This window comes from Miscanthus floridulus, chromosome 16 (genome assembly GCF_019320115.1).
Source record: "Miscanthus floridulus cultivar M001 chromosome 16, ASM1932011v1, whole genome shotgun sequence".
NCBI classification, from domain to species: Eukaryota; Viridiplantae; Streptophyta; class Magnoliopsida; order Poales; family Poaceae; genus Miscanthus; species Miscanthus floridulus.
The window spans coordinates 40,210,330-40,282,418 of record NC_089595.1 but is presented as its reverse complement, the minus strand read 5'-3'; the positions used below and the strand labels follow the sequence as shown (position 1 = coordinate 40,282,418).

At 44.8% G+C, this 72,089-nt stretch overlaps 2 protein-coding genes and 1 pseudogene across 2 annotated transcripts; 1 reads left to right on the top strand and 2 right to left on the bottom strand.

Annotated features, from left to right (window-relative positions):
• Positions 1 to 55,858: 55,858 nt before the first annotated feature.
• On the bottom strand, positions 55,859 to 57,335 carry LOC136512266 (uncharacterized). The gene is given in 3 exon segments (XM_066506238.1): positions 55,859 to 56,286; positions 56,289 to 56,442; positions 56,526 to 57,335. Coding segments are annotated over 3 exon segments (1,392 nt in total).
• A 5,641-nt stretch (positions 57,336 to 62,976) lies between these two features.
• On the bottom strand, positions 62,977 to 63,866 carry LOC136510605 (DNA damage-repair/toleration protein DRT100-like; annotated as a pseudogene).
• A 2,801-nt stretch (positions 63,867 to 66,667) lies between these two features.
• On the top strand, positions 66,668 to 68,704 carry LOC136511684 (zinc finger CCCH domain-containing protein 35-like). The gene has a single exon (XM_066505726.1). The coding sequence runs from the start codon at positions 66,790 to 66,792 to the stop codon at positions 67,918 to 67,920; it is 1,131 nt and encodes a 376-aa protein (XP_066361823.1). The 5' UTR covers positions 66,668 to 66,789; the 3' UTR covers positions 67,921 to 68,704.
• The last annotated feature ends 3,385 nt before the right edge of the window (positions 68,705 to 72,089 follow it).

The window sequence follows — 72,089 nt, the reverse complement described above, 5'->3', positions numbered from 1 at the left end:
AGCATTGTTTCTTTCTCGTTTTGCTGTAGTTAATTGGCCTATTGAATCAGTAAAATGTACAATTTATATGATCTGCAACATGTTTGAGGTATCGATGGAAATGAACTAGGGTTTCAGCACTATGTTTTGAGGGTTACACAGAGTGTATGGAGAAGCAAGTAGCTTTAGTTCACTCTTTTTTAATCTTAACAGATGAATATTTTTGTTGATGGTTAGTTCATGTGTCAAAAAATCAGTAGAATAGTGATGTGCTTGGTTAAATTTGATATTGTGTGCTTTGATTGAGGTGCTCTATGGATCTGCTTGTTACTTTGTGTGTTTGTCCTATTTTTTCTAAAACACTACAACATAAAAACAATGTGATGCCTACTAATTTTAATCTTTCAAATACAGCTAGTTAATATGTCACACCACACTTGGATGTATAGTGGCTGGCAGCATGGTAAAGCGCCCTCTAGTGAATGGATTAATGAAACCACTCAATTCTTGGACCATTGCATTTTCCAATGTGGAGGTAGCTACAAATGACACCATCAAGTGTCCTTGTGCCATGTGCCGAAACTATTTCCGTCTCAAAAGGGATACTATAGAGATGCACTTGTGCAAGCATGGTTTTAGGGAAGGCTATGAAACATGGACGGAGCATGGGGAGACTCATATTGGGCATGATGAAGGTGATAACATAGTAAATGGGGAGGGTTTTGATGAGGTTGATCGAATGGATCAAATGCTGATTGATCTAGCTGGGGACAATCCACCTATAGTAGATGAGCAACCAACACCATTTTCCACTGCTTTTTATAGGATGGTTGATAGTGCAAATGAGTTAGTGCATGAGAAGACCACACACTCTAGGTTATCTGTTGTGGCTCGCTTGCTTGCCATAAAGTCACGACACAATATGTCTGAATATGATGATATCATAGGCATAATACATGAACTTCTTCCTCCATATTCTAATTTACCTAATGACTTCTACCAATCAAGGAAACTACTACAGGGTCTTGGCATGCCGTATGTGAAAATTGATGCTTGTTATAACAATTGCATGCTCTTGTACAAAGATGACGCAAGTAAAGAGATATGTGATGTTTGTGGTGCCAACCGATATGAGGAAGGCCACCGAACAAAGGTTCCACTCAAAGTTCTATGGTACCTACCCATCATAGAGAGGCTACAAAGGTTGTATGCGTATGTGGATACAACCAAGCTAATGAGGGCACCTAGTCCATCAACGTCTGGTAAGATGGTGCACCCTTGTGATGGAGAAGCTTGGCAACAATTTGATGAAGACTTTCCAGAGTTTGCAAGGGATAGAAGAAATGTGCGGCTTGCTGTAGCAACTGATGGTTTCACACCATTTGGTAGAGATGTTGCCCCGTACTCATGCTGGCTAGTCTTTGTGACGCCATTAAATCTACCTCCTGGAACACTCTTAAGGCCAGAGTATATATTTCTTGCCCTTGTTATTCCTGGCCCTAAGCATCCTGGTAAAAATTTGAACATTCTAATGCAGCCCTTAGTTGATGAATTTAAAACACTGTGGGAAGGGGCTGACATAATCGATGCTTCCATGAAACGTAGCTTCAAAATGAAGGCAGCATACCATTGGTCTGTACATGACTTCATGGCATATGGAGACTTCACTGGATGGAGCACCCATGGTAGATTGTCATGCCCGTGTGGATATGGCTACCTAGGTTTCCAACTCCGTAATGGTCATAAGGCTTGTTGGTTTGACTGTAATAGGCGCTTCTTGCCTATGGATCATGTGTTTAGGAAACAAGCTAATGCATTTCATAAGAACACAAGGGTGTTGGATGAGCCACCTAGGAGGTTGACAGGGGAGGAACTCTAGGCCAACGTGACCATATTTGCAGGTGACGACACCTTTGGTAAATTACACAATTGGGCACATGTACTTTGCTTTAGGCAGCTTCCATATTTCTCTAAGTTACTTCTTCCACATAATATTGATGCGATGCACAATGAAAAGAATGTGAGTGAAGCCATATGGAACACATGCTTTGACATAGGTAGTAAGACCAAAGATAATGTGAAAGCTAGGCTAGATTTAGCTATGATTTGGTTATGTATAGGCAATTTGGTTATGTCAACTACAACTACAAGCCCCCCTTATAGATACACTACTCAACTTAGTGTCATTCTCAAGAGAGAGTACCCAGGTTTGCTTCAAGAAAAGGATGAGGATGGTGTACTGATCAGGGACCAAACCTCTAAAGAAATAGTGCTTATGGTATTACTTGTTGCATTGTTCACTTGTTCTATGTGTTAGCCATGTGTGTAAAAAGGTATTGTACCTGATATCTACTAAGTTTGTTTTAGAAATGAAGCTAAACTTTAACCTTGAAGTTACAGTTGTATCCTGTTTGTCTCTTCATGTAACATGAAAGCATGCCACTTTTAAATATTTGGTTGTGTTGATGCAAAAGTGGATCTGCAAACACAAAGGGCTAATACCCGAATCGATATCCAAAGCGTGCCAGTCGATTTGACCTGTTAATCGACAAGGATGAAGATACGAGCACTTTGGTCCTGACAACAGCGATACGCCCGGAAGTCACGGCCAAGAGGTACTCACGCGGAACTCGAGAATCGCCGAAGGTCGCACTGAAGCGATGCAGCTCGCCGAATCAATGAGAACTCGTAAAAAGGAAAAATATGCAAATTGACGAAGTCGCCGAAAAGTAAGTAGATGTAAATAGGAGTAAAAATTGGTTTTGATATTGATTGATATATCTTTTACATTGCCCTTCAATCTATATTTATACCCTGATCTAAAGAGACATAACCAAACATAACTAGGACACCAAATCCATACCTAAGGAAATACGTGACTCTTACATGAATCATACTCTACAGAAAAGGAAATCAACTCCTATCTATTTCCCTGTCCGCCTCAATTACGATGGAAATCTCACCGACCTCCTTTCCATCGGCATACTTCCTGTTTCATCGGCAGTAGTCTTCAAGCCTCCCTTCATCGGCATCGACAATAACACCTCCAACCTCATCGGCAACGCCCGAGTCTAAACCAACCTTTCCATCGACCACCACCAGCTATCGGCAACCATCTTTACAAGCTGGCTTTCATCGGCTATCAGAGTATACAGTAACTTTCCCCTTGCCGATTAGTCCACTCCGATCATTTTGACACGTGCAAAAAACGGTGTCAACACATGTCCCCCAATTTCGGAGTATAAAACCATTAATGCTCCGAAATTTACTCCAGATAACGTTTGCCTTCGCCCAATTACCGTAACTCATTCTCCAAGCCAAAACTTGATCTGTTATCAAATCCAATCAAATCTAATCCTGATTCACGCACTTCAGTAAATATCGCACAATCGCCAACCACTCTTGCCTTGATTATGGTTAAGATTCCGAAACAATAACCCATCGGCAAGATCCTAACATGATAATGCTGTCATTTTCAGAATTAAAATATCCTGTATCGATATCTCTTTCAAGTCATGATTACTTGCCATCAACTCATCTGTACAATCCCCTGATTATCGTGCGAACAGTTACCATATCCATCTGAACCACCTCGACCTACATGCGCGCGGTATAGAGATAAGTCCAAAATACCCCTACTCCAAGCGGCTTATAAATAGATTCCTCCGGAACACTCGTTTTCTACCCTCAGACTCTAATCTTTGACATTTTCTCTTTCCGGCGGCGACTCCGACGAACAACTGCGCGACCTCAACCAACAAGAACTCTTCTCCAGCGTTAACCTCAAGTCTCCGGCTCGTGCCCCCATCTTCCTCAAGATAATGGCAATCAACTTCGACGTCCCTGCGGTTCGCTCCACTTCCATTACCTTTTACTTTGATTCCCCTAGTTTTTGCAAATCCATACAGTTGGTGATTTTTCCTTTCTTTTGTTCTCCGGATCCTTTAAACTTAGGAACTGCGCAACAAATTAGTTATTCCAACCGATCAGCCGCATGTCCAATGCCTAGGACCAATGGGCAACCCAGATCCAACTGATCTGATTAATGCAGAAGTTAACAGAATCCCCTTTAGAGCCCAAAATTTCTCTCTGAATTTATGGAAAGATACATTCCGATCTTGGCCCAAAACCACCAAAGGGTGGAAAGATTGGTACTTAAGGGTCAATAGGTCGATGCAAGTATACTGGGCAGAACGGAAGCTAGACCAATGCATTAGGCTATCTATTGTCGATATGCAAAAGAATGAGTCAATGATGATTGCAGCTGCTTACTTCTGGTCAGACACAACAAACACTTTTATGTTTGGACATGGCCCAGCTACTCCCACACTTGCCGATGTCCACATGCTCACTGGCTTGGATATTTCAACTGCCGATGAAGGCTCCATCTATGGCAGGAAATCTGAACATAGGGTGAATACCCGCAACATCGGCGGTTGGACGGGATACATTCAAGAATGCCAGAAGACCGGGACAGTTAACCAGAGGGAACATGCCACATTCTTGAATATGTGGTTAGAAAAATTTATCTTCTGTGGTCGATCAGTAGGACCAACCAACGCCTTCCTCCCCGCAGCTAAACTCTTGGCTAATGGTGTAAGGTTCCCACTTGGCTGATACCTTCTGAGCTCCACTTATCATCTTCTTCATCAAGTGTCTCAGAAACTTTTGCTTGGTGAACCCATCGGCAACTTAGGAGGCCCGTGGTGGTTTATCAACATGTGGCTTAATGCCCATATGCACAAACGTTTGCAATGGGACTTTTTTGCCCAACAATTCCCACGAGAAATTGCTGAAGACCACGTGCTTAGGGATGAGGAATCGGCAACACGCTCACCCCTCAATTTTGGTGAAGCCATAATTGTCCTCCCTGGAACAGAGGCCAATGAAGACCAGATCGGCAGATTCTTCCAAAGCTTGTACAATGGTCTTTCTCGTGACCATAGGGCCTGGGTACCTTATATTGACGAAGAAAACAGATTCTCCCTTCTTTTCAACTTTGCCGATGACACTCTGAATCAGGATAATGAACTCATGATGGCCATTATTACTCCCAGGGCAATCCCAGTAAACACATTCGGTAGCGGGAAAAACACCAATATCACGTATGAATTTTACAACCCATCGGCAGTATCCCGTCAATTGGCTTTTGGGCAACTGCCAATCAAACTTTGTTTTGCCGATGTGGTCAAACCCAGAGAAACAATCACCTGCGGAACAGATTGGAACAGGGTAGTGCAACTCTCCCCCGATGCCGATACTGCAGATGTCAATCTATCCAACTGGACACCAGTATCTTTCATCACCGAATCATATAAGCAATGGTGGCGAGAGTGGAGGGAACACCTATTTGCAACATCTGCTCACACATATCGGCACATGATCGACCCTGAATACACCATTCCCGATGATGCAGTAAGTTTCTTTTAACTCCCTTGTGCTTTTTCCTTTCATATATCGGTGACTAACTTTCTCGTAACAGGTTAACAACCCAGCACCATCTATGAGCAAAAGTGGGAAACCCTTCGATCTTCGGCCTGTTTCCCCGATATCATCGATCGGCTACAACGCCCCCACCTTAGCTGCTTTGACTCACCAGAAGACCCGTGCCAAGACCATCACTTCCAAGTCCAAATTGGCTACAGCTAGGGCCACTCCATCGGCTGCCGCTACAACCCTGATCAAGGCATTCAAGGTAACAACCCTGTTTATTTCTGCTCATGCCGATCACAAACTGTATTAACTTTAATCATCAGGGTGTAAGAGCCTCTGCTGGATCATCATCGGCAATTCCTCCGACATCAAGCACCACTACCTCTGACAAACCTTCAGAGGTATTCCTTCGATTCTCACATTTTATCTGTTAAATATCATACCTTACACTTAGTTTTGCAGCAACAAATGGGTACATCGGCAAGCGTACCAGATGTTCAAGCTCCACAGCCAACAAGCGCCGATGCCCCCCAGCCAACCGTTACTGAGGCCCAAGCAAAGCGCAAAGCCTTAACAGATGCCGAGGCACAGCTAAAACGACAAAAGTCCATGCCGATCCCCACACCTGCCCCAACGTCTGTAAGCCGGCCAGAATCAACCGATGCAACTGAGCAAACAGTCAATCCTTCTGTACAGGACATGCCATCGGCCATCATACCCCAAGGGCCAACCACCGATGAGGCCACAGAGGATATCCCATCGGCAAGCTCAGCCGATCCTCCACACGGCACACTCCAGGCTGCTTCCTCCAGCCAAGCACAGGAAATTGCCTTGAAACAGGTAAGCCAATTGACCTAGTCGACTTATAATATTCATACTCATCCTTAACTGACCTCTTTTTCTTTTTCCTCAGGAACAAGACTCCCCAAACAGCCTATTTTCCTTTGCCATTGACATTTCTGATGATGATGGAGAGGAAGCAAGTTCTTCCCTTGCACTGGGAACAATATCGGCAGAAATTAAGTCCAAGTTGGAAGCTCTCCTGAACTTGCTACAGCAGGATACTGCCCAACTGGTAGATGACTCGGATCCCGCAAAGGCAATTTTCAAAACAATCCGTGGCCAGGTCCCTGCCGATGTTGAAGAAGTACTCTTCCCAGCAGCCCATTTAGAAAGCCGCCAACTGCAATATCAACGGGCTGCTCAGCGCATTGCCGATAGAGCAGCTCAAGCTCAACTCAAAGAAGAGATGCTACAACTAAAACAAATTGCCGATGAGAAGCACAAGGGCATCGGCAATTTGCAGACTTCGGGCGCTGAACTTAAGCATGAAATCTTAGATTTATCGGCAAAAAAAGATGGCTCTATTGGCTGAATTGAAAGAAGTCGAGGCAGCCTTAACTCATGCTCAACAAGAAGAAAGCCAGCTACCCAATGCCATCAAGGCCCTTCAGCAAGAAAGAGACATCCAGGCTCGCAAAGCTTTGGCCATGAAGAAAAAACTCAAGCCTATGGAGGGTGCTGCCGATGAAGACATCAAAGAAATGGAGGAAGCCGACCAGATTCGCCTACGCGCGATATTAGCTATCCAATCTTTGTTAAACTTGTAAATCTTGTTTATTGTATCGGCACTTTATGAGACATTGACATCCTTGCATAATTCTAGCCGATAGGACTGTTATCGGCACTTACACTTTTATGCATCCATCTAGATACTAGGGTAATATTTCTTTAAATATTTTCCATTTAATGCTCTGGGAAACACAACCCCTTCGAGGGTTTCTAGAATATATGCGTTACCAGGAACAGACTGATTTATCTGATATGGACCTTCCCAATTAGGAGACCACTTTCCAAACTTTGAACTTTTAGTCCCAATCGGTAAAATCAATTTCCAGACCAGATCTCCATCGGCAAACTCCTTTACCTTCACCTTCTTGTCATACCATCTGGCTACTCTTTTCTTGTTTTCTTCGATGCTAACTAAAGCCCTTAACCGATGACCCGTCACATCTTCCAACTCATCCTTCATAAGAATATCATAATCATCGGCTGTCCGCTGATCTTGAGAACGTATTCGCCTAGATCCAGTTTTAATTTCCCAAGGCAATACTGCATCATGTCCATATACTAACTGATAAGGCGTTACTTTGGTTGCACCATGACATGACATCCGATATGACCACAAGGCTTCATTTAATACTGTATGCCACCTCCTAGGATTTTCTTCAATTTTGTGCTTAATGAGTTTGATGATCCCTTTGTTAGAAGCCTCAGCTTGACCATTAGCTTGAGCATAATATGGAGAAGAATTTAAAACTTTAATTCCCATACCTACAGCAAACTCATCAAATTCTCCTGATGTAAACATAGTGCCCTGATCGGTAGTGATAGTCTGAGGAATACCAAATCGGTAAACAATATGCTCTTTCACAAAATCAATCATATTAACCGATGTCACCTTTTTTAAAGGAATTGCCTCAACCCATTTTGTGAAATAATCGGTAGCAACTAGAATAAATTTATGTCTTTACTCGATGGCGGATAAATCTAACCAATGAGATCAATAGCCCATCCCCGGAACGGCCACGGTTTGATTATAGGGTTCATAGCCGATGCAGGCGCTCTTTGAATATTACCAAACTTTTGACACCCCTGACATCCTTTAAAATATTTAAAACAATCTTCAAGAATAGTCGGCCAATAGTACCCATTCCTTCTGATCATCCACTTCATCTTGAAAGCCGATTGATGCGCCCCACACACTCCTTCATGAATTTCACCCATCAAGCTTTTTGATTCATCACTGCTAACACATCTAAGTAAAACTCCATCTATAGTTCGATAATATAATTCATCATCGAGGAGCACATACTTGGTAGCTTGGAACCTTATACGTCTCTCAACCTTTCTATATGGATCCTTTAAATAATCGACAATCTCCTTTCTCCAGTCATCGGTATCGACTGCCGATGTTAGCACTTCCTAAATAGGCTGATACCCTGAAGCATGTTGAGCTAGTCGATTAGCCTCCTCATTATGCAGTCGAGAAATATGTTCAAGACGAAAATCTCTAAACCCTTTCAACAATTGCAAACATCTTTCATAATACGAAATTAAAACTTCACTTCGGCATTCATAAATCCCAGCCAATTGATTTATAACTAGCATAGAATCACCAAAGATTTCAACAGCATCGGCACGTATCTCCTTCAGCAATTCTAACCCTTTCATCAAGGCTTGGTATTCATCCTGATTGTTTGTCGATGTAGCAACAATCGGCAATGAAAACTCTTACTTCCTTCCCTGAGGTGAAATCAACACAATGCCAATACCTGCTCCTTCACCACATGTGGACCCATCGAAGAAAAGTGTCCAAGGAGCAACCTCCAGAGAATCCACTGTATTACAATGCTGAGTGACAAAATCAGCCATAACCTGCCCCTTAACTGCCTTAGTCGATTCGTAACGTAGTTCAAATTCTGATAATGCTAAAATCCACTTGCCGATTCTACCACTTAATATCGGCATCGACAGCATATACTTGACTACGTCATCTTTGCATATGACCGTACATTCGGCAGATAACAAATAATGTCTTAATTTGACACAAGAAAAGTATAAACACAGACATAATTTTTCGATGGCCGAATACCTCGTCTCAGCATCCACTAATCTTCTGCTCAAATAATAAACAACACGTTCTTTCCCTTCAAATTCTTGAATAAGAGCTGAACCGATAACGGTATCATCAGTTGACAAATACAACCTGAAAGGCTTCCCGTGTTGAGGTGGAACTAGCACTGGAGGATTTGTTAAATATTTCTTAATTTCATCGAGGGCTAACTGCTGCTCAGCTCCCCATACAAATTCCTGATCGGCTTTCAATTTAAGTAATGGACTAAAAGCCTTGATCTTACCTGACAGATTAGATATGAATCTTCTAATGAAATTAATCTTCCTGATCAAAGATTGCAATTCAGTCTTATTGGCAGGAGCAACCACCTTGTTAATTGCATCAATAGACTTCCTACTGATCTCGATGCCCCGTTGATGCACCATAAAACCCAAGAATTGACCGGCCGATACACCAAATGCACATTTATTAGGATTCATCTTCAATCCATGCTTTCTTGTGCACTCCAGTATCTTTCGTAGATCAGCTAGATGTTTCATGATATCTCTAGACTTAATCACTACATCATCAATGTAGATCTCCACCAATGTGCCGATGTATTCATGAAAAATAAAGTTCATAGCTCTTTGATAAGTAGCACCGGCATTTTTCAAACCAAACGTCATGACTATCCACTCAAACAAACCTACATGGCCTAGACATCTGAAAGCAGTCTTGGGAATATCTTCTTCAGCCATGAATATTTGATTGTAACCTGCATTACCATCCATGAAGCTGATAATTTGATGTCCAGCTGCAGCATCAATCAACAAATCATCAACCGGCATTGGATAGCCATCCATCGGTGTGGCTTTGTTGAGATTCCTAAAATCAATACAAACACGAAGTTTTCCATTTTTCTTATAAACAGGAACCACATTAGAGATCCACTCTGCATATCGACACTGCCGAATGAACTTTGCCTCAATTAATTTGGTTATTTCGGCCTTAATGTCAGGAAGTATATTGGGGTTGCATCGGCGCGCTGGCTGCTGATGTGGCCGAAATCCAGATTTGATAGGTAACCGATGTTCAACTATCGATCGGTCTAATCCAGGCATCTCAGTATAATCCCAAGCAAAACAATCTTTATACTCTTTTAACAAATCAGTTATTCGCTGCTTACGCTTGGAATCTAATTTAGCACTAATAAAAGTAGGTCTTGACCTATCGCCATCACCAATATCTACTTCTACTAAATCATCTGCCGATGTGAACCCTTGACCTAATTTTCCATCATTGGCAAACCTATCCATTAAAACTCTTCTTCAGAACCGACTGCTTGGATCGGTGGAATTTCATAATCAGCAACTCTAAGGAACTCTTTTTCCCAAACTTCTCCTGATATGCATTTAGTTCGCTCATAAGTATCTGATTCTGCCGATGCGTTGATATAAGAAGAATCACCAGGGACAACCTCAATCTTATCTCCAATCCACTATACAAGGCATTGATGCATTGTAGAAGGAACACAACAGTTAGCATGAATCCAATCCCTCCCTAGAAGCAGATTATATGCACCCTTGCCATTAATAACAAAGAACGTCGTCGGCAAGGTTTTGCTGCCGATGGTCAATTCAATGCATACTGCCCCTTTAGCCGGTGACACATTGCCTTCAAAATCCTTCAGCATCATATCAGTTTTGGTCAAGTCTTGATCTCCCTTTCCAAGTTTCCGATACATCACATAAGGCATAATATTAATCGTAGATCCTCCGTCGATAAGTATCTTAGATACAGGCTGCCCATCAACTCTGCCTTTCACAAACAAAGCCTTAAGATGGTGTCTCTCGTCATCGGTAGGTTTCTCAAAAACAGCCATCATTGGATCTAGTGTCAACTGAGCTACTTGATCAGAGAGAACAACTTCTTCCTCATTATCAGATAGTGCCAAAAACTCCATCGGCAACATGAATACCATATTAACATCTGCCGATGGACCCTTATTTTTGTGTTTTACCTGCCACTGCTGATGACCGGACCTCTCATTGGAGGAATTTTCCTCTTGGTATAAATCCTCCTGACGCTCACGTTGCATCCTCCTTCTCTGTGTCTTTGTCAGACCCTCCGGGCACCATCGAGGAAACTTGGTTTTCTAAACCGGCTGATAACAGGTCCTAGTTGATTCTACACGGCGTATATTAGGGTCCCTGTAGAATATTTCCTCATTGGGAACTCTTGCGTTTGCCATTTCCTCAAGCTCCTCTTGATTCCTTGGAAAATATCCAGTGCGTTTACCAAGCCTTTCATGTACACTAAGTTTGCCCCCCAGCCGATCATGCACTGGTGCTCTGCCTCTGATCGGCTCATTAATAAATAAACCCTGATTGCCAGGTTGAAACCTCCTTTCTGACCGATTGACCCCATAATAACCATTGCACTCAGGGCAATTTTCAACAGTTGGCAATTTAATAACTTCTTCCCAGCAATGGATGAAAAACGGGCACCTCCAATGATTTTTATGCCGATACCATTCTTCCCGACGTCTCTCTTCTTGCTGTTGTCGATATCGGTCATTACGCTGACGCCAACCCTCCTGCTGCCTTCGATGAGTAATCACAATGCCAGGTCGAGGAGGGTTTTTGGAACTACTGCTTTCTCCCAGCAAACCCTTACTTTTTGCATCATCGGTAGTTATCCGATGTTGGGGATCCACTGATGCGCTTTTCTCAGTAGCCTCTGACGTCAATACCTTAGTCTTCCCTTTGGCCTCCAACATATTTGCTGGAAAAGGGTGTTGATCAATTTTCATCGGCTTCTGGGCATTGGAAGTACCAAACTTAATTCTCCCAGATTCAATAGCCGATTGTAACTGTTGCCTGAACACCTTGCACTCATTTGTACTGTGTGAAGTTGCATTGTGCCATTTGCAGTACAAGATCTTCTTCAACTCTTCTGCCGATGGGATCACATGATTAGGTGACAGCTTAATTTGGCCCTCTTGAAGCAGAAGATCAAATATCTTGTCGGCCTTGGTGATATCAAAGGTAAACTTTTCTGGCTCTTTCTGGCCAAAGCGACAAGATATCGGTTTTTTATTCTTAACCCACTCAGCTAAGCCGATAACTGGTTCTTCATCAGAATCAGAATCTCCTACTTCTTCAACAAATGATACTTTTTTACTCCAATTCTTTTTAGATTCAAAAACCCTAGTATCTTGATCAGAGATCCTTTGCACGAGATGACTGAGGCTTTCAAACTCCTGAGAAGCATATCTGTCTTTGAGATGTGGCAATAACCCTTGGGAAGCCAAATCGGCAAGCTGCCGATCATCCAGCACCAGGCTGTAGCACTTATTTTTTACATCTCGTAGCCTTTGCACAAAGCTTTCTACCGATTCATCATTACGCTGTCTCAATTTTACTAAATCGGTAAGCTTCTTTTCATGGATTCCAGCAAAGAAATACTTATGAAATTGTTTCTCTAGATCAGCCCAAGTAATAATAGAATTTGGTGGTAATGAAATGAACCATGTAAATGCCGATCCAGACAAAGATGATGAAAATAATCGAACTCTTAATTCATCTCTGCTAGCTGCCTCTCCACACTGAATAATGAAGCGATTGACGTGTTCCATTGTTGATGTATCATCTTGCCCAGAGAATTTAGTGAAATCTGGTACCTTGTACTGATTTGGAAGAGGAATTAAGTCATATGCAGGAGGGTATGGAGTTCGATAAGAATAAGTATTAACCTTGGGCTTTATCCCAAACTGATCCCTCATAATTTCTGCTATCTTATCGGCCCACAAAGCATCAGCCTCCTGCTGACGAACTGGCTGAATTTCTACAGGAGGTGCCTGCTGATATCCCTCTACATATCTTTGTGGCCCACGATCTCCAGCAATCGGCATTTTTGTCGTTACTTGTGGTCCATTAACCTGCTGGAAAAGATTCATCGGCTGTGCTGCCGATGCTTGATTCTGAAAACCAGCTTGCATATGACCTTGTTGAATCCCTGCAACCTGCTGATTTTGCTGAACTGTATGTTGAACAGGTAACTGTCCTGACCAACCATTATTAGAACTCATCAGTACAAAACTTACCGATGGCTGGTAATTTGCTAACATTGTTGGATAATTATAACCAGCTTGAGGCATGAATTGAACCCCAGTTTGACTCATAGCAGGGGCTTTCTGCTGCATCGGCAGTAAGCTTGCCGATGGACTTGAATTGGGTGTTTGAACCAAAGGCATCTGGAAACCTCCTGGAGTTGGTTGCACAGTAGTTGCTGTGGCATATTGAGGTACTTGAGCCATCGGCGAAACAGCCGATGGTATAGGAGCTTTTCCTGCTGCATCAAACACTTGAGGTAACCCAGGATTGAAAGCAGATGACTCCGGAGGCATCCCATATCCCCACCAATTAGCATGAATCTGGCTATTCTGAGACACAGGGCCTGACATAGCTGATGCCAATAGATCTGTATTAAGCTGAACTCGTCCTCCTGGTAGTACCTGATCTGATCGTATCGGTGTAGATTGAATATTAGGTAAGCCTGCCAATACTGGAGGGGAAGTAACTTCTGTACCCACAACGGCCGAGGGAGCCGATGGAGTATTGACAGACGCCGGCTCTGGTTGGTGATAGGCAGGCCCAACGTAATGCGGTGACGCTTGTCCTTCTTTGAGAGTTCGAACCACAGCATTATGAACAGTATTGGATAGCACATTGGAATGATTAATCAAAGCATGATTTACTGCAGAATTAACCATCTCTTGAAGTTTACCAGTATTGGAGTCAAAGGTAACCTGCCGAGGCAGCGGCAAATCTTGCTTCTGGATGACTTGTCCACTCTTGTTCAGGCTAAATGATTTCAGACAAAGCTGCCTGTATTCTTCTACAGCCTTTTCCATAGCCTGCCTCTGCTCTTCCTTAAGATCTTCTTCTGATACCGCGATAATGTTCCCCGAATCGATCTCGGAATTGAACATATTGATCGGATTGATTGGTCCCACCGGGCGTGCCAAAAGATGTGTTGATGCAAAAGTGGATCTGCAAACACAAAGGGCTAATACCCGAATCGATATCCAAAGCGTGCCAGTCGATTTGACCTGTTAATCGACAAGGATGAAGATACGAGCACTTTGGTCCTGACAACAGCGATACGCCCGGAAGTCACGACCAAGAGGTACTCACGTGGAACTCGAGAATCACCGAAGGTCGCACTGAAGCGATGCAGCTCGCCGAATCAATGAGAACTCGTAAAAAGGAAAAATATGCAAATTGACGAAGTCGCCGAAAAGTAAGTAGATGTAAATAGGAGTAAAAATTGGTTTTGATATTGATTGATATATCTTTTACATTGCCCTTCAATCTATATTTATACCCTGATCTAAAGAGACATAACCAAATATAACTAGGACACCAAATCCATACCTAAGGAAATACGTGACTCTTACATGAATCATACTCTACAGAAAAGGAAATCAACTCCTATCTATTTCCCTGTCCGCCTCAATTACGATGGAAATCTCACCGACCTCCTTTCCATCGGCATACTTCCTGTTTCATCGGCAGTAGTCTTCAAGCCTCCCTTCATTGGCATCGACAATAACACCTCCAACCTCATCGGCAACGCCCGAGTCTAAACCAACCTTTCCATCGACCACCACCAGCTATCGGCAACCATCTTTACAAGCTGGCTTTCATCGGCTATCAGAGTATACAGTAACTTTCCCCTTGCCGATTAGTCCACTCCGATAATTTTGACATGTGCAAAAAACGGTGTCAACAGGTTGTTCCATAGTCTCACTATCAGCAATGCTTGAAGTGCTTATTTGTTTGTCATGGTTATGGCTACTAGTGATGGACTTCAATTTTGTTCACTTTTTATGATCAAGTTGGCTTATGGCTGTGTGCTTGCATTCAGTAAGACAAGATTACTAGAACTAGAATGTCAGTAAGACAGTATGGTAGGCTCATAAGCTTCTTCAAGGATCTCCCTATCCTGTGGACTTGTGCAAGTAGCTATGGCTACAACCTGTTTTTTTATGACTGTAATTTTCCTGGCCTTCAAACTCTAAATGTTTTTCTAATATTGTTGAGTGGCATTGATGATAAATGGGAATTGTATGATTTTTTTCCTTATGAATGAATAAATATTAAATGAAACACTAAGACTAGCATTTTTAAGAGGTCTTCTGTAAGACTGTAATATTGCTTGATGATAAATTTTGTGAGCATTATTTGAAATTAGTGATTTGTTCTGAGTGTATGCTTTGATAGATCTATGGTATAACTACAAGTACACCTTGGGATGGACAATTGGTGGTACATTTTTGTTTATGTATGGCTAATTGGTAGTACATGCTGAAGGCAAATAATCTCTTTGCTTCCATCTGGAATGTGTTACTACTACCTGTTGTTAGCATCTGGAAGATTACTACTACCTATACCAATCTAACTAATATTTCTCTTCATATATGTATAGGCCACTGGTTCTTCTCATGTTGGCTCAGAATCGACCAATGATGACAATGCCACATATGGCCACGATGAAGACAATCTCAATGCTACATACAGAGCTGCATTGGAAACACTGAACCAAAACCATGCATGAAGGTGGGAGTCATCACAAACAAATAATGCAATTTTGTGTTTGTAGAAGCTGTTGGTAGTTGCCACTTCTAACCTTTAGATAGTAAAGGTGCAGCCAACAAGTTGATGCCAGTTTTTGGGAAAGACAATCAACTAGTTGATGCTTTTGTGAAATTATTATTTATGTAGCTATGGATGCAAGACCTATGGACGTCTAAATTATGTAGCTGTGGATGCAAGACCTATGGGCCTCGTAATTTGTGGCTGTTGATGCCAACCGTGGGCATCTAATCTATATGTATGGCATGTGGATGATGACAAATTGATACAATATATTTGTGTTCTAGTTGAAAACCTTTGTCGATGTTTCACCCCCGATAGCCTGCCACAGGGGTACCCGGGGCAGTATGTTCGGGCTTCAGCATATGCGGAACTCGACGGTTAGCGCAAGAGACAGTCGATTTATCCTGGTTTGGACCCTCGATCTTTGATCGAGTAATAGCCCTACGTCCAGTCGGCGTTAGCCTTTGCATTGGATTATTTGTAAAGTGTTGTGTCGTAAAAGTCATCGTCTAAAGTCCTGTCTCTAGGAACCCTGTCCTCCCTTATATAGTCAGGAGGTCAGAATCCTAGTCGGTTTACAATGAGAGTTCCTAGTAGGATTACAGAATAATACTACTACTAAGATTACATGGGGAGAATCCTAGTTGGACTAGATCTTCTCTCTTCCTTGCAAGGTATCCTATGGGTCCCGCATCAACAAGCCCTCGAGCACTTCATGGTTGGAATCTGGAAGCCTCATCTTGTTCCTCTTGTCGAGTAGGAACAAGGGTTGTCCGAGTGCTTTCTTGAGTAAAACCATGTAGCGCTTCTTTGGATCTTCGAGTGGTGTGAGCTTTTTTTAAAAAAAAGTTCATCCATCTGGGTGTAGCCCCCGAGCCTCTTGCTCTTTGACATAAGGAGCTAGAGGATCTTGTCTTGATCTCTTTCTTCGTTGAAGGTAAAAAAGAACTCGGATATTGCTCGGTCTAGGGTCTTTTTGTCGTAAGGTCTTGAAGTGGTCTGCCCTGAAGAAGTCTTTTCTGTGACGTGCGCTTTTGAGAAAAAGTGCACTCACTGAGTGTAGCCCCCGAGCCTCTTGCTGTTTGGAGCAAAAAGTTGAAGGGTCTTGAATCTTTATGCTATTTGAAAATTCCTGTTCTGAAGAAGTCTTCTGAGTGATGTGCGCTTTTTTGAAGAAAAAAGTGCACTCACTGAGTGTAGCCCCCGAGCCTCTTGCTATTTGGAACAAAAAGTTGGAGGGTCTTGAATTTGAGTTGTTCAACGAACTGAAAACTTCCCCTGTTGCAGCTCCTGAGCATTGTTCACAAAGAACTCGGATACAGAATCTTGGCATATTCTTTGGTAGTCTGCTGTTGTCAGATGTAGAGTCCGCTGCTTTCAGATGTAGAGTCTACTGCTTTTAGATGTAGAGTCCATTGTTGTCAGGTGTAGTTGTATGATGGTGGTTGAGTGTAAAAGCCTTTTGTTCACAGGTTGTACTGTGTTGGTATATTCTCCCGAATATGCTTGTTGTTGAGTACTGTTCCTTCACGCCTGAGTTCCCCTTCATTATTGAGTTCTGTCTTTTCACTGTGTCCTTTGTTAGGCTTGTTCCGTTGGTGCTCTTGGTCCATGTGCACCACTCCTTCAGTCTATAAATAGCCCCCTGGAGTGCTATTTTGATTCATTGAGCATTCTGTTGCTTGTTCTGAAGTCTCTGTAGTCATGAATATGGTAGTTTGTGAAGTAGAGCAGCCTCCGGGCATATTTTGTAGTTTTCGTATATCTTGTTGTAGCTGGAGGAAGTCTTGTAATAGGGGTTAGAGGTAGACTAATCCCACAGCAGCAATGTACCAGGAAGTACGTGACAGTAGTTGGAGGAAGTCTTGTGATGTGAGCTTCGTTCCTTCATCTGGCAGTTCTGGGTTGATCCACGCCGCTTGTCTTGAGACTGTCTGGTGCAGATCAACACCATATCCAGCATCACATCGGACTTGGGTAGACAGATGTCTGCCGGCCTTCTCTACTCTATGTTGTCCTATCGTTCTGCTGATTTTCGCCTTGGGTGCACGGCGTCCGTCCTTTGAAGAAAATAGTGTAGCCGAATGCGGTTTGTTCTACCGAGTAGCGATTTGGAACACGTAGTCGTTCCAGAGCCTAGTTGTTTCTGAGTTCCTTTTTGCTACTTGCCTGTCGTAGTTCTGAGTTCGTTGGGTCTTGTAAGATGTGTAATCTTGTATCTTTTGAAGTCATTTGTAATAGAGAGAATCTTGTCTTCTGAGTTGTCATTCTTTATTCTGCTGATGTCCTGGTTGTCTATGAGATTCCCAAGTTCTTTATGTTAGAACTGGGTTGTTATGTTCTTTGTGAGGTAACCTTTCGTTGCTTCATGGCTAATGAGTTCTTTTTGCAGCCATATGGTAACTCTGCCATTTTGCTGGATGGATCAGTCCAAAATCTACCCGTTGAACTGTACCGTTGTGTGGATTTGTGCCTTCCGTCATTTTAGCTGTGTTAGTAAATGGACCGTTGCGTTCTCACACCGTGTTTTAATGGGCCCGGTGGGCCACGTTTTTACCGGTGTAAAATCTATTTAAAGGACTTTGTCCTCCTTTTCTTTGGTACCCTGCCTTCGCCTTAAAAAACCCTAGCCTTCGTAACTCCGTCGTCGCCATTACCGCCGCCATCTGAGCGCCGCCGTCCGAGCCTTCTCTTTCCCTAGTGCCTTTTTGCCTCCATTAGTACATGGGTAGGAAGAAAGCTGCGAGCAAGTCCCAGGCAACCTTCGTGGATGAGGAGTCATCCCTCTCCGTGATTGAGAACCAAGAGTTCATGGCCATGAGGGCTACCCAGAAGTTTTGGCCAGCTCCAACAACGACTGAAGACCAGCTTCGTGAGCTTGTCAGTGATGGCTTGATCCAGAGCAAGGACATTGCTGAATGGAGAGCTCCAGGTGAGCATCGGGTCCCTGCTCCAGGTCTTGGTGAGATCATTTTTTCGTCTCCTTTATCCGTGCTGGACTTTGCCTTCCTGCTTCCGCCTTCCTTCATTGATTTCTCAATTATTTTGGGGTTAGCTTGAATCATCTTGCTCCCAATGCCGTCCTCCATCTTTCTATTTTTGTACATCTCTGTGAAGCTTTCCTTGGAAATCCTCCTTTTCTTTCTCTCTTCCGTCACTTCTTTCGTTTGAAGCCTCAACCCCGCCGTGAAGACACCAATGTTCTTGGCGGCTGTGGGATTCAGTTTCGCTAGGGTCTTAAAAGCAAGTTCTTTGACTATGGCCTGGTTGATTTTGTGAGGGATCGGCGTGCTAACTGGTTCTATGCCGCCAATTTGATTCCTTCTCTCATCGTTCATTCTGGATCTGGTCCCACGGTTAACGACCGGTGGGAAAAGAACTCCCTGACGTCGGACGAGCTCTAGGCGATCCAGCCATTCCTTGAGCGGATAAGCACTCTGAAGCAGTAGGGCTTGACTAGTTTTGGAATCGTCTCGAGTTTTCTTCGCTGTCATGTTCAGCCTCTGAAGGAGCGAGAGAACTTTGGCTTCGAGTACTCTGGGGCTGAGGATCCTTCACGCATGGTCCCTGCCCTTGAGTTGACCGACGAGGAGGTACTCGAGCGTCTTCAGAAGATGCTAAAAGGAGCAAGCGTTGTCCTGCTTACCATCTCCGAGTATTGTGCAAAGAACCTGCCTCCAGCTGTAAGTTGTTTTCTCTTTGTGCGGGTACTTTTTGTATTTCCTTTTGTTGTATCTATTTTCGCTTAATCTTCCTTGTCTTGTTGTCATTTTCTTTTCGTAGGAATTGGGGCGTAACTTTGTTGACCCGATTCCCCTTCACGACCTCCCTGCCATTGTGGGGGCTGGGGGTAGTCTTGCTGGGGCTTCTTTAACCAGTAAGTCGCAAACCACCGTAATGCTTCCTGGTGTTTCTTCCGCAAACCCTGATGTATATGTAGAGTACATTCCTCGTTCAGTTCCTCGAGCTGCTCGTAGCATCGGCAAGAGGGGGCGAGTGGCTGGTTCTTCTTCTGGTGTGCCCGCTGCCAAGAAAGCTCGCCAGTCGAGTACTTGTCCAGGTACTCAAGTTATAGCTAGCATGCTCTTAGGTGAGCATATTAATACGCTCTGTCGTTCTGTTGCTTGTTTTTGTCTTTAACCGAGTACTTTTGTCCTTTTTCAGCTAGTGCTATGGTGGCCTTGGTCGAGACTGAGGAAGAAGAGGATGATGATGCACCCCTTATCATGCGGCGGTGAGTTGTTTTCTTATTTTCCTGCTGTTGAATCCCTCCTTTTTGTTTTGACTTTGGTCTTGATCTTTTTGTAGTAGGCGGTCGTTGGGTACGAGTTCTTCTGAGGCTCCTGCACCGGGTTCTTCCATAGCTCCGATACCGAGTTCTTCTGGGGCTCCAGTACTGGCTATGCCGCTCCTGCCGCCGAGTGGCGGGGACGTTTTTGCTGCCATGGTTTCCCCTGTGAGGTCTTCTTTTGGTTTTATGAGGAAGAAGATAGCTGAGTAAGTGATTCCTTGTTATGCTTTTTTGCTTCTCTCTCTGTTCTTCCCTGACTCATATTCTTATCGTCGATTTTTCTTATGATTTTATAGACCCTCGCCTTCCCTTAACCCTCCGCCTACTTCTTCTCAGTCCTCTGACCCGCCTCTGTGCGCTGAGTCTCTGGACTTGGAATGTTCGATCGGCGAGGTAGCTGTGAGGGAAGCCAGGTCCCCTACCGCTGCTGATCCTATTGCTCCGGAGGTGCCCGTGGCCACGGCGGTGGGTACTTCTGGGGAGGTAGCCGGGGCTTCCTAGGATATAGCCCTGGTTCTGCCTTCTTTGCCTACGCCGGCTTCTCCCTCTGCTCCCCTTGGAACCTGCAGTCAGCGTTTGGACGATGATGTGTTGCTGCAGTTCGACGCCACCCATCGTTTGTCGGAGTTGACTGCTGGCTAGGGGGCGTTTCGACTTCCTTTGGTGAAAAGTTTCAGGTGAGTTTTTCTAGAGTTCTTTCTTTAGATGTTCGATCTTCATTTTCTTCTTATGCCTTCTCTCTCTCTCTCTCTCTCTCTCTCTTTGTTCAGTCTTTCTCTCGGGATCATACCGGCTCCTTTTTCTCGTCCGAAAATGAGAAATAGTTGTCTTCTGAGGTAAGCGCCCTGAAGGCTGAGCTTGACCTCCTTTGGGCCGAGTTGGAGACTGAGCGCCAATCGCACCAAAAGGAGGAGAAAACTCTTCGTGCTCGTGTGGTAGAGGTAGAGAAACAGAAGGATGCTGCGAAGAGTGAGTGCAAAGGTATTGCGGGTTCTTTTTATTTCCTTTTGTATTCTGGCTTCCTTTTTTGCTAACTTGTTTTTGTTGCTTTGCCTAGCTCTCCGAGTTGAAAAGCAGAAGCTCTCAGAGGGTATCGAAGAGATGAAGACACTCGTCCGCACTAACCACAACAAAGCTGAGGAGGTAATTACTTGAGCTGAAGAAGAACTTGCGCTTGCTAAGTTGATTAGGCGTGGAGCTGACAAGGATCTTATGCAGGCCCAAAAGACTGTTCAAGACTTGACTGGTAGGTTGGCAACGGCTACTGATAACTGGAATGCTTTGTGGAAGTCTTTTCGGTCAGTAGCCGACCTTCTCTGGACTCCAGCGGATGACGGTCAATCTTGGGCTCAATTTATTCCCCAAGTGCTGACTCATTTCCAGGAGTTCATGAAGAGGTGTGCCCATCTGTGTACCAGGAACGTCCTTGCCTAGGTCCGGGTTCTTTCTTCGGACTTTCCTTTGTCCAAGGTTGCCGATGAAGCGGAGAGCCAAGAGTACTTGGATGCTGTTGAGAGGTTGGAGCCTGAGGTCGATGACTTAGCCAGGAAGATTGTAGATAATCTTAACATTGATGTTTCTTCTCCTGATGACAATGCCTGATGTAATCGACTCTTGTATTCTAGCTTCTATAACAAAACACTATACTTGAAAACTGAATGGAGATTTTTTGTTCTTTGTTGATGTCTTCTTTGCTTGTATTTCTTTGTCTTGTAAACAACCCAGGTTGGGTAGATCATTGTCTTGACAAACTCTATTGATCTGTCGTGTTCTTCTCTGGCTTTTAGTTTGTGCCTTGTAAACAACTCGGTATATGTAGATTAATGTCTTGATAGACTTCCTTGACTTGTCGAGTGCTTGTCTGGCTTTTGTCTGTGACTTGTAAACAACCCGGTATAGACCATTGTCTCGATAAACTTTGTGTTCTTGTTAGTACTGAAAAGACTTAGTGATATCTCCAGCTTCTTCTTCTTGGCTTGGTTCGTAGCGCGGTCAGCAACTGGTCCTATCTCTGGTTGCAAAAATATCCTAGGACCGGCAAGCCCCCGAGCACTTCATGGTAGAGCTCTGGAAGCCTCGTCTTGTTTTCTTCAAGTCTTGTTGAGCAGGAACAAGCGTCGTCTGAGTGCTTTCTTGAGCGAAATCATGTAGCGCTTCTTGGGATCTTCTGAGTGTAGCCCCCAAGCCTCTTGCTATTTGGAACAAGGAGCTTGAGGGTCTTGTCTTGAAGTTGCTCTGATTTATGTTCAGGCTTGGTTTCTGTTGTTTTGCTTTTTGGTTCGGGTGTTATCTTATTAGCTACCCTCATCGGCGGGCTCAAGCATCTTTTCAGCTCTTTTGCTCCCGGCCGGTATGCTTAGGCGTCTTTTAGCCATTTTGCTTTTTGGTTCGAGTGTTAGCTTATTAGCTACCCTCATCGGTGGGCTCAAGCATGTTTTCAGCTCTTTTGCTCTCGGCCGGTATGCTCAGGCGTCTTTTTAGCCATTTTGCTTTTTTGGTTCGGGTGTTAGCTTATTAGCTACCCTCATCGGTGGGCTCAAGCATGTTTTCAGCTCTTTTGCTCCTAGTCGGTATGCTCAGGTGTCTTTTCAGCCATTTTGCTTTTTAGTTCGGGTGTTAGCTTATTAGCTACCCTCATCGGCGGGCTCAAGCATGTTTTCAGGTCTTTTGCTCTCGGCCGGTATGCTCAGGCGTCTTTTTAGCCATTTTGCTTTTTTGTTTTCATTGGAAACAACTCGGGGAAGGCCATAATGAGACATATGTTTGTCGAGAAAGAACCATCTTTATTGATCATGAATATTGATAGGTCACAATAGTACATATGTTGTTGATGAGCGCTATCTTTGTTGATCATGAACGTTGATCTCTTGTGTCTTGTATACATATTTTCCCTTGAGTTGTTTTCATGCGTAGAATCTTCGTAGCTCACTGATGTGCCATGTATTGTTTACTTCTTTTCTGTCTTCAGTTATCAGCTTGTGTGTGCCCGGTCCGATGACTTTTGTGATGATAAAAGGACCTTCCCATGGACTGAGTAGTTTATGGCGTCCGTCAGTTTTTTGTATTCTTCTTAGTACTAGGTCTCTGAATCGAGACTGGGTATTCTTGTTGTAGTGGCGTCTTAGTCCTTGGAGGTATCTTGCTGATTGAAGGGTAGCGTTTACTCTGATTTCTTCTGTACTGTCGAGTTCTAATCTTTGGGTGTGTTCTGCTTCTCCTTCATCGTATTGTTCTATCCTTGGTGATGTCCAGATCAAGTCTACGGGTAGTACGACTTCTGATCCATACACCAGGAAGAAAGGTGAGTATCCGGTGGCTCTGCTTATTTGAGTCCATAGCCCCCATACAACCTTGGGTAATTCTTCAATCCATTTTGATCCATAGTCTATTAGTTCTTCATACAATCTTGGTTTTAATCCAGCTAGTATGAGTCCGTTTGCCCTTTTGACCTGTCCATTGGCCTCTGGATGTGCGACTGATGCGTAATCTATTCTGAAGCCGTAGTCCTGTGCCCAACTTTGGAATTCTGTGGCCGTGAAGGGAGAACCCAAATCCATGATGATTTGATTGGGCATGCCGAAGCGGTGCATAATGTCTTGGATGAACTCGACTGCTTTGGCTACGTTATATTTTGCGAGTGGTTTGAATTCAATCCATTTGGTGAACTTTGAAAGGATCAAGATGCCCAAGAGGGGGGTGAATTGGGCTAATTCTAAATTTTCTTGCAGTAATCAAATCCTATGGATAGCCCAATTAACCCCTTGTGCCTAGAAAAGTGTTTCTATCAAACTAATGCACAAAGGACTTGCAACCTATGTTCCAAACTTACTCTAGCATGGCAATTCTATGAATGTAAAGACAAGTATTGAATTGCTCAAAGTAAATACTCAAAGTAAATGCTCAAAGTAAAGAGAGAGAGGAACGCGGCGATGTTTTGCCGAGGTATTGGAGAGTCGCCACTCCCCACTAGTCCTCGTTGGAGCACCCGCGCAAGGGTGTAGCTCCCCCTTGATCCGCGCAAGGATCAAGTGCTCTCTACGGGTTGATTCTTTGACACTCCATTGTGGCGAATCACCCAAAGCCGCTCACAACTTGAGTTGGGTCACCCACAAGCTCCATCGGGTGATCACCAAGCTCCCAATCACCACCAAGCCGTCTAGGTGATGGCGATCACCAAGAGTAACAAGCACGAACTCTCACTTGACCACGCGAAGCCTAATGAGAAAATGGATGCACACTTGACTACTCTTGATTCACTAATGAGGCTACTCTCTTGGATTCTCAAATCTCAATCACCTCACTAGGACCTTGCTCTTCTTGGCACTCACAAACGTGTTTCTCAGCTATTGGAATGAGCAAAAGTAACTCCACACACGAGTGGAGCTTCTATTTATAAGGCAGCCTAAAAAACGAACCGTTATGAGCTTCTGCGGGTTGACCGGACGCTCCAATCATGTTGACCGGACGCTCCGGTCAGTTCAACCAGCGAACCAGTGAAAATGTGTTGATCGGACGCTGGCAGGGTCCGGTCAGCACTGACCGGACGCGTCCGGTCGTATTAAACCCTTACTGGAACCTTACTGGACTCGACCGGACGCTGAACCCTCAGGGTCCGGTCAGTACTGACCGAACGCGTCCGGTCGCAGATTCCCGTCTCTAGAACCTTACTGGAGTCGACCGGACGCTACCTTTCAGCATCCGGTCACTTGACCTCTCCAGCGTCTGGTTGCACCGAACGCAGACTGCTGATCAAATGAACTGACCGGACCCTGCGGCCGACGTCCGGTGGCACCGGGGCCAGCGTCCGGTCAGCATTTGACCCTCCATTCACTTCCAACTCTTGATCATATGTGAATGAAGTTTGCTCCAATGGATCTTAGGCATTCGTAGGAGCTACCTAGAGCTAGTTTTAACAAGTGTGCACCACACCTAACTCACTAGACTCAACTAGGTCAAGCTACCCGTCCATACCCCCCTTAATAGTACGGCCAAAGGAAAAACAAAGTCCTAAACTACTCTAAGTGTCACTCCAACTCCAATCGACACTTAGAACTAGTCATCCTTAACCTTGTCATCCATCCTTTGAAAACCGAAACGATTTCCATCGTAGGGGCATGACAACTTTGATTGCCCAATCGATCTCCATTACCATGACCTAACTTAATTGCATCTACAAAACACACATTAATCATAGTAATCTTGTATTGTCATTAATCACTGAAACCCAACTAGGGGCCTAGATGCTTTCAATCTCCCCCTTTTTGGTGATTGATGACAATACCACCTCGAGTATATGAAAGAGTGAGGTTTTTGATGGGCTTGGTTCATATAAGCTTTTGTCGATAAGAACAAAAGTGTTAGTCAAGCTTATATGACCCAAGCCAACACAATGTACTCAAAGGATATGAATTAAGCATGAGTACGAGTAACAAAGCTCATTTGCATCGGAGTATAAACGCGGAAGCAAAGGCAAATGAGCATAACACAAGTGATATGACATATAAATAATGTAAAGTAGAGAGCACACATGTCATATATCACAATCACGTAGATAGCACTATCACATAGATATAATAATATGCATGAAAGTAACACACGAATGCATAAGTAATAGTGTATCATACAGATAAAACTCCAAATGTATATAATAAGCTAATACTAGATAACTAGCTCCCCCTGAAAGTCGCTCCCCCTGAGTCTACATACTCGAACCCTCTCCCCCTTTGGCGTCAAACACCAAAACCTAAGGGTCGGTCGGCGGGGCTGAGCAAGCTGGGGCGAAGGCTATGGCAGTGGGGCCCCAAGTGCTGTCACTACATGTTGCATAAATCCCATAAGCTACTACTGCATGAGTAACTGCTGGTGATGCATCTGCTGCTGCTGCTGCTGGAGAAGCTGCTGCTGCTGCTGGAGAGCCTAGAACTATGCGAAGTTGGCAGCGGTCTCCTGTGTCTGTCGTGCCTGATCCTGCTGCATCCACTCAAGAATGGCAATCAATGCGGGGTCCATCTGTGGTGCTGGTGGAGCTAAGCTGGAACTGCCGACCTCTGCATCATGTCTGCGTGGAGGCATCTGAGGAATCAGTAGATAGTCATCATCCGAACTATCACTGGACTCGGTCCTCCCCTCCTGTGCCTCAAGCTGCTCCTCCTCTATAGCGGCTATGCCTCTAATGATCTCGTCCTGCTGAGCTGCTGACTCTGGAATATCTGGACGATGACTGGGCTAAGCGGGTGCCTATGGAGTGCTATGCCTGATCCTCTGTGCCATGTTATATGCGGGAAACTCTGTGGTGGCAGCCTTATACTCTGCAACCATCTTAGGGGTCCTGACCTGCACACACTTGAGTATCAAGAAAGTGACCCAATGTGCATAAGGAAGCTGTCTGCGACCCTTGAAGCCCTCAGCAATAGTATCCTCCATCTCTGATAGAAGGAGGTCCCAAATGTCGAACACGGTCTGCTGCATCAGAGCATTAAGGAGCCAGAGCTGTAGGCGAGTTAGACCCTCTCTGTATCCCAACCTGGGAAGTAGTGTCCTCCTGATAATGGCCTCTAGCACACGAGCTGTAGGAGTTAGGTCACTGGGGTTCCTGCTCGACCCCTCACCAAAGGGCTCCTTGAAGCAATGTCGCACCAGATCTGTAGGGGGCACCAACCCTCCATGAGGACGCCTGGGAGGCTCCTGCTGTCCATAACACACCTCATGCAATTTGACAGGCTGATCCTGTAGCCTTAGTATCTCCCAGGCCCTAAAACTCATCACCCTATAATCTCTACCGTTGAATGCAAAGTGAATGAAGTTGTGATGCGGATCAACGTAGAGTGAAGCATAAAATTGCCGAACCCAAGATGGTACATATACTCCTATCCGGCCAATCAGATCTGCGAGCCCCGGCAAGTATGACAAGTAGGGGCGGATATGCTCTCAGGCAGCTGCCACAATAGACTCTAAACTGCAGACTCTCTGAGATCTGAACACTACCCCACTGTTGAGATAGGCATTATAGAAATCCTCCTAGAGCGGCGTGTAGAACCCCTCTGCTGCTCTCTCATCCCTCCTCGGAGGAAACCACATGTCAAACTCAACAAATCTCAGCTGGTGAACCTGTCTGGCTATGGCGGCCCTCAAGTCAAGGTGTACCACTGGAGGCGGACCCTGTGGTCTGGGCGGTGGGTGTGAACCCCTGCGCTGTGTAGCTGGCCTTGGTGGAACTGTAGCACTGGTATGACCAGAGCGGCGTAGCTGGGGTGCCGGCTCGGTCTCCTCGGCCTGCTGACCCTCCTGAGTGTCCTGAGCTGGCTGAGGCTCTGCTGGTGGGGGCTACTACTGTGACTCTTGCTGAGACTCCCCCTGACGCTGAGGCTTCTCAATAGCTAGACGATGTCCTGCCATCATGACAGTCCCAGGTGGACTACCATGAAGTCGCTCAATCTCCCTCAGTCTGTCCTATGCATCTGGTGCCAGCTGATCTGCTATGACAACTCCACTATGGGCACCGCCTCTCTCGGCACGCTCTGCGGCCTCAGCGACTGCAGCTGCTCTTGCTGTCTCTGTGTCGGGGTACTTGCGCTTCTTGGATGTCACCTACTTCATTGCTTTGCCTTTCGGTCCTGCAGGCTTGCGAGGCGGGGGCCTCCAGTCATCATCACCTGGGCCACCACCAACATTCTTGGTGCGAGCCATCTGATCTGACAAGAGGATGAACTGTCGCTGATGAAGATCAACTGTCAAACTGACACTCCCGAGGCTTGGCCTCGATCCTTACTCACGAGCTTGGCTCCGAGTTGACTGCCAACTGCCACAAGAACCTCAACGGCACCGACTCGCTGCACGACAGAATAGATGGATATACGAATAAATACAATATGTCTAATAGATGCGAAAAACCTAGGAAGCAAGCAATGTAGGTGCGAAATTGAGACGACGGGCATGCTACCTAACGATCAGTAATCTAGGAAAAGAAAAGACGTCGCGCGGGGAACCTTGGAACCGACTAGGGTTAGGGTAGATCGAAAGCCCTGAATGATTTGAAATCAGTGCATTGCCATGGATCTAGGTCACAAGCAAGGTAAATTCAACACAAGGATTAGTCCTTACCAAGCAATCGAGGAGAAGGGCTAGGGCACTGGAAACAGCCTTGAGTGGCGCTTGGTGCCTGGGGAGCCGATGGCGGCGCTGGCACGGAGGGTGCGCGGTGGCTTGGACGCATGGAGAGGCTCGGCTGTGGGCTCCTCTGCGGCGGCGCGGTGGCGAGCGAGGCTAGCGGATCCGGTGGCGCGAGGGGCTCGACACGGGGCAGCGGCGGCACGGCGAGCTGTGGGCGGCTGGAGGTGAACGGCGGCAAGAAAGCTTAGCGGCATGGTCGGCTAGGGCTTGGATTAGGCCGGGGGCAGAATAGATCAGCAAGGTATGGTCGATAGAAATAAATAGGTCCCCCAACGCGGCAAGAAAGGAAACAGAAAAGAGTCCTGAGACCGTGCGAGATCCACTGACCGGACGCTCCGGTGGTAGCGACCGGACGCTACCACCCAGCGTCCGATTGATTCCAGAGAGGTCCAATTCCTCTGGAATCGGGACCGGACGCGTTCGGTGGTCCATGACCGAACGCAGGCAGGGTCCGGTCAGTACAGCCTGTTCATTCTCCAAACGACCGGACGCTGGATCCCTTCCTGACCGGATGCACAAACGCAGCGTCCGGTCACTCCTGCAGCAGCAGTTCACCTCCTGTGAACTGACCAGACGCTAAACAGCAGCGTCCAGTGCAGCGTTCGGTGCACCTTTTCCAGCAAATCTTCAAAGTTCCTTCGCGCTGCCTGTTCCCAATCAAGTCCCAACTTGAATAAGATCCAAATAAACACCAATTGGGACTGATGTGAGTGACCTCTCTCCCTCATATTTTTCAAAATATTTTGCCTTGGGCTATAATTCTTTTTAGGAAAATAGGCAATAAGAGGGAAAATGGAGCAAAACGACAAAACAACATCCATGTATATGCAATACTATGTAAGTAAATCTAGTTGCTTGTCAAGTTTGATCCAAGGTTAAGCTTCTTCACACGCTTTTTGGCGGTTATCTTTACCATGTTAGACAAGCCCTATATGCATTGCCAAAAATTAAACATGTTGTATATTACAATGAATGCAAGGGACAACACAAGCTCAATTTTTAGTGAAGTTGCTAAAGTCAAGTACATTGAGCTCATTCCGCAATCTACAAAATGTAGCCTCATCTAGTGGTTTAGTAAAGATATCTGCTAATTGATCTTCGGTTCTTACACCTTCTAGTGAAATATCATTTTTAGCAACATGATCTCATAGAAAGTGATGGCGGACATCTATGTGCTTGGTGCGAGAGTGTTGAACTGGATTATTTGCAAGTTTTACCACACTTTCATTATCGCACAAAAGAGGTACTCTTTCTAGAACTACACCATAGTCTAGCAAAGTTTGTTTCATGTATAATATTTGTGCACAACAAGCACCCGTGGCAATGTATTCCGCTTCAGCGGTGGACAAAGCCACACTATTTTGTTTCTTGGAGGACCAAGACACAAGTGATCTACCAAGCAAATGGCCCCTCCGGATGTGCTTTTTCTATCAACTTTGCATCCGGCGTAATCCGAATCGGAATAGCCAATTAATTCAAATATAGCTCCTTTGGGATACCAAAGGCCAATGCTTGGTGTGTGCTTAAGATACCTAAGGATTCTTTTTACGGCAATTAAATGTGTTTCCTTAGGACTAGCTTGAAATCTAGCACACATACACACACTAAACATGATGTCGGGCCTAGATGCGGTTAAATATAACAAGCTACTAATCATAGAACGGTAGAGAGTTTGATCAACCGGGTTACCTCCCTCATCTAGGTCGAGATGTCCATTGGTAGGCATTGGTGTCTTGATTGGCTTACATTCATCCATCTTGAATCTCTTGAGAAGATCTTTTGTGTATTTCTCTTGAGAGATGAAGATGCCTTCTTTCATTTGCTTGACTTGAAAACCAAGAAAGAATGTAAGCTCACCAATCATGGACATCTCGAACTCCTTCGACATCAATTTACCAAATTCTTTGCATGAGTCTTCATTTGATGATCCAAAGATGATATCATCAACATATACTTGACAAATGAAGATATGCCCATCAAGCTTCTTGGTGAATAGTGTGGTGTCGACCTTCCCAATGGTGAAGCTCTTCTTAATGAGGAAGTCCCGAAGGCGCTCATACCAAGCTCTTGGGGCTTGCTTAAGCCCATATAGTGCCTTGGACAACCTATAAACATGATTAGGGTATCTAGGGTCTTCAAACCCGGGAGGTTGATCAACATAGACTAGTTCATTAATAAAACCATTTAAAAAAGCACTTTTCACATCCATTTGATATAGTTTCATTTCATGATGTGATGCATATGCAAGAAGGATACGGATGGCTTCTAATCTTGCAACCGGTGCAAAGGTCTCTCCAAAATCCAAACCTTCAACTTGAGAGAACCCCTTTGCAACTAGTCTTGCCTTGTTCCTCACAACAACACCTTGATCATCTTGCTTGTTGCGGAACACCCACTTTGTTCCAATGACTCTTGCACCTTTTGGTCGCTCTTCAAGAGTCCAAACTTCATTGCGAGTGAAGTTGTTCAACTCTTCATGCATGGCATTGATCCAATCTGGATCTTTAAGAGCTTCTTCTACCTTGGTAGGCTCATAGCAAGAGACAAAAGAGTGATGAGCAATAAATGAAGTAAGTTTATGAGATCGAGTCATTACTCCCTTTGATGGACTCCCTATGATGAGATCTTGTGGATGATCTTGTAGGAGAGGTGTATTTCTTCTATTAACCACTTGGGGAGGAGGTTGTGGAGCATCAACATCTTGTGCTTGTACCACCATTTGCTCATGGGAGATATGAGTATCTTCATTTTCTACTCTCCCATCTTTTTCACCATCTTGTGGCACACTTGATGAAGAGGGTTGGTTAATGACTTGTACATCATCTTCATCATCTTTTGGCTTGATGTCTCCCACCGGAATATTCTTCATGGCCTCCCTCAATGGTTCATCACCTACATCATCAAGATTCTCATGTGCTCCTTGGGAGCTGTTAGATTCATCAAATTCCACATCATATGTTTCTTCAACCAAGCCGGTGGCATGATTAAATACTCTATATGCTTTGGACTTCGATGAGTAACCAACAAGAAAACCAATATCACAACGTCTTTGGAACTTCCCTAGGTGTTGCCGCTTCTTGTAGATGTAGCATTTGCAACCAAACACCCTAAAGAAGGAGACGTCCGGCTTCTTCCCATTGAGCAACTCATAAGGTGTCTTGCCAAGGAACTTTTGAAGGAATAGGCGGTTTGATGCATAGCATGCGGTGTTGATTGCTTCCGCCCATAGAGCTTTGGGGGTGTTGTACTCATCTAGCATTGTTCTTGCAAGAGTGATCAAAGTCCGGTTCTTCCTCTCAACTACACCATTTTGTTGAGGAGTATAAGTTGCGGAGACTTCATGCTTGATCCCAACTTCATCACAATAAGCTTCGGTGTTTGTGTTATCAAATTCTTTTCCGTTGTCACTTCTTATCTTCTTGAGCTTCACTTCAAATTCATTTTGAGCTCTCTTGGCAAACTTCTTGAAGCAAGATGCAACTTCGGATTTGTCATGAAGGAAGAACACCCATGTATACCTTGAGTAGTCATCCACAATCACAAGACAATAGAGATTCCCTCCCAAACTCTTGTATGTTGTTGGTCCAAATAAATCCATGTGTAGGAGTTCTAGCACTCTTGTGGTTGACATGAAAGCTTTGGTTGGATGAGTATTTGCAACTTGCTTGCCGGCTTGACATGCACTACAAAGCTTGTCCTTCTCAAACTTCACATCCTTCAACCCTCTTACCAAATCATTCTTCATAAGCTTCTTGAGTGAGCTCATCCCAACATAAGCAAGTCTTCTATGCCATAGCCACCCAAGTGTTGTTTTGGTGAATAGGCAAGTCTTCAAATTTGCATCTTCGGAGGTGAAGTCCACTAGATATAAGTTGTTGTATCTAAATCCATTGAATATGTGTTGATGCAAAAGTGGATCTGCAAACACAAAGGGCTAATACCCGAATCGATATCCAAGGCGTGCCAGTCGATTTGACCTGTTAATCGACAAGGATGAAGATACGAGTACTTTGGTCCTGACAACAGCGATACGCCCGGAAGTCACGGCCAAGAGGTACTCACGCGGAACTCGAGGATCGCCGAAGGTCGCACTGAAGCGATGCAGCTCGCCGAATCAATGAGAACTCGTAAAAGGGAAAAATAATGCAAATTGACGAAGTCGTCGAAAAGTAAGTAGATGCAAATAGGAGTAAAAATTGGTTTTGATATTGATTGATATATTCTATTACATTGCCCCTCACTCCATATTTATACCCTGATCTAAAGAGGCACAACCAAACACAACTAGGACACCAAGCCCATATCTAAGGAAACACGTGACTCTTACATGAATCATACTCTAACAAATATAGAAAAGGAAATCAACTCCTATCTATTTCCCTGTCTGCCTCAATTACGATGGAAATCTCACCGTCCTCCTTCCCATCAGCATACTCCCTGTTTCATCGGCAGTAGTCTTCAAGTCTTCCTTCATCGGCACACTCCCTGTTTCATCGGCAGTAGTCTTCAAGTCTTCCTTCATCGGCATACTCCCTGTTTCATCGGCAGTAACACCTCCAACCTTATCGGCAACGCCCGAGTCTAAATCAACCTTTCCATCGACCACCACCAGCTATCGGCAACCATCTTTACAAGCTGGCTTTCATCAGCTATCAGAATATACAGTAACTTTCCCCTTGCCGATTAGTCCACTCCGATCATTTTGACACGTGCAAAAAACGGTGTCAACACATGCCCCCCAATTTCGGAGTATACAACCATTAATGCTCTGAAATTTACTCCAGATAACGTCTGCCTTCGCCCGATTACCGTAACTCATTCTCCAAGCCAAAACTTGATCTGTTATCAAATCCAATCAAATCTAATCCTGATTCACGCACTTCAGTAAATATCGCACAATCGCCAACCACTCTTGCCTTGATTATGGTTAAGATACCGAAACAATAACCCATCGGCAAGATCTTAACATGATAATGATGTCATTTTCAGAATTAAAATATTCTGTATCGATATCTCTTCCAAGTCATGATTACTTGCCATCAACTTATCCGTACAATCCCCTGATTATCGTGTGAACAGTTACCATATCCATCTGAATCACCTCGACCTACACACGCGTGGTATAGAGATAAGTCCAAAATACCCCTACTCCGAGCGACTTATAAATAGATTCCTCCGGAACACTCGCCTTCTACCCTCAGACTCCAATCTTTGACATTTTCTCTTTTCGGCGGCGACTCCGACGAACAACTGCGCGACCTCAACCAACAAGAACTCTTCTCCAGCGTTAACCTCAAGTCTCCGGCTCGTGCCCCCATCTTCCTCAAGATAATGGCAATCAACTTCGACGTCCCTGCGGTTCGCTCCACTTCCATTACCTTTTACTTTGATTCCCCTAGTTTTTGCAAATCCATGCAGTTGGTGATTTTTCCTTTCTTTTGTTCTCCGGATCCTTTAAACTTAGGAACTGCGCAACAAATTAGTTATTCCAACCGATCAGCCGCATGTCTAATGCCTAGGACCAATGGGCAACCTAGATCCAACTGATCTAATTAATGCAGAGGTTAACAGAATCTCCTTTAGAGCCCAAAATTTCTCTCTGAATTTATGGAAAGACACATTCCGATCTGGGCCCAAAACCACCAAAGGGTGGAAAGATTGGTACTTGAGGGTTAATAGATCGATGCAAGTATACTGGGCAGAACGGAAGTTAGACCAATGCATTAGGCTATCTATTGCCGATATGCAGAAGAATGAATCGATGATGATTGCAGCTGCTTACTTCTGGTCAGACACAACAAACACTTTTATGTTTGGACATGGCCCAGCTACCCCCACACTTGCCGATGTCCACATGCTCACTGGCTTGGATATCTCAACTGCCGATGAAGGCTCCATCTATGGTAGAAAATCTGAATATAGGGTGAATACCCGCAACATCGGCGGTTGGACGGGATACATTCAAGAATACCAGAAGACCGGGACACTTAACCAGAGGGAACATGCCACATTCTTGAATATGTGGTTAGAAAAATTTATCTTCTGTGGTCAATCAGTAGGACCAACCAACGCCTTCCTCCCCACAGCTGAACTTTTGGCTAATGGTGTAAGGTTTCCTCTTGGCCAATACCTTCTGAGCTCCATTTATCATCTTCTTCATCAAGTGTCTCAGAAACTTTTGCTTGGCGAGCCCATCGGCAACCTAGGAGGCCCGTGGTGGTTTATCAACATGTGGCTGAATGCCCATATGCACAAACGTTTGCAATGGGACTTTTTTGCCCAACAATTCCCACGAGAAATTGCTGAAGACCATGTGCTCGGGGACGATGAATCGGCAACACGCTCACCCCTCAATTTTGGTGAAGCCATAATTATCCTTCCTGGAACAGAGGCCAATGAAGACCAGATCGACAGATTCTTCCAAAGCTTCTACAATGGTCTTTCTCGTGATCATAGGGCCTGGGTACCTTATATTGACGAGGAAAACAGATTCCCCCTTCTTTTCAACTTTGCCGATGACACCCTGAATCAGGATAAGGAACTCATGATGGCCATCATTACTCCCAGGGCAATTCCAGTAAATACATTTGGTAGCGGGAAAAACACCAACATTTCGTATGAATTTTACAACCCATCGGCAGTATCCCGTCAATTGGCTTTTGGGCAACTGTCAATCAAACTTTGCTTTGCCGATGTGATCAAACATAGGGAAACAATCACCTGTGGAACAGATTGGAACAAGGTAGTACAACTCTCCCCCGATGCCGATACCACAGATGTTGATATATCCACCTGGACGCCAGTATCCTTCATCACCGAGTCATACAAGCAATGGTGGCGAGAGTGGAAGGAACAACTGTTTGCAACTTCTGCTCACACATATCGGCACATGATCGACCCCGAATATGCCATCCCTGACGACGCAGTAAGTTTCTTTTAACTCCCTTCTGCTTTTCCCTTCATATATCAGTAACTGACTCTCTTATGACAGGTTAACAACCCAGCACCATCTGTGAGCAAAAGTGGGAAACCCTTCGATCTTCAGCCTGTTTCCCCGATATCACCGATCGGCTACAACGCCCCCACCTTAACTGCTTTGACCCACCAGAAGATCCGTACCAAGACCATCACCTCTAAGTCCAAATTGGCTACAGCTAGGGCCACTCCATCGGCTGCTGCTACAACCTTGGTCAAGGCATTCAAGGTAACAACCTTGTTTATTTCTACTTATACCGATCACAAACTGTATTAACATTAATCATCAGGGGGTAAGAGCTGCTACTGGATCGTCATCGGCAATTCCTCCGATATCAAGCACCACTTCTTTTGACAAACCTTCAGAGGTATCCTCTTAACTTCTCATTTTATATGTTAAATATCATACCTTACACTTGTTTTGCAGCAACAATTGGGTACATCGGCAAGCGTACCAGATATCCAAGCTTCACAACCAACAAGTGCCGATGCCCCCTAGCCAATCGTTGCCGATGCCCAAGCAAAGCGCAAAGCTTTAACAGATGCTGGGGCACAGCCAAAACAACAAAGGTCCATGCCGATCCCTACATCTGCCCCAATGTCATCGGTCATCATACCTCAGGAGCCAACCACCGATGAAGTCACCGAGGATATCCCATCGGCAAGCTCAGCCGATCCCCCACACGGCATACTCTAGGTTGCTTCCTCCAGTCAAGCACAGGAAATTGCCTTAAAACAGGTAAACCGATTAACCTAGCTGATTTACAATACTCATACTTATCCTTAACTGACCTCCTTTTCTTTTCCTCAGGAACAAGACTCCCTAAACAGCCTATTCTCCTTTGCTATTGACGTCTCTGACGATGATGGAGAGGAAACAAGTTCTTCCCTTGCACTGGGAACAATATCGGCAGAAACTAAGTCCAAGTTGGAAACTCTCCTGAACTTGCTACAGCAGGATACCGCCCAACTGGTAGATGACTCGGACCCCGCAAAGGCAATTTTCAAAACAATCCGTGGCCAGGTCCCTGCCGATGTTGAAGAAGTACTCTTCCTAGCAGCCCATTTAGAAAGCCGCCAACTACAATATCAACGGGCTGCTCAACGTATTGCCGATAGAGCAGCTCAGGCTCAACTCAAAGAAGAGATGCTACAACTGAAACAAATTGCCGATGAGAAGCATAAGGGCATCGGCAACTTGCAGACTTCGGGTGCTGAACTTAAGCAGAAAATCTTGGATTTATCGACAAGGAAGATGGCTCTATTGGCTGAATTGAAAGAAGTCGATGTAGCCTTAACTCATGCTCAACAAGAAGAAAGCCAGCTACCCAATGCTATCAAAGCCCTTCAGCAAGAAAGAGATATCCAAGCTCGCAAAGCTTTGGCCATGAAGAAAAAACTCAAGCCTATGGAGGGTGCTGCCGATGACGACATCAAAGAAATGGAGGAAGCCGACCAGATTCGCCTGCGTGCGATATTAGCTATCCAATCCTTGTTGAACTTGTAATCTTGTTTATTGTATAGGCACTTTATGAAATATTGACATCCTTGCATAATTCTAGCCGATAGGACTGTTATCGGCACTTATACTTTTATGCATCTATCCAGATACTAGGGTAATATTTCTTTAAATATTTTCCATTTAATGCTCTGGGAAACACAACCCCTTCGAGGGTTTCTAGAATATATGCGTTACCAGGAACAGACTGATTTATCCGATATGGACCTTCCCAATTAGGAGACCACTTTCCAAACTTTGAACTTTTAGTCCCAATCGATAAAATCAATTTCCAGACCAGATCTCCATCGGCAAACTCCTTTACCTTCACCTTCTTGTCATACCATCTGGCTACTCTTTTCTTATTTTCTTCGATGCTAACTAAAGCCCTTAACCGATGACCCGCCACATCTTCCAACTCATCCTTCATAAGAGTATTATAATCATCGGCTGTCAGCTGATTTTGAGAACGTATTCGCCTAGAGCCAATTTTAATTTCCCAAGGCAATACTGCATCGTGTCCATATACTAACTGATAAGGCGTTACTTTGGTTGCACCATGACATGACATCCGACATGACCACAAAGCTTCATTTAATACGGTATGCCACCTCTTAGGATTTTCTTCAATTTTGCGCTTAATGAGTTTGATAATCCCTTTGTTAGAAGCCTCAGCCTAACCATTAGCTTGAGCATAATATGGAGAAGAATTTAAAATTTTAATTCCCATACCTACAGCAAACTCATCAAATTCTCCTGATGTAAACATAGTACCCTGATCGGTAGTGATAGTCTGAGGAATACCAAATCGGTAAACAATATGCTCTTTCACAAAATCAATCATATTAGCCGATGTCACCTTTTTTAAAGGAATTGCCTCAACCCATTTTGTGAAATAATCGGTAGCAACCAGAATAAATTTATGTCCTTTACTCGATGGCGGATAAATCTGACCAATGAGATCAATAGCCCATCCCCGGAATGGCCACGGTTTGATTATAGGGTTCATAGCCGATGCAGGCGCTCTTTGAATATTATCAAACTTTTGACATCCCTGACATCCTTTAAAATATTTAAAACAATCTTCAAGAATAGTCGGCCAATAGTATCCATTCCTTCTGATCATCCACTTCATCTTGAAAGCCGATTGATGCGCTCCACACACTCCTTCATGAATTTCTCCCATCAAAGTTTTCGATTCATCACCGCTAACACATCTGAGTAAAACTCCATCTATAGTTCGATAATATAATTCATCATCGAGGAGCACATACTTGGTAGCTTGGAACCTTATATGTCTCTCAACCTTTCTATATGGATCCTTTAAATAATCGACAATCTCCTTCCTCCAGTCATCGGTATCAACTGCCGATGTTAGCACTTCCTGAATAGGCTGATACCCTGAAGCATGCTGAGCTAGTCGATTAGCTTCCTCATTATGCAATCGAGAGATATGTTCAAGACGAAAATTTCTAAATCCTTTCAACAATTGCAAACATCTTTCATAATACGAAATCAAAGCTTCACTTTGGCATTCATAAATTCCAGCCAATTGATTTATAACTAGCATAGAATCACCAAAGATTTCAACAGCATCGGCATGTATCTCCTTCAGTAATTCTAACCCTTTTATCAAGGCTTGGTATTCAGCCTGATTGTTCATCGACGTAGCAACATTCGGCAATGAAAACTCATACTTCCTTCCTTGAGGTGAAATTAACATAATGCCGATACCTGCTCCTTCACCACATGTGGACCCATCGAAGAAAAGTGTCCAGGGAGCAACCTCCAGAGAGTCCACTGTATTACAATGCTGAGTGACAAAATCAGCCATAACTTGCCCTTTAACTGCCTTAGTTGATTCGTAACGTAGTTCAAATTCTGATAATGCTAAAATCCTCTTGCTGATTCTACCACTTAATATCGACATCGACAGCATATACTTGACTACATTGTCTTTACATATGACCGTACATTCGGCAGATAACAAATAATGCCTTAATTTGACACAAGAAAAGTATAAACACAGACATAATTTTTTGATGGCCGAATACCTCGTCTCAGCATCCACTAATCTTCTGCTCAAATAATAAATAACACGTTCTTTCCCATCAAATTCTTGAATAAGAGCTGAACCAATAACAGTATCATCGGCTGACAAATACAACCTGAAAGGCTTCCCGTGTTGTGGTGGAACTAGCACTGGAGGATTTGTTAAATATTTCTTAATTTCATCGAGGGCTAACTGCTGCTCAGCTCCCCATACAAATTCCTGATCGGCTTTCAATTTAAGTAATGGACTGAAAGCCTTGATCTTACCCGACAGATTAGATATGAATCTTCTAATGAAATTAATCTTACCGATCAAAGATTGCAATTCAGTCTTATTGGCAGGAGCAACCACCTTGTTAATTGCATCAATAGACTTCCTACTGATTTCGATGCCCCGCTGATGCACCATAAAACCCAAGAATTGACCTGCCGATACACCAAATGCATATTTATTAGGATTCATCTTCAATCCATACTTCCTTGTGCACTCCAGTTTCTTTCGTAGATCGGCTAGATGTTTTGTGATATCTCCAGACTTAATCACCACATCATCAATGTAGATCTCCACTAATGTGCCGATGTATTCATGAAAAATAAAGTTCATAGCTCTTTGATAAGTAGCACCGGCATTTTTCAAGCCAAACGTCATGACTATCCACTCAAACAACCCTACATGACCTGGACATCTGAAAGCAGTCTTGGGAATATCTTCTTCAGCCATGAATATTTGATTGTAACCTGCATTACCATCCATGAAGCTGATAATTTGATGTCCGGCTGCAGCATCAATCAACAAATCAGCAATCGGCATTGGATAGCCATCCATTGGTGTGGCTTTGTTGAGATTCCTGAAATCAATACAAACACGAAGTTTTCCATTCTTCTTATAAACAGGAACCACATTAGAGATCCACTCTGCATATCGACACTGTCGAATAAACTTCGCCTCAATTAATTTAGTTATTTCGGCCTTAATGTCAGGAAGTATATTAGGGTTGCATCAGCACGCTGGCTGCTGATGTGGCCGAAATCCAGATTTGATAGGTAGCCGATGTTCAACTATCGATCGGTCTAACCCAGGCATCTCAGTATAATCCCAAGCAAAACAATCTTTATACTCTTTTAACAAATCAGTTATTTGCTGCTTACACTTGGAATCTAACTTAGCACTAATAAAAGTAGGTCTTGGCCTATCGCCATTACCAATATCTACTTCTACTAAATCATCTGCCGATGTTAACCCTTGACCTAATTTTCCATCATCGGCAAACCTATCCATTAAAACTCTTCTTCAGAACCGACTGCTTGGATCGGTGGAATTTCATAATCAGCAACTCTACGGAACTCTTTTTCCCAAACTTCTCCTGATATGCATTTAGTTCGCTCATAAGTATCTGATTCTGCCGATGCGATGATATAAGAAGAATCACCAGGGACAACCTCAATCTTATCCCCAATCCACTGTACGAGGCATTGATGCATTGTAGAAGGAACACAGCAATTAGCATGAATCCAATCCCTCCCTAGAAGCAGATTATATGCACCCTTGCCATTAATAACAAAGAATGTCGTCGGCAAGGTTTTACTGCCGATGGTCAATTCAACACATACTGCCCCTTTAGCCGGTGACACATTGCCTTCAAAATCCTTCAGCATCATATCGGTTTTGGTCAAGTCTTGATCTCCCTTACCAAATTTCCGATACATCACATAAGGCATAATATTAATCGCAGCCCCTCCATCAATAAGTACCTTAGACACAGGCTGCCCATCAACTCTGCCCTTCACAAACAAAGCCTTAAGATGCTGTCTCTCGTCATCGGTAGGTTTCTCAAAAACAGCCATCATTGGATCTAGTGTCAGCTGAGCTACTTGATCAGAGAGAACAACTTCTTCCTCATTATCAGACAATGCCAAAAACTCCATCGGCAACATGAATACCATATTAACATCTGTTGATGGACCCTTATTTTTGTGTTTTACCTGCCACTGCTGATGACCGGACCTCTCATTGGAGGAATTTTCCTCTTGGTATAAATCCTCCTGACGCTCACGTTGCATCCTCCTTCTTTGTGTTTTTGTCAGACCCTCCGGGCACCATTGAGGAAACTTGGTTTTCCAAACCGGCTGATAACAGGTCCTAGTTGATTCTACATGGTGTATATTAGGGTCCCTGTAGAATATTTCCTCATCGGGAACTCTTGCGTTTGCCATTTCCTCAAGCTCCTCTTGATTCCTTGGAAAATATTCAGCGCGTTTACCAAGCCTTTCATGTACACTACGTCTGCCCCCTAGCCGATCATGCACTGATGCTCTGCCTCTGATCGGCTCATTGATAAATAAACCCTGATTGCCAGGTTGAAACCTCCTTTCTGACCGATTGACCCCATAATAACCATTGCACTCAGGGCAATTTTCAACAGTTGGCAATTTAATACCTTCTTCCCAGCAATGGATGAAAAACGGGCACCTCCAATGATTTTTATGCCGATACCATTCTTCCTGACGTCTCTCTTCTTGCTGTTGTCGATATCGGTCATTACGCTTACGCCAACCCTCCTGCTGCCTTCGATGAGTAATCACAATGCCAGGTCGAGGAGGATTTTTGGAACTACTGCTTTCTCCCAGCAAACCCTTACTTTTTGCATCATCGGTAGTTATCCGATGTTGGGGATCCACTGATGCGTTTTTCTCAGCAGCCTCTGACGTCAATACCTTGGTCTTCCCTTTGGCCTCCAACATATTTGCTGGAAAAGGGTGTTGATCAATTTTCATCGGCCTCTGGGCATTGGAAGTACCAAACTTAATTCTCCCAGATTCAATAGCTGATTGTAACTGTTGCCTGAACACCTTGCACTCATTTGTACTGTGTGAAGTTGCATTGTGCCATTTGCAGTACAAGATCTTCTTCAACTCTTCTGCCGATGGGATCACATGATTAGGTGACAGCTTAATTTGGCCCTCTTGAAGCAGAAGATCAAATATCTTGTCGGCCTTGGTGATATCAAAGGTAAACTTTTCTGGCTCTTTTTGACCAAAGGGACAAGATATCGGCTTTTTATTCTTAACCCACTCAGCTAAGCCGATAACTGGTTCTTCATCAGAATCAGAATCTCCTACTTCTTCAACAAATGATACCTTTTTACTCCAATTCTTTTTAGGTTCAAAAACCCTAGTATCTTGATCAGAGATCCTTTGCACAAGATGACTGAGACTTTCAAACTCCTGAGAAGCATATCTGTCTTTAAGATGTGGCAATAACCCTTGGAAAGCCAAATCGGCAAGCTGCCGATCATCCAGCACCAGACTGTAGCACTTATTTTTTACATCTCGTAGCCTTTGCACAAAGCTCTCTACCGATTCATCATTGCGCTGTCTCAATTTTACTAAATCGGTAAGCTTCTTTTCATGGATTCCAGCAAAGAAATACTTATGAAATTGTTTTTCTAGATCAGCCCAGGTAATAATAGAATTTGGTGGTAATGAAATGAACCACGTAAATGCCGATCTAGACAAAGATGATGAAAATAATCGAACTCTTAATTCATCTCTGCTAGCTGCCTCTCCACATTGAATAATGAAGCGATTGACGTGTTCCATTGTTGATGTGTCATCTTGCCCGGAGAATTTAGTGAAATCTGGTACCTTGTACCGATTTGGGAGAGGAATTAAATCATATGCAGGAGGATATGGAGTCCGATAAGAATAAGTATTGACCTTGGGCTTTATCCCAAACTGATCCTTCATAATTTCTGCTATCCTATCGGCCCAAAAAGCATCAGCCTCCTGATGACGAACTGGCTGAATTTCTACAGGAAGTGCCTGCTGATATCCCTCCACATATCTTTTTGGCCCACGATCTCCAGCAATCGGCATATTTGCCGTTACTTGTGGTCCATTAACCTGTTGGAAAGGATTCATCGGCTGAGCTGCCGATGCTTGATTCTGAAAACCAGCTTGCATATGACCTTGTTGAATCCCTGCAACCTGCTGATTTTGCTGAACTGTATGTTGAACAGGTAACTGTCATGACCAACCATTATTAGAACTCATCGGTACAAAACTTACCGATGGCTGGTAATTTGCTGACATTGTTGGATAATTATAACCAACTTGAGGCACGAACTGAACCCCAGTTTGACTCATAGCAGGGGCTTTCTGCTGCATCGGCAGTAAGCTTGCCGATGGACTTGAATTGGGTGCTTGAACCAAAGGCATCTGGAAACCTCCTAGAGTTGATTGCACAGTAGTTGCTGTGGCATATTGAGGCACTTGAGCCATCGGCAAAACAGCCGATGGTATAGGAACTTTTCCTACTGCATCAAACACTTGAAGTAATCCAGGATTGAAAGCAGATAACTCTGGAGGCATACCATATCCCCCCCAATTAGTAGGAATCTGGCTATTCTGAGACACAGGGCCTGACATAGCTGATGCCGATAGATCTGTACTAAGCTGAATTCATCCTCCTAATCATATCGGTGTAGATTGAATATTAGGTAAGCCTGCCGATACTGGAGAAGAAGTAACTTCTGTACCCACAACGGCCAAGGGAGCCGATGGAGTATTGACAGATGCCGGCTCTAGTTGGTGATAGGCAGGCCCAACATAATGCGGTGACGCTTGTCCTTCTTTGAGAGTTCGAACCACAGCATTATGAACAGTATTGGACAGCACATTGGAATGATTAATCAAAGCATGATTTACTGCAGAATTAACCATCTCTTGAAGTTTACCAGGATTGGAGTCAAAGGTAACTTGCCGAGGCAACGGCAAATCTTGCTTCTGGATGACTTGTCCACTCTTGTTCAGGCTAAACGATTTCAGACAAAGCTGCCTGTATTCTTCTACAGCTTTTTCCATAGCCTGCCTCTGCTCTTCCTTAAGATCTTCTTCTGATACCGCGATAATGTTCCCCGCATCGATCTCGGAATTGAACATATTGATTGGATTGATTGGTCCCACCGGGCGTGCCAAAAGATGTGTTGATGCAAAAGTGGATCTGCAAACACAAAGGGCTAATACCCGAATCGATATCCAAAGCGTGCTAGTCGATTTGACCTGTTAATCGACAAGGATGAAGATACGAGTACTTTGGTCCTGACAACAGCGATACGCTCGGAAGTCACGGCCAAGAGGTACTCATGCGGAACTCGAGGATCGCCGAAGGTCGCACTGAAGCGATGCAGCTCGCCGAATCAATGAGAACTCATAAAAGGGAAAAATAATGCAAATTGACGAAGTCGCCGAAAAGTAAGTAGATGCAAATAGGAGTAAAAATTGGTTTTGATATTGATTGATATATTCTATTACATTGCCCCTCACTCCATATTTATACCCTGATCTAAAGAGGCACAACCAAACACAACTAGGACACCAAGCCCATATCTAAGGAAACATGTGACTCTTACATGAATCATACTCTAACAAATATAGAAAAGGAAATCAACTCCTATCTATTTCCCTGTCCGCCTCAATTATGATGGAAATCTCACCGTCCTCCTTCCCATCGGCATACTCCCTGTTTCATCGGCAGTAGTCTTCAAGTCTTCCTTCATCGGCACACTCCCTGTTTCATCGGCAGTAGTCTTCAAGTCTTCCTTCATCGGCATACTCCCTGTTTCATCGGCAGTAACACCTCCAACCTCATCGGCAATGCCCGAGTCTAAATCAACCTTTCCATCGACCACCACCAGCTATCGGCAACCATCTTTACAAGCTGGCTTTCATCAGCTATCAGAATATATAGTAACTTTCCCCTTGCCGATTAGTCCACTCCGATCATTTTGACACGTGCAAAAAACGGTGTCAACAATATCACTTGATTGTCATCTACCTTGGATACAACAACCTCCTTCTCGGTGAACAAGCATTGGAAGCCAAGATCACACAATTGTCCAACGGATAGCAAGTTGAAGCTCAATGAAGCAACATATAGCACATTGGAGATGGAATAATCATTTGATATTGCCACTTTGCCCAATCCTTTAACCTTGCCCTTTGAATTATCTCCAAAAGTTATTTTCTCTTGTCCATCTACCTCTTCATCTAGTAAGGTGAACATACAAGGATCACCGGTCATATGTTGAGTGCAACCACTATCAATAACCCAATGACTTCCACCGGTCTTGTAGTTCACCTACACACAAGAGATTCAAGCTTTAGGAATCCAAACTTGTTGAGGGCCCTTCACCTTCTCAACAAGTGACTTAGCCACCCAAATCTTCTTAGGCCTACTCTTGTTGGGGGGTCCTAAGAACATGACTTTCATCTTTCCACTAGAATCTTTTCTAAGCATGTAGTGAGCATTGAAAGCAAAGGGTCTAGCATGCTTGGGCAAGGGTTGTGGCGGTGGAGTTTGACACTCATGAGCAAAATGGCCTTCTTGTCCACACTCAAAACATCTCTTTGGCTTTGGCTTTGGCTTTGATTGTTGTTGTTGAGCTTGAGCCTTCTTCTTCTCTATACTTGCCACATATCCAATGCCACTTCTATCTATCTTTATGATGGTGTTCATAAGTAGCTCACTTTGGAGGTGCTTGCCTCTAGCAAACTTGCTCAATCCCACCTTGAGATGCTCTTTCTCTATCTTGAGCTTCTTGTTCTCTTCCTTGAGAACACCATTGTTCTTCTCTTCCTTGAGCTTCTTGTTTGTTTCTTTGAGCTTCTCATTCTCAAGGATCAACTCTTTGTCATGATCAAGAGTTTCTAGCATAATGGTGTTGTGGCTTTTCATCTCTTCAAGATCTTTCATGAGCTTCTCATTATCACTCTTGAGCTTGACACACTCATCATAGTCATTGCACTCAACCACTTGCTTGCCTTTGCTACTAGATCCATGCTCAATGCTCTCATCAATTAAATCATCACATGAAGTAGCTATATCAATCTTAACAACATGGTTAGTAGCATCATGTGTCTCATTTGGTAAAAATTCTTGAGCAATAACAAGAGTGTCATGATTGATCTTAAGAGTTGTATATTCATCTTTTAGCTTGTTGTGGATAGTGATGAGTTCATTGTGCACCCACTCAATTTTATCATGTTTATCTTTAAGCTCTTTCTTGGAAGATTTGAGCTCCTTGAGTTTGGATGATATAGCATCATTAGTTTCTCTAAGCTCATCATTAGCCTTTTCCAATGTATCACACTTAGCTAAGAGTGAATCATTTTTAGCATCAAGCTTTTCATTTGTAGCTCTACTCTTTCTAATGATCTTAGTGTATTTTCTTAGTATTTTGACAAGATCATCATATGTAGGTGAATCATCATCATCGCTATCGCTATCATCATCACTAGCTTGCTCATCATCACTACTATCATCACTCTTAGTTACCTTGCATTCACCCTTGGCCATAAGGCATAGGTGTGCAGAGGATGATGGCGATGGTGGCGGTGAAGATGCAAGATCAATAGCAATGGCGGCCACCTTCTCATTGTCACTATCATCATCGGATGATCCACTTGATGAATCAATGTCCGTGAGCCAATCACCGACAATGTAGGCCTTTCCACTCTTCTTCTTGTAGAAGTCCCTCTTTTTGCCATCTCTCTTCTTGTATGGCTTGTTCTTTTTCTTCTCATCTTCATCTTCATTGCTTGAGTCATCTTTCTTGCCCTTGTTCTTGTTCTTGAACTTGTCTTTCTTAGGCTTTGTGTATTGATGAGCAAGATGGCCAAGTTCACCACAATTGTAGCAATCCATCTTGGAGATTGGCTTTCTTCTTGAGCTAGTGAAGAACTTCTTCTTCTTGCCATCAAACTTGATGCCACTCTTGTTTAGCTTCTTTAGCATCTTGGTGGTCTTCTTCACCATGAGAGCAAGACTTTCTTCATCATCTTCTTCATCACTTGAGCTCTCATACTCAAGTCTTGCTTTGCCCTTATCTTGGCTAGCTTTGAATGCTAAGTCCTTCTCTTTCTTCTTTGTAGAGGATGAGCCATCTTGTGGCGTGATGTGCATGTACATCTCATGAGCATTGATCTTTCTCAAGATTTGTGTTGGTGTAGCGGCGGAAAGATCACCTTGATGTAGCACGGTCACAATATGCACATATTTGTCAATGGGGAGGACACTTAAGATCTTTCTCACAACGTCGGATGGTGACATTTGAGGAAGTCCAAGCCCATTGACTTCCTCTACAAGAATATTTAAACGAGAATACATCTCATTAGCACTTTCTTTAGGAAGCATCTCAAATGAATTTAGCTTTTTAATCACAAGATGATAGCGTTCCTCACGCTCACTCTTGCTTCCCTCATGGAGCGCACAAACGTCCGACCATAGTGCATGGGCGTCTTTGTGGTTCCTTACACGGTTAAACACATCTTTGCAAAGGCCTCTAAAGATGGTGTTTCGAGCCTTTGCATTCCATTTTTCATAGTTAACCTCATCGCCTTGTAGGTTAGTAGTATCCCGAGGTTTTGGGAAGCCTTGTGAGGCGGCTCTAAGAATACCAACGTCTAGAGCTTCTAAGTACGCCTCCATGCGAATTTTCCAATATGGAAAGTCATCTCCCTCAAAGATAGGAGGAGGTCCATCCCCGTGAGACATCTTGCTCGAAGCGGTTAAGCTTAAAAACGTGAGCACGAGGCTCTGATATCAATTGAAAGGATCAAGATGCCTAAGAGGGGGGTGAATTGGGCTAATTCTAAATTTTCTTGCAGTAATCAAATCCTACGGATAGCCCAATTAACCCCGTGTGCCTAGAAAAGTGTTTCTATCAAACTAACGCACAAAGGACTTGCAACCTATGTTCCAAACTTACTCTAGCATGGCAATTCTATGAATGTAAAGACAAGTATTGAATTGCTCAAAGTAAATACTCAAAGTAAATGCTCAAAGTAAAGAGAGAGAGGAACGCAGCGATGTTTTGCTAAGGTATCAGAGAGTCGCCACTCCCCACTAGTCCTCGTTGGAGCACCCGCGCAAGGGTGTAGCTCCCCCTTGATCCGCGCAAGGATCAAGTGCTCTCTACGGGTTGATTCTTCGACACTCCGTCGCGGGGAATCACCCAAAGCCGCTCACAACTTGAGTTGGGTCACCCACAAGCTCCGTCGGGTGATCACCAAGCTCCCAATCACCACCAAGCCATCTAGGTGATGGCGATCACCAAGAGTAACAAGCACGAACTCTCACTTGACCACGCGAAGCCTAATGAGAAGATGGATGCACACTTGACTACTCTTGATTCACTAATGAGGCTACTCTCTTGGATTCTCAAATCTCAATCACCTCACTAGGACCTTGCTCTTCTTGGCACTCACAAATGTGTTTCTCAGCTGTTGGAATAAGCAAAAGTAACTCCATACATGAGTGGAGCTTCTATTTATAAGGCAGCCTAAAAAACGAACCGTTATGAGCTTCTGCGGGTTGACCGGACGCTCCAGTCGTGTTGACCGGACGCTCCGGTCAGTTCAACCCACGAACTAGTGAAAATGTGTTGACCGAACGCTGGCAGGGTCCGGTCAGCACTGACCGGACGTGTCCGGTCGCATTAAACCGATACTAGAACCTTACTGGACTCGATCGGACGCTGAACCCTCAGGGTCCGGTCAGTACTGACCGGACGCGTCCGGTCGCAGATTCCTGTCTCTAGAACCTTACTAGAGTCGACCAGACACTGCCTTTCAGCGTCCGGTCACTTGACCTCTCTAGCGTTCGGTCGCACCGAACGTAGACTGCTGATCAAATGAACTGACCGGACCCTGCGGCCAGTGTCCGGTGGCACCGGGGCCAGCGTCCGGTCAGCATTTGACTCTCCATTCACTTCCAACTCTCGATCATATGTGAATGAAGTTTGCTCCAATGGATCTTAGGCATTCGTAGGAGCTACCTAGAGCTAGTTTTAACAAGTGTGCACCACACCTAACTCACTAGACTCAACTAGGTCAAGCTACCCATCCATACCCCCCTTAATAGTATGGCCAAAGGAAAAACAAAGTCCTAAACTACTCTAAGTGTCACTCCAACTCCAATCGACACTTAGAACTAGTCATCCTTAACCTTGTCATCCATCCTTTGAAAACTGAAACGATTTCCATCGTAGGGGCATGACAACTTTGATTGCCCAATCGATCTCCATTACCATGACCTAACTTAATTGCATCTGTAAAACACACGTTAGTCATAATAATCTTGTATTGTCATTAATCACTTAAACCCAACTAGGGGCCTAGATGCTTTCAAACTTGTCAATTGCCACGAAGATGTACTCGAAGCCGCATTTTGCTTTCTTGAGAGGTCCTACTTGATCCAGCCCCCAGCAGGAGAAAGGCCAAGCAGGTGGTATGCAGATGAGATTATGAGCTGGCACATGAGCTTGTCTTGCGAACATTTGATAACTTTTGCATCTTCTAATGAGTTCTTCTACGTCTTTCAAAGTAGTTGGCTAGTAGAAACCGGTGTGGAATGCTTTGCCGACTAGTGTTCTTGAAGCGGCGTGATTTCCACAGCAACCTGAGTGTATTTCATCTAGGATTTCTTTGCCTTCTTCAAATGAGATGCATTTTAGGAGTACTCCTGATGATACGGGTCTTCTATAGAGCTTGTCTCCTACTAGGACGTAATTCTTGCTTCTACGAACAATTCAGATAGCTTCCTCTTTTTCTGCTAGCAACTTATTCTCTTTGATGTAGTCAATAAAAACCTGGGTCCATGAATTGGTGATTACCATGATCTAGGTGCCTTTGTCTAAGATTTCAGGAGTTATCTCACCGGGTTGTTTGATAGAAGGAGCTGATAACTCCTCTATGAATATACCGGGTGGGACCTTTGCCCTGTCTGATCCAAGCTTGACGAGGATGTCTGCCGCAATATTAGAATCACGCAGGACGTGTAGAACTTCTAATCCTTGAAAATGTTTTTTCGAGCTTTCGTATTTCAGCACAGTAAGCGCCCATGTTTTCTTTGGTGCAGTCCCAATCTTTGTTGACTTGATTGATTACTACTGCTGAATCTCCGTAAACGAGTAAACGCTTGATTCCGAGGGTAATTGCCACTTGTAGCCCGTGGATGAGGGCTTCGTATTCTGCCTCATTGTTTGTAGCTTGCCATAATATCTGAAGAACGTACTTGAGTTGCTTTCCGTCTGGAGAAATTAGGAGGACGCCTGCACCGGCTCCGCCTAGCTTGAGTGATCCATCAAAGTACATCTTCCAATGATCAAAGATGGTACTTGACACAGGTTGTTGAATTTCTGTCCATTCGACAACAAAATCAGTCAGGGCTTGAGATTTAATTGCCTTCCATGGGGTGAAATCGATATTGAGAGCGCCAAGTTCAACTGCCCACTTAGATATGCGCCCCGTTGCATCTCTGTTGTGTAGGATGTCTCTAAGTGGGAAATCAGTCACCACGGTAATCCTGTGGCTTTCAAAATAGTGGCGAAGCTTACGTGAAGTGATCAGGAGGGCGTAGAGTAGTTTTTGCACATGCGGGTACCGGATTTTTGATTCTGATAGTACTTCGCTGATGTAGTATATGGGGCATTGTACTTTATATATACGCCCTTCTTCTTCTCTTTCCACGACAATCGCTGTGATGATCACAGTAGAAGTTGCCGCAATGTACAACATCATGTCTTCGTGTTTCTTTGGAGGTGTGAGAACGGGTGAGGATGTGAGATATGCCTTGAGTTTCTTGAAAGCTTCGTTGGCTTCTTCTGTCCACTCGAACTTGTCTGTCTTCTTTAGCAATTTAAAGAAAGGTAACCCTTTTTCGCCCAGTCTTGATATGAAATGATTTAGTGCCGCCATGCAGCCTGTTAGCTTCTGCACATCTTTGACACTTCGAGGAGGGCCCATCTCTGTTATGGCTTGAATTTGCTTGGCACTTGCTTCGATTCCGCGATGACTGACCAGGAATCCGAGTAGTTGTCCTGAAGGAACTCTGAATACACATTTGTTTGGATTCAATTTCCACCTCCATCTTTTCAGGTTTTCGAAGGTTTGCTTTAGGTCTTCAATTAGTGTATCCAGGTTCTTTGTCTTTACCACTACGTCATCTACGTATGCTTCTACGTTTTCGCCGATCTGATCACCGAGGCATGTTTGGATAGCTCTTTGGTAAGTCACACCAGCATTTTTTAGTCCAAATGACATGGTTTTGTAGCAGTAGGCACCGAATGGAGTGATGAAAGATGTCTTGCTCTGGTCTCTTTCCTTTAATGCAATCTGGTGATATCCTGAATAGCAATCAAGGAAGGATAATAGGGCAAATCCTGCTGTTGAATCAACTATCTGATCAATGTGTGGTAGTCCGAACGGATCTTTCGGGCAGTGTTTATTGAGATCTGTGTAGTCGACACACATGCGCCATTCGTCCATATTCTTTTTCTGTACCAGAACTGGGTTTGCTAGCCAATTTGGATGGAGGATTTCTCTGATGAATCTGGCTGCCATTAGTTTTGTAATTTCCTTTTTAATTACTGCCTTCTTGTCTGGTGAGAATCATCGTAGTCGTTGCTTCACAGGCTTGGAGCCTTCATTGATATCAATTATGTGCTTAGCCAACTCTCTTGGGACCCTTGGCATGTCGGTCGGCTTTCAAGTGAAGATATCTTTGTTGTCCTGAAGAAAGTTGGTGAGCGTGAGTTCCTATTTTGCCGACAGGTGGGCGCTGATGGTTGCCGTTTTTGAGGGATCACCGCTGCCCAGATCGATTTGCTTGACGTTGGCTTCTTTTGGTGGTGCTAGGATACTGGGTTTTTTAGCCGGTATCTCTAGCTCTTCTGGGCTCATTTCTGCTACAACAGTGGTTATTTCTTTTCTTCCATTGTTTGCCTGTGCTTTTGCTGCAATTTTTATTGCCTGAACATCACAGTCAAATGCGCGCTTCAAATCACTCCGAAGAGAGAGAACACCGTTAGGCCCTGGCATCTTAAGCAACAGGTACGGATAATGCGGTATTGCCATGAATTTTGCTAGTGTTGGGCGCCCAAGGATTGCATGATATGATGAATCAAAGTCTGCGACTTCAAACTTGATGAACTATGTACGGTAGTTCGATGGAGTCCCAAAAGTAACCGGTAGAGTGATTTGTCCAAGTGGCATTGCTGCCTTACCGGGTACTATGCCATAAAAAGGCGTGCTTGTTGGTGTGATCATCCCGGCGAGTTGTAGTCCCATCTTTCTTAGAGTTTCTGAAAAAATGATGTTGAGTCCGGCTCCTCCGTCGATTAGTACTTTCGTAACAGTCATACCGGCAATGGTTGGATCTAGAACCAGTGGGTAATGGTCTGCGTTTCCTACGCTGGTCCATTGGTCTTCTCTTGAAAATTGGATTGGATACTCTGACCAATTGAGATATCTTGGTGTAGTAGGTTCTGCTGCCATGATGGTTTGTAACGCTAGCTTTTCTTGATGTTTGCTTCTGGAATTTAGAACCCCGGCAAAGATTACTGCCACTGTCCCTCTGGATTTTTGGAATCCCTTATCTTCATGGTTGTCTCCTTTTTTCTGATTGTCTTCTTTATTGTTTCCTTTACTATCTTTCCTTGTGTATCTTTCGTTGAAGGTGTAGCAATTTCCGATGGTGTGCTTTCCATTGGGGTGCAAGATGCAACACATATTTTCAATGTCGTCATACCTTCTGGGTTTTGAAAACTTCTTTGATTTGTCAGCCATTGCTACTGTGTTGTCGGGTCCATGTTTTCTTTCCTGATGTCTGTTGTTTTGAGGATTTTGCCTGTCCGGGTTGTCTCTGTTATTTCTATCCAGGAATCTTTCTCGTGTCTTTTCCTCTGTGGTAATCATCTTTTCCACTGTTCGTCTGAATTCTTCATTATTTCTTGGATTTTCTTTGCAGAAGTCATGAAATTGCCACCTAGCCATGATTCCGTGAGAGAAAGCTTCGATTGCTTCTCGTTGTGTGATGTCATGTACTTGAGCTCGTAGTTCCCCAAATCATCGATAGTAATTTCTGAGACTTTCATCTCCTCTCTGCTTGAGTCCTTTTAACTCTGCATGGGTGATTGGGTGTGTAATAATACCCGCAAAATTTTCACAGAAAGCTCTTTGTAAGTCCTCCCAATTTCTGATTGATCCTGGATTTAATTTGTCAAACCATTGCAGTGGCATGGTTTCTAAGGCCATGGGAAAGAACAAGGTCTTGATGTCGTCGTCTCCTCCGGCCAATTCAATAGATTGCGAGTAAATCCTGAGCCATTGCTTTGGTTTGGTCTTTCCGTCATACTTGGAATGGTTGGATGGCTTGAACTTATGAGGCAATAGTATTGAAGCAAGTCTGTTTGCGAAACAGGGGAATCTATCGTGCGTTCCAGCTTCTGTGTATTCTGATTCGGCGCCCCCTTCTTGCCAACTGTTGTTTTGGTGAGAGTAGTTTTGCGTGGCTGTCCGAGTAGGTGCTTTGCTTCTGGCCTTTCTTGGTTGTTCGACTCGGTCGTTTTGACTGTGATTTTTTCTACTTTCTCTGTTGTGACTTCCACTTGGTCCACGTCTCTCGAAGGTGGACTTCCTTTGATTTTGATCTTCCTGTTCATGAGATGTTGCCCTTTCGTCGTGTGTCCTAAGGACTGTTGATCGGAGGAAGTCCCGGAGTTGTTCTTGTTTTTCATTGGGATATGAGGTCGCCCTGAGTTCTTCTAGTGCTTCTCGGATCTTATCGTAGGGTGTATTCGCTGCTCGTCCTTCTTCGACCTCTCGCTCTGATTTGCTTCTATTGTACTCGGCTAGGTCTGACTCATATTTGATCCAAGTGTCCTTTCGCTACTTAGCACGGCATTGACGTCATTATTTTAATTTGTTCTTTCTCTCTCTGGCTTGCCTCTGACTCTCAGTCTCACCATCGTGCCCCTGGATAAATGGTGATATGTTGGATTCGGATTCATCTGAAGACCTGACGTCGGGTGCTTCTAGGGGGACCAATGGTGATCGAGGACGGCGAATCATGAATACTTCTCTAGCGTGAGTTGTTCTGTCATCGTCTATGGTTTCTGTACTGCCAGAGTTGTTGATAACTTCAGTAGAGGCTCCAAGGTCATAGATCGGGTCTCCTTCTTGGTAGGGTAGGGCTGTTGTTGTCGCGTTGTCGACTAGTTGAGTGCCGCTATCCTTAGGAACAGATCCTGGCCAGTGGACGATGTAGTCTTGAGATGTTATAGTTAAGACGAGACCTTCCTGGGCTCCTTTCAGTGGCATTCTAAGCACCGGATTAGTGGATCCTTCGGGCCATGTCTGATAAGACGTTGCCATGTTGTGGAGTCCGAACGGAAGAGGACCCGACTTCTTTTGAGTGTACTCCGAGTAGTATTCTTGATAGGTTGACGTCGTGTTCTGGAGCTTTGTCAGAAAAGAACTCGGTTTTCCGAAAGAACTTGGATAAGACTTCGTCTCGGAAGCAGAACCTAAGTTTGGATCGGATGCGTGAAGTCGCGAAATCTGAGTCGGATTGGACATCACAAGCTGCGTGAATCTTCCGGCAAGCTGATCTGTCATTGTCGCCGAAATGAAAAAGTCCTGATGATGATCTGAATCTTCGAGGAGACGGTTTTGGAGCTTGCCATCGTCGCCTGCCTCGCAGATCCACGAACCAAAGATGAAGGTTGATCCCTTTGAGAAGATCATGTTGTCGAGGTCCATCGAGCTCTCGGATGCAAGGTCGCCGAAAGCCCCTACCTGGCGCGCCAGCTGTCGATGTTTCACCACCGATAGCCTGCCACGGGGGTACCCAGGGCAGTATGTTCGGGCTTCAGCGTATGCGGAACTCGACGGTTAACGCAAGAGACAGTCGATTTATCCTGGTTCGGACCTTCGATATTTGATCGAGTAATAGCCCTACGTCCAGTCGGCGTTAGCCTTTGCGTTGGATTGATTGTAAAGTGTTGTGTCGTAAAAGTCGTCGTCTAAAGTCCTGTCTCTAGGAACCCTGTCCTCCCTTATATAGTCAGGAGGTCAGAATCATAGTCGGTTTACAATGAGAGTTCCTAGTAGGATTACTGAATAATACTACTACTAAGATTACATGGGGAGAATCCTAGTTGGACTAGATCTTCTCTCTTCCTTGCGGGGTATCCTGTGGGTCCCGCATCGACAACCTTATAGAATCAGATGTCATGTTTGTGCCTATACTATTATCCAGGGTGTTCGGCTGGTACATAAAAGTACTGTGTACCGGATGGTTCCGGGTGATTCAATAGTGTTCTATGAGAGAGAATAAGCTAAAACAAGCTGAAACAAGCCGAGACATGAATATCGTATGAAATTATAAATAAATGAGGTGCTTATGTGGCCTGGTGACTGCAATTATTTTCTGTCGGTACGTTATAATTATACTGTCGGGAGAGGATGACAGGGAAATTGTAATTCTCCTATCGCGGCTCCGTCGACAGAAAAACCAATATTTCCTGTGGGTACGAGTTTATTTTTCTGGCGGTTCAACGCCGACAGGAAATTTTATTCCCTATCGGTACACATATTTTTCCTGTCGTCATTTACCTACAGAAGCAAAATTCTAGACTTGGCCACCCACAATTTTCCAGTCGACGCCCACCGACAAGAAAATAGTAAACCGACTGTAAAATAATACAACTGACGGAAAAAAGTTATTTCCCTGTCGCTTTAGTTCTGTTGGAATTTTTTTGTCGTTATACCGATAGAAAAATTATTTTTAATTTTCCTTGTCGGTTTTTTGCTTTTTCTGTCGGTTTTTTACCGACAAGAAATTTCTGGTTTCCAGTAGCGCACCCCTGCCCCCTAGTTTATTTGCTGCTAAGTATAAATTGAAATCGTCTTGATGCGGGTAGATGTGGTGCTTTTGGTGCCATTATGAACTGACATTTGTGCTATGAAGTATACGCTATCACTTTGTGTAGCTCAAGTGATTTTGTGTACTAGGTGTAGGTTGTCATTTCATGTACATGACGACCTTTTGGTCCCCTAATGAACTACTGTTAGTGTAATTATGAAGTGTGCTTTGTGTGATCAACTGATAATTAATGTACATGTGTCTTCTAATTTATAGTAGTACCACACATGATTAACATGACCATGTTCACATGCTGTACTTACAGCATTCGTACACATTATACAGTTTCCAAATTAAAAGCACCACCACCCATGGTTAACATGAGCAAGGACTCATGCTTTATTTACGGCATTAGCACACATGATTAGCACCATATTAGGCTCCCAAAATTCCCAATATCACAACATACACGATATAATTAGTTTCCCAACAATGCCAACACATCCTCATATAGTTGTCGAACACAACCAAGGCTTTTAGGCAGTATGCCTAGTGCCTCTAGCCGATCTTTGTCAATGTGCAGAATCTTGTATCTGTTTCCTCCACCATCTTTCGTCACCTCAATCAAACACCCTTGTAGTGTCAGGAACACCCTATTCAAAGTGTCTAGATCATAATTATCAAACTCATGTCGTACGTTCACAATCAGGTCATCCAAGTTCCTAGAGATCCTGTCATAGGTTAAAGATTGGAGAGAATTAAAGAACCCTAGGTCTAGCACATTCAAATATGGGGAATTGGCAGGTTGGTTGAAGAGCCACATGTCTAGCCCAGTCCGTCTTACAGCAGCAACAAATTCTTCATCATTTACTAGCACATGTGAAGGGGCATTATCTTGCTGAATAAAATGGTTTTCCCTGCATGTTACCGTGGCCACCGTCGAACAATAGCGTCTAGAACTTTATCGATCAGATATGACCTCATAGTAGCCCGATCTACCTTGATAGGTTTGGTGACTTCGGGCCCCCTTCCTCTATTACAACTTCTTCTTCTTGCTTGTTCCTATAGTAAATGAAACCAAGTAAGGATCACAAATTTATAGCACAAAAACTTGTGCAAGAAAGTGAAACAAGTGTATGTTGTACCTTTCTAACAAATGGCCACACTCCTAGCTTCCCATCAAAAATACAATTATCTGCATCATCATATATTGGTATTCCTACTACTGACAAGAACATAACTTTGCCAATGCGATTCTTATTGTGCACAGTCCTGTGTGGATCATCCTCTTCGGGAAGCATATAATACTTCATGTACTTGGATGTGGTGTTGAACCACTTCTCGTCCATGTGGATGATGTTGTGCATTTCAAGGAACTTGGGTTCATTTGGCAGGGTTCGGCGATCTAACATGGAAAGACACCATCGTAGCCTGTCTTTCTTGTTATCTTCCCTCAACAAAGGCTTTAGTGTGCTAGAGTGGCATCGTAGTAGGCCGTCCTTGAACCATCTATGCAAGGTGCTCTTCTTTACACCAATAGCATTGGCTAGAGATCGTATAGTAATCCTCCTATGCAAGGGAACTCTTAGAACATCTGATAGATCAATCTGTATCCTTTTGCGGCCACAATTCTTCCTCCGAGATGTAACATCTACCGGTCTGCCTTGTGCACGGCACTGCTTAGCTCTTCGCCAAACACGACGCACTTGATATCTACTGACATGAAACATCTGGGCTACTATATTCGTAGTGTTCTTTTTTAGTTTTCCACGATTACTTCTCTCAAGCAATGCTTCATATATTTGTTGTCTTTCAGTGTATGTCAAATTTCTGAACTTATGTGAATTATTTGCGTTTGTATGTTCATCTTCAACATCTGAGTCCTCCAACTCCTCATCGAATACTATATCCACAGCATCAGCGTACACACCATAGTCGTGCATGTCGTTGATCATATCTGAAAAAAAAGAGTGTGAGATAGCACTAGCAAAATGTATTTCAGATTTTGCGAAAAAAAATCATGCTGAAATTTGTTGCTAAAAACAGTTGAGGCAGCAGTACCTCTTCATTGTTATTGAACTGCTTGAAATAGTGTATGAAAGTTATTGCTATTGTGGGGAATTAGATTGTTTCGAACTTTTGAGGGGTTTCATGTAGATGTCAACCTAGTGAGTCGATATGATCATTGAAATAGTAAGAACAAAAAAGTTCCATTGACGCTTACTGATCATTTGTTGCAGCTCATTTTGATGATAAACAACTTCTAAGTTGAGGTCAAAACCATCCTGTACATGTGGAGCATCAAAGTTGAAATCTTCATCTTGTTGATGGTCGTCCTCAACAGCAAGAACTGCAATAGGGTGGGGGCATAGAACTTTAATTAAGGCAGAAAGTTATTTTTACACAGTACACTTGTTTTAGTAAAGAAACTAAGACAAACATTACCTTCATGAGATTCTTCTTGTTGCCCCTCAGAAGCAGGAATATTGAGGTCTATGTCATGCACACCACCATGTTGCTCTTTCTAGACATAGTGGGACTGACCTTTGAGTGGATGCACTTGTGCTTCTTTAATGGAATGAAATTGATCTCCATCATCAGCGGGCTCTTGATTTAGGTCTGGTAAGGGCTCTTCACTTCCTTCTCCTGGTACTTTGTTTAGATCTATGGCCATGGTTGAAGATGAAAGTGTCCTGCAGGCTATGGAGGGCTCTTCACTCTTTTCACCTAGTACTGTATCTAAAGACAAGAAAGCGTAAAGACTCGACGGCCAGCCAGCGTGGCCACGTCGGCCGTTTTTCGTGGCCGTTCGATCGGCCGCGCGGACGGCCCATATCGGGCGAGCCGCGGTCTTTTTTCGAAAAAACCCTTCTACTTTTCGGAAATATCTAAAGACAAGAAAGCGTAAAGACTCGACGGCCAGCCAGCGTGGCCACGTCGGCCGTTTTTCGTGGCCGTTTGATCAGCCGCGCGGAGATCGGGCGAGCCGCGGTCTTTTTTCGAAAAAACCCTTCTACTTTTCCGAAATAAACCCGCGCTCCAGAGTCCCTCTCACGATATTTTGTAAAAAACTCCTCAGATTATTTTGAAATCAACCCGCAGGCCAGAACAGATGTCCTCCGGGTTTTTTTTTGCAAAAATACCCTTACCTTTTTCGAAAATCAACCCGCGCTCCACAAACCCTCTCAACGTTTTTTGCGAAAGCCTCCTCGGACTTTTCTCAAATCAACATGCAGGCCAACTTTGATTATATCTTTTTTTCCCTCAAAAAAATACGTGTGGCCAGTGGGCCGCGCGCATGGGCGCGCCCGAAAGACTAGTTTAGATCAATGGCCATGGTTGAAGATGGAACTCTCCTGCATGCTATAGAGATTGGCACATTTGAGGTCTGGATAGCTTGCGTCAGGTTCATCAGGAGCATGTGAGCATGTGAAGCTATTTTATAGTGGGGCAATGGCGTCAAGCTTGCTGATTCAAATTTTGGATATGGAGGCGCAATGGCGCAAGTGCTAGAAGTTTCTTTATAGCATCTGAGTGCTTATTCATGGACACGTGTTGTGTTGTTAAAGCCATTGTTTTTCGGTGAAATTGTTGACCACATTTCTTTTGTGTCAGATTTGTATTTTTGTACTGCAAGTGTAATCATGGTGTTCTGACTATTCGGTGAATGCTAGCTCTTCTTTATAGGGGCAATATGGTAATTTCATAGCCACACTAAGGCCCGTTTAGACCTAAAAATTTTTGGATTTTAGCTACCGTAGCACTTTCGTTTGTATTTGGCAATTAGTGTCTAATTATGGACTAATTAGGTTCAAAAGTTTCGTCTCGCGATTTCTCACCCAACTGTGCAATTAGTTTTTTTTTTCGTCTACATTTAGTACTCCATGCATATGCCGTAAGATTCGATGTGACGGGTACTGCGCAAAATTTTTTGAAATCTAAACACGCCCTAAGTTCCTCCCGTGTAGTTAAATTTGGATGGAGGAATTCTCAACTATAGAATAATATTTTTCTCTCATAATAAATTAGTCCTATAAAACATATAAAGCAGCGATAGCCCAACAGTTAGCCTATTTATTTATTAGTTTCAACCCCAGCTAATCAACAGTGTTTACCTCTCCCGACACGCCGCACCGGTCCAGCCGAACAGCCCGACAGGCACAGCGCGTCCTCTGCACAGAGAGGAGGCGGCGTGGCGGTCGGCGGGAGGGTACGCACGAGCCACATGGAGTACGTACCTTTGTTTGCATTGCGAGCTCCACACGCATGCAGTTCCGATCCATCTCTTCTCGAGAGATCGGCAGATCCGTCGACCCGATCGTCGTCGTACCCGTGCGCCCTGCCCCTGCGCGCCACCGCACCGTCCTTGCCATCATGACGTGTTGCGTGTGCCACCAGCTTTCACTGAATAGATAAATACTTTCCTCCGTTTGTGTTTACTTGTTAGCAATTTTTCACTGTAGCAAATTTGACCATCTGTTTTTTTTTCTAAAAAAAATCTTAGATACTTCAATGTATATAATACCAATGAAGTATATTCAATAAAGAATTATATATGTGAAAACTTGATGTATCTAAAAATCTTTTGTAGAAAAAATGCATAATCAAAATTGCTACAGTAAAAATTTGGTGACAAGTAAACGAAAACGGAGGTAGTAATGGCAAAGCAAAGACGACACAGCTACGCGCGCCGCGGCCGCGGCCGCGCGCGTCTATTCTCCTCGCAAGGGAAAGAGAGAAACAGCAGTGGGCCCCGTTCCCGGACACAATTTGGCTCTTCCTTTGTCCACGCGGCCGTGTACGTGGGTCCCAGCTAGGTCCACATGGCGAGCGGAGGCGTGCCTGCCCACGTGCGCGGGCGTGGGCAGCGTCATGGTCGCGGACAGGAACAGGAACAGGAACAGCATGGGCGCACCGCGCGGATTGCCGCCAGCGCCGCATACGCCCCCACGTCTGGCCCGCGCGCATCGGACGCCCAACGCAGCCGTTGCTTTCGTCTACTCCATCGTGCCGTGCATCCTGCCATTGTCGTCTAGTGCGCGCCCGCTACTCCTACTGCTGTAGCGGTAGTTCTCTACCGCTACTGTAGGTACGAGCCATTTCATCGAATGCGAATTGGAGTACTAATAATATACTCCTCTCTCCTCATTACAAGTACGTTTGTACACAAGCAAACACGTATAATTTTATTCCTCCTCTATAAAGTAAGGTCTTTGTTTGATGTTATCGAATTAAACTCAATTCACATTTGTTGCAGCGAATTAGAGCGAAATTTAGTTCGAGTTCCACCGTATCATGCACCGTGACATTAGCTTTATCCACGGTGTAGCATCGATTGATCGGTTCGGATTGGAGCTGGGTGCATGCGCCGCACCAGATCTTGGATAGATTTGAGGCTAGCTAGGCTCCCTATCGGTACACCGTACCCTGCGCTGAACCAACCTCACGCTTCCACGTCTCACCACTTATTGGTGCGGTCACAAGGAAATATAGGTACCCCGTACTCCTTCCGTCACAGTACTGTTCTCGTTTTTCGAAAAGTCAAATATTTTAAATTTTAATTAAATATATAAGAAAATATTAAGATTTACGGTGCATACTTGTAGTTTGACCGGCTCAATCTCGTAGCGACACTCAACGGAGGGAGTACATCATTTTATTATTTTCTGTATTTGACTGATTTCATCATATATGTAGTACAAAAGTTATGGAATATCCGATATTCGTATCTGTGAATAAAACTATCGTATGAATACTCTCGACTAGGCAATACTCTCGACTAGGCAGGAGTACATGGCACAGCTCCTGATATACATGCTTAGGCTAGGTTGCAAAATTCTTGAGGCTTTTAGTTAGTAGAGTAAACTAGAAAAACTTAAGTGCACATTTTGCTAGTTAGATTTAGTTAATCTATAGTAGTCTCAAGTTTAAGCCCTATGTTATGTTTTTATGGACCCAATTTACTCCTCCCTTATCTGGAGCGGACCCATCCGGGCATTCTTCATATACAAGGTTCACAGTGAGGATGCATGCAGATGATAGCATAGGAACCCCATCAACCTAACCACAATACTTGTGTGATGCCTAATGACAACCACCTCAAAATCCCCAACACCAACCCCTTCCTATCCCTATTCACAATCCATGCTGATCTCTAATCACACCCCTAATCACAAGGGCCAAGTATACATGTGACGAGGAAAACCAAAAATTGCAATTCATGTAGACTATAGGGTCATAACCCAATAACACCCTAACCACAATACCACTGCGGCCCCTAGTCACATGATCACATCCTAGTTTGAGCTCTAATTACAATCCTAGTGGACCCACCCTAATCACAGTCCCCTACTAAGCCCCAATCACATGGGCCAACTATAAAGGGTTTGTGGTCACAAAAAACAGTCAAAACCACATAACCCTAATCTCAATGCATTTGCAACCCTTGCTGATCGACCCCTAATTACACCCCCTGCCAACTCCTAATAAAAACCTCCACTAACCTACTCAAGACTCCTAAGGGCAGTCCCAACGAAAGAAACTAGTAGTTTCTATAACATAGGATACCGCACCAGAAAAGTACTGCTTTTCAACCCATGGTTTCTATGAGTAATAATTATTTTCTCTTTCTCTTTCCCAACTCTATCTTCTTCCTCCAATGGGAGTGCGACACGAGCTCCCTAGAAACTGATGGTTTCTCCCCAATGGCGATTTCATGGTTTCTTGGTGCATTGGGTCAAGAGTAGACCTAATTTCTTCATGAAGAAACCATTTCTATGATTTTTGCTCTCTTTCTTCATTAATTACGTTGCCATGTCAGCGTTTTGCCTACGTGGCAAGTAATTTAATGAGGATAAAAACCATCATCAATGCACCATTGGGACTACCCTAAGTGTCTTCTAATCTCAACACCAGTTGATATCCAATTAGAACCCATGCTGACAATTAACTATAGCCCGTGTGCGTGAATTGTCATCAAAACCCATGTTATAGCCCTAATCACAGCCATATGCAATGCCTAATCGTAACCCTTGCTGAATCCTAATCAAAACCCTTGCTGATCATAATTCATAAGTTATATTTTGAAGATTGACTTTTCTTTTTTTGGAAAAATGATGGGATCAAGTGTTTCTAACTTAGGAAAGTTTGCATAAGCTATTAAACTATTTTAAGAAAAGAATAGTGGGGATTTTATATTTTCATTTATGGAAAGTTCGGGAATCGCATTAAATAAAGAGTCCTCTCCATTTAGCTTACCATTTAAATTAATGACAAACCTTTCTAAATAAGACGAGACAGCAATCAAGTTACAAGTACATGCGGCTTCAAAACTCTTGTGATGGGACAATGTACAACTGGATTCACCTGAGCAGGTCGACGAGTTTGAAACGTTTCCATTCCTAGGGAAAAAAAACAGTATAGATAGAGCGCCGTCGTCGACCGTCATCATCTGAAGTTGGAAACCACCTCAAGTAACCTATATTAATTGGGTTATTTGGATTCATCCCATTATAATTTTTGATGTTCGGAGAAATATTATTACTATTCGCCTATTTTGAAGCATGCCATTACAATTTTTCGTTTCCCACAAAAATGTCATTGAATACGTATGAACACAGCCTGGGCCCAGCTACAGACGTATACGAAGACGTATACTACATCTCCCCTATCACTGACACGCGGACCCCACATGTCATTTTCTTCCTCCTCTCGGGTGGGACGCGGCTGCAGGTACCCGATCCGGCTGAATGCGAACACCTCCCCGGGCACCTCGCCGGAGAACCGGTTCTGTCCGAGGTCGACGAACGACAGCCTGGGCAGCCATCGTAGCACGCCCCCGACGGGGCCGGAGAGCCAGTTCCTCGCCAGCGACAGGTACACCAGCGTGCCCGGCAGCGGCGGGACCCCGCCCGACAGGCAATTGCTGCGGAGGTCGAGGTGGAGCAGCGGGGACCTCACCGCCCGCGGGATCTCGCCGGAGAGCGCGTTGTGGGAGAGGACGAGCGTCCGCAGGTCCCGCAGCTGGAGCAGTGACGCGGGTACCCGCCCGTCGGGAGGTCGCCGGAGAGGAGGTTCCCAGCGAGCACGAGGAAGCGGAGCGCGGGCAGGGAGGTGACGGCCGGGGATAGCGTCCCCGTGACGCGGCTCGGCACGAGGGAGCGCGAGGTCAGCGCGGGGAGCATGGCGATGGCCGCGGACGGGAAGGTGCCGGTGAGGCCCGGCGTGCCCGCGCGCTGGTCGCTGAGGGCGAATGTGGTGACGCGGCCGTCTAGGGAGCAGGAGACGCCCGCGAACAAGCAAGGGTCGTCTGTGAAGTCCCAGGAGGCGAAGAAGCGGGAGCCTGGGAGGTCCGTCAGCGCCCGCCGCACGGCTTGCAGCGCCAGGTAGTCCACCGGGTGTAGCGTCGCCTCGGCTGCGGGCGACGCCGCCGCCGAGAGGAGGAGGAGCAGCGGTGCGAGCGCCGGCGGCAGGAGGCGCGAGGCCATGGCCTCGCTGGATTAGGCGTGGCGGCGGCGGTGATAGCAGCAAGCGACAGTGGCATGTGGGGCACCAAGCACAGGAGGAAGAAGATGACATGTGGGGCCCGCGTATCAGTGATAGGGGAGATGAAGTATACGTCTTTGTATACGCCTGCAGCTGGGTCCAGGTTGTGTCCATACGTATTCAGTGGCATTTTTGTGCGAAACGAAGAATTATAATGACATGCTTCAAAATAGACGAATAGTAATGGTGTTTCTCCAAACATCGGAAATTATAATGGCATGAATCCAAATAAACCCATATTATTAGGTAGACGGTGTTTATCTAATTCACGCTTGAGATATAATGAGATACACGTACCAGAATAGGAGCAACATTTTTTTCAAGGAAAGGAGGACTTATATTAAATCTAGCATAGTACATCCGTAAAATACACATTAAAAATCAGAAATAAAAAATACACAATATTCTATTCAGATTCTTTCGTCGTCTTCTTCCCTAATGGCTTCCCTCGAACGCCGGAGCCAAATTATTATCCTTATGCTAAATCCAACGACCAATCCCAAAACATTAGACATGTCGTAAGATCCGACGTTTCGAAACCAGACCAAAACACATCTAAATCGCTGAAAGAACGTCGGCAGTTACATCGTCGGGTACGACATAGGATGTAGAGTCATTACCTTGAGACCTTGATTTCCTCTCCGCGACCATCGACGATGAGATCGATGACCCGGAGTAGCTATCTTCGTTGGGGGCTCCCAGAAGCACCCCTCCCCTTGCAGATAAAGACCACAAATTGGCCGCCTGGCGATGAAATCTACACCTGCAACGATAATCTCGTCGTGGCAATCATTGAAGTCATCGCAGGACACACGATTCCGATCGAAAATCATTCGACTTTGCCGGAAGATTTATTTGGACTAAACCCTAAGCAACTGGAAAAAAAAAAACTACAGGAAATACTCAGACTTAGAGTTTTGTTTCTTTCTACTATGATGTCTAGAATGCTTATAAATCTCAGGACTTTAAAATTCTGACTAGCAATACTAAAAAGCCATCTATGTATAAGTGAATTTTAACCATAACTTCTTGAACGAATTGTTTTCCGTGTGTGTTTTATTTATTTAGTTATATATAGTTGGTCACAAAAAGTCCGGATTAGTAATTATCAAGTATGTGTCGATGTCTCAAATGCCTAAGTGAATAGAATTCAGAAGCAGCACGTATACATTTTTTTTTTGAGAATCAGCAGCACGTATACATGCTCATCTCAAATGACGTTGACAGCATTATTCCACAACGATCTGGTTTGTGCTGCACGGCATTCGGCCCCTCCCAGGCTCCCATAGTCCCATGGCACCACTATCCTGACGTCCCTAAGCCAGACGGTGAGCTACCCTGCCGTTCACGCGTTTTGCCGAAAACCCTGCGACTGCGAGCACCACAACCTGCGCTAGGCCCACGATCACAGACCGAAAAGCGAGGCCAATGGCCCATTTAGGGCCTGGCCTGCGTGTCTTTAGAAGTGAGCTAGCCGTAATGTGTAGTAGGATTTAACTTGACACCGATTTGTTATTGAAGTACTTCAAGTGTGTCATATTTTGTTTGCTATTTATATAAATATTCGCAGAAAATACAAGGGGTCAGCCAATAAATAGTAAATTCAAAAGTGTCAAATATTGTGAAACAAGGTTGGTACATTATTCTTGGAACACACTAATCATGACCGTACTCCAAATACAAATCTAATAATATTGCTTTTTGTACAATGAAGTTTAATTACACATATTGTAAGGATAATTGTTAGTTTCACAGATGCTTATAAGGGTACAATGTGTGTAGTGTATTTTATATGAGTGAATGCGTATGTATATGTGAATGATTTTGTCTACACCATGATTTATTAAAAAAATATATTGTTATACTTAAAACTACTACAAATAAGCGCACCTATTATATTATAGAAATACGGAGAGAGGGGAACATTCTTCCTATGTTACGTGTGATAGTTTGATTTTTCTTTAAACTATGCTACAACCTACCAGCATTGCTCCTTTGTGTGACGTTTCCATCGTTTTCATGATCGTGTCGCTATAGTATTTGTGTTAGTCAAACTTTCTTACATTTGACTACATTTATAGAAAATTTTCTATCTTTAAATAAGTTTATTATCAAAATAGATTCAATAATTTATCTAATAATATTAGTTATGCACTATAAATATTAGGTTAAAGTTAAAAGCGTTCGAGTCCTCGATAAATGAGAACGACACCTATTTAGGACAGGAGTACAAGCATTGTCCCTTTATATTTGAAAAAAAAAAAATCCTTGGTAAGTTGGACTCCGCGGTGCACATAGCAATTTGATCTTGGGTCTCTAGCCCTACAGTACGTCTAGCGAATCCGCAGGCGGCGCAACGCCCCAGAGGCCACAACGTGTCCTGGACCGGTTGCGCCCACGGTCCACGGACCACCCTCGCCAAGCGCATGCCCCGCACAGCCGCTCCCTACGCTCCACGTGTCCTGCCTGCCCGTCGCCACCACGAACCGACACGTGGGCCCACGTACAGGCGGCCTCACGTGTCAGAGACGCTCCCCACCTGTAGGAGTCTGCCTACCCTAGGATAAGGCCACCAAAGCGAGACGGCGTCAGTTTGCCGCTCCCTCAACACACGTACACCTCGCTCCCGTTAGTTAACTGCGGTTAAGTTAACCACGGTTAGGTAGAAAACAGCCCCAAGGATAACCCCGGTTAGATGGCCTGTTTATAAACCAGCCTCCCCTTCTCTTCCCGTTCCACGGCGAAGCTCCCCGAAGCCAAAGAAAGCTTCCACTAGAGCACGAGATCGCAGCAGCCACAGGCCAATAAAAAAGCAGCAAAGCAAAGCTACCGTCACTGACCGGCGTTCCAAGAAACGAAACGAGCATGATGATGATGGGAGAGGGAGCGCACGCGCCGCCGTGGCAGCAGTCACCGGCGGCGGCCATCAGCGGCAGCATGATGGACGCGGACGAGGCGGCGTCGCCGTACGCCCTCCTGGCGGCGCTGCAGCATTATCTGCCGTCGAACGAGGCGGCGGCGGCGGCGGCGTACGACGAGGACGACGAGGAGGCGGCCCTGTCGGCGGCGGTGGACGCGTACGCCTGCGACGAGTTCCGGATGTACGAGTTCAAGGTGCGGCGGTGCTCGCGCGGGCGGAGCCACGACTGGACGGACTGCCCCTACGCGCACCCGGGGGAGAAGGCCCGGCGGCGCGACCCCAGGCGGTACCACTACTCCGGCGCCGCGTGCCCGGACTTCCGCAAGGGCGGGTGCAAGCGCGGCGACGCGTGCGAGTTGGCGCACGGGGTGTTCGAGTGCTGGCTCCACCCGTCCCGCTACCGGACGCAGCCCTGCAAGGACGGCACCGGGTGCCGCCGCCGAGTCTGCTTCTTCGCACACACGCCGGACCAGCTCCGCGTGCTGCCGCCGCCGCAGCAGTCCAGCGCCAGCCCGAGGGGCGCGTCGGTGGCGTCGCCGCTGGCCGAGTCGTACGACGGCTCGCTGCTCCGCCGGCAGGTGTTCGAGAGCTACCTCGCCAAGAGCGGCATGATCATGTCGTCGTCGCCGACCAGCACGCTCGTCTCGCCGCCAAGGTCGCCGCCGTCGGAGTCGTCCCCGCCAATGTCGCCGGACGCCGCCGCGCTCCGCCGCGGGTCGTGGCCGGGTGTCGGCTCGCCGGTCAACGAGGTCCTCGCCTCGCTGCGCCAGCTCCGCCTCGCCGGCGGCGGCGGCTCGCCGAGGTCGGCGCCTTCCGGCGGATCGTCGTTCTTGGCCGGCGGCGGCTACCCGTTCGGGTCCCCGAAGTCACCGGCCGGGCTGTACAGCCTCCCGTCCACGCCAACATCCAGGCCGTCCCCGGTCATGGAGAGGGTCGAGTCCGGGAGAGCCCTCCGCGAGAAGGTGTTCGAGCGGCTCAGCAAAGAAGCCACCGTGCCCAACGACACCGCCGGCGCCTCCGCCAACGTTGAGGGAGCGGCTCCGGATGTCGGCTGGGTCTCCGACCTCATCAACTAAGGGAGACTCATGAAACTATCAGCATCAACAACCGTGTCTCCTCTGGACGGTGCTTGTCCATGGTAAGTGCGTGGGGAAGCTTGGATGGAGGCATCACTGCACAACAGGAGAAGGAAGTTCAGGAAAACCAAAAAACAAAAAAAAAGATTTTTTTTTTAGATTTCTACTAAGATTCTCCTGATCTTTGTACATACGTATGTTCCTCCCTGTGTGAATATTCTTGGATGGCTGTTGAAGGGAGGGGAGGCAGAGGCAAGGGAAGGGTTTGTTTGTTCTGAGGTTTCAGATGATGGCATGTCAGCGAAGGTAGGAGGCAAGGTGGCAGTAAAACATGGTGGAAATGGATCAAGAAGACATGGCAGGCGACCATGCAGGTATATGAGTTATCTAGATGTACAAAGTGTCTGTGTTCGTGTGCGTGTGTGTGTGGAGGTGTAGCGTGGGAGGCGATCATGGCCGGTGATCCAAGACCGGAGACGATGACTGGATTTGTCACCGCCGGCGCCTCCGGTGACGTTTCCGGCAAGCAGGCCTGGAACTTCTAATTTCCGCGAGCGATTCCAGAACGTACGTCGTCTTGAGTTGATGTTTACTCGCGTTCCAGCAGCGTTCATTCTGCTGTTTGCCTTTAAGAATTAAGATCCACGAGTTGTTATTACTGCTCTGTAATTTTCTCAATGTATTTCCTTATTGAACTACTGCTTCTGCTTATGGGAACATGTACCTTGTACCATGTAATATTTTTGCTGATAAGGAATTAATTAAAACCGCCCTTGTTAATTAATTACTGTACCATCTGAAAACATAGTGATGCCTTTTCATGTGACTGAATCAAATGTGCCCGATCTGTGGTGAATCTGGATAAACCAGGCGGGGCCTGGGCTCATCGATATTCAGAAACTACTGTGCTATCGTCGTGCTTGATGGGTGAATGATGCTCCCACACGACGACGAGGCCCCCGTTCGGCTTATTCCCTGCTCGTTCGGCTTTTTTTTTTTCTAGCCACAACAATGTTTTTTTCTGGTAATGTTTCAGTTAGAAACAACGTTTTCAATCAATTTGAGTTAAGATTCAGCAAACCGAATGTGGTCGATGGGCAGTGAGACTATCTTCAACAATAATACCCAAAATACAAGATCCAGTTGACATTTGGATAATGCTATAGCCAAATGGTTCAATACATATTCAGCATCTTCTCCAACAACAAGATTTAAAAGAGAATCATTTCTGTAAATGGGGTTTCAGAAGATGGGTAGCGCTATAGTCAAAGGGTTCAATATCTATTTAGCATCTTCAACAACAGGATAAAAAAAAATCCTGCCTGCAAATGGGTTTTCAGAAAATAGAATGCTCGTATTTGGGTTATGTCTATCAGGCAACTCAAAATAAATCTTCTATAAGTAGTCTGTTGGAGGCTGATTTTGAGTCTGCTAATTATTTTGGATTTATGTGTCCATATGAATCTCTTGTTACAGACAGTATGAGGTGGATTGTTTCTCTCTAGTACAGGGAGCTGTTCGTTGTCCGGGGCACGGAGGCCTAGGGTCTGTTGGCGCTATATATGTCCATGTAGCCCGTAGTCCAGTGACACGGCCCGAAGTACATTTTTAGCCCGGTCCAAGCACAGCACGGCTCGATATTGTGCGGGCCTAGGCCGACACGGCCCGATGACCAGGACCGTGCCTGGGCCGCACCCCAGGCACGCAGGCTGGCACAGCACGGCCCATATTTTAGAGGCCGACCTAGTAGCGGCCCGATGACCACCCCGACGGCCTGGCCTGCTAAGAGCCCGAGCGTCCTTCCTGTGCACACTAACCCTAACTTGCTTTCATGATCTCACGGTTCCCACCCCAGCGCCGCCCTTCTTTCTCCCGACGCGTTCACGCGCACACTCCTCTCTCCCCCGAGTCCGACCCTACCTTTCCCTCTCCTCCCGCTATTCTCTCTCTTTCCCGAATCGCTCATCAGCCGCATCTCCGCGGCGGCGCGGCCCCTAGCACCAGTAGGCCAGCATCGCCGGGCGCCTCCCCCACGCCCCAGCACTACCGCGCGGCAACCTCCTCGCCGCCCCTCCAACACGCGACCACGACTGTAACAGAACCGACCAATTATACGAGATTAAGTAAGGAAATCTTCCGCCGAAACAGATAATTTCGCAAACTTAAGCCCGTATAACCCGGTAGTCCGTGAAACCACGAAGGATTTCAAACCAATCGACATACAAACCAAGATCGTACAAGTTTAGCAAGTACCGTCACATGTTACATAAAGTTCGCAATGGCAGTAGGATACATCAGAGTTTAGAATATAAAGTTATTACAAACCAAGTTCAATCTAAAATAGCGGAAGCAAATAGTTTCAAGTCACACACACACTTTTAGTTCCAATACAGTGCTAGTAAGTAGTCATTTCCAACAAAAGCATCAGAGGAGAGATACGGAGTGACCATTGCCCTTGGTCCTAGTTGTCACCCATCGCCGGGTACAGGCAGTTAATGCAATAGCCGTAGTACATTTGACCATCTGCAACAACAATAGAAACAACGCCCTGAGTACGAGAAGGTACTCATCTAGACTTACCCGTCTTAAACCAAAATAAAGCGACACCAATGATTATGCAAGGCTTTCTTTAGTGGGCTAGCTGACTGGTTTGCGAAAAGCATAAGCTATCATGAAGAAACCATTTTAAGTACTTTGCATCATCTTTATTATAACTTATCCATCTAGGTAAGCACCTGTACTATAGCAATCACTTGATTAACCAATAACATCCAGTTACCAATTTAGATTTAGCATATTCCATACCATCCAGATAACCATCATTGTTCCATAATAATTACTACGATGCCGTAGCTCGAGTCAAGTGCTCACTGTCTAGGAGCGATGGCGATTCGAATCGATTCCTAACCAGCTGGTGATTTATTCCTCACACAAACCACGCTTCCCCGTCAGGGTCGCTTAGATCACCAATGACACTTTCCAAGTAGCCGCGGGATAACTGTCGGGACCGCACTACCTAGGGACCGCCTGACTGCCAGGACGCACCTTGGGCTCACTCTTTGCGTCCCCGTCATACCCCCTTCAGCACCAGTCTGCTAATCCGGGTTTATCCCGGCTCGAATAGTGTCACTAGCTTCGCGGTCGAAATATACTTTATTCGGCCAGCTAAATGTGAGGCATGCGTTCAACATGACAAGAGGGACGAGCAACGATCGGTCCTTAATCGACACAGACGGAAACTAACAGCACCCCAGAACCCTGTCTGGTTGCCTCCAACTTTTTCCGTCCGGTCTCCAATTATCTATCACACATGGTTAATTCTAGGATATCATTCTTTCCATAGCTAAATTCTTCCCGTAACCACCTATAATGTAGGTGATCGGATTATCACCGATCGCTACCGGTCTAAGCAAGGCTAAGCAGTTATTCGATCCGGACCTAACAGGGTAACAAGGTAGTAAGGTAGGCAATGATAGTAATAAATACATCAACGGTTTCAATCAACTCCTACCACTTAATGCAATAATATATAAACTCATATATATAGAAAGAATTGCTTTTATAAAGTAGGAGACTTAGAATGCTCCGGGGCTTGCCTCGCTCGAACGAACTAGGTTGATGATCTACGCACTCGGGCAAGTCCTCTCCCGACTCCTCTTCCTCTGGCACCTCTTATGCCTGGACTTCTTGTGGATCTGTCCCGGTCTGCTCTTCCTGAACTACTGCTAGCAACTCCTCCTGTGATCCTATATAATGCAGATGTATGAGTGCTAATGCATAGGTGCATCGAAGAGATGACATGTAATGATCATGATACATGAAATGTAGATGAACATGTTCAACTGTATCGGGCATAGTAGAAGTAAAGCCCTTCTACAAGGTAGCCAACATCATCCAAGAACATGTACTGCTATACTACTACTGCAACCATGGTACTAACATGCCAAGTCACAACAGCAATCTAAGATGCTTCAAAGATACAGCAAAGCAAACATTATTAACTAATCATGCGTTAAAGAAGATTTGTTTATTTCATTTTAAACTAGGACTACAACAACAACATATATTCCTGGTGCTCATAAAAATATGAGAAAATTACAGTAGCATAGTACTACTCTAAGTAGACTACCATAAAATTTTCATTGCATTTAGATAAGTATAACAGCCTA

Excerpts from the sequence above, each read along its gene's own strand:
- LOC136511684 (XM_066505726.1), top strand. The coding sequence starts at position 66,790 with ATGATGATGATGGGAGAGGGAGCGCACGCGCCGCCGTGGCAGCAGTCA.